Source organism: Portunus trituberculatus, chromosome 46, assembly GCF_017591435.1.
Source record: "Portunus trituberculatus isolate SZX2019 chromosome 46, ASM1759143v1, whole genome shotgun sequence".
NCBI lineage: Eukaryota > Metazoa > Arthropoda > Malacostraca > Decapoda > Portunidae > Portunus > Portunus trituberculatus.
In genome coordinates this window covers 23,806,331-23,866,330 of record NC_059300.1, presented here as the reverse complement: position 1 = coordinate 23,866,330, position 60,000 = coordinate 23,806,331, and the positions used below count along the sequence as shown (strand labels likewise).

Genomic DNA, 60,000 nt, shown 5'->3' with positions numbered 1-60,000 from the left:
TACCACTAACCATGAACGCATCCATGCACGCTTTTTGGCTTGTTTAGCTCGTCTAAGTTTCGTAATACACAGTATTACGTTCAGAGCAGCGTATCTTTGCCGCAGCGTGGCCTCCATGTTTGTTTACATTGTCGGTCTGTGTTGGCGGGAAGTGACGACGAAACACCGTTTGTGTGTGACAGGCCGCAGCCAAAATATTGTCGATTTTCTGAAAAACGACGGAAAAAGTGCTAGTGTGCATGACACCGCCTTTACTCTGCACCTCGTGATAACGAAACCTGCGAGTTGCAGTGTTTGTGTTGGTATGTTTTTTTTCATTTGTATCATAGTGATATTATCAATATCCAGTACACAACAATTTTTGGATATGTAGCTACTCTGTCATTTATACTTTCTATTATCGTACGGAAAACATTTCATATGAAAGAAATTATTGTTACTTCAGCAACAATAACAACACCAACAACAAAATAAAACTATAATGATTAATGCTGAGGTGACACTATACTTTTTTTTTTTTTTTTTCTCTCTTCTCTACGACGCCCTAGACGGTCGCACAGGCCATTTGTCTGCGACTGCATTCGACTGTCGTAACGATTGGGAAAATTTCAGTGCAAGAAGGACACGCAAAATGAAGGACGTACAATATAGGATCTTAGACGTATGATGACGTATATGCCTCGTACGGTGACGTGCATTATCTTACGACACCAACAACGATGACGTATGACGTACCAAAGAAAATGGGAACAACCAAAATTTTCAAGTTTTCCTGGTTTGCGACAACGTAATACATATGCTATGCTAACGATGTCGGACGATGTCAAACGATGTGTCGTGATCTGAGCTGTTGCACGACGCTGCACAAATTTTCTGGCTACTGGTTAAAAATAAGGATTTTTTTCTTGTAATTAACAAAAATAATATCTATGCATAAGATGTTCGATACGGCGCCAGCAAATGACGATCACAATTCCTTCTCTCGCTTTCTCCACTGTAAATCATTACAGTTCCTATTATAATCATGCCTAAAAATCACTCCAATCTCGTATACGAATGCAACAACGTAACTCATCACTAGATAAAGTTCTCTCGTGTGCAATAATTTCAACCTCCTCTCTTCATTTATGTATTCTCACATCAGAATTACTTCGATGTATCCCTATAACAAATACTACCTCAACGTTGTCCACTATATCATCATAACGTTATTACATAATCCGAAAACTATGCTTTATTTTATCAGGGAATCTCATACGCAGTAATTACAACTTACTCTTTTCAATCCGGTTACCCATATATGAGAATTACCTTTGCTTAGTACATGAATACAACAACGTAACACACCACTGAATATAATCTAACTCTTAATATAACCACACATGGAATTTCACTCAGAGAATCTCAATGTAATAAACGAAACATCCTATTGGTAACCATATATAAGAACTTTGATTCTTGCGACGTTTTCGTGCGCTGCTGCCCGACGTATGTTTAAAAACCAGTCGTAACTCAGTATTTTACGGATTTTTGGCTGGTTCAACGTCAAATGATGTCGTTTGCAGCACGTCCGACATCGTATCTTTCTATAACGTCGTCATATGTCATCCTACACTCGATGAAATGGCTTTGCTTGTGAATATGTTCCCGACAATCGAATGCAGCGCTCGATTATCGTAATGTTTCTACGATATCGTGTGACAACAAGGAATCTTACGATATTGTGCGATATCATCATGTTAACGTATGACTTGACTGAACACCACATGTCCATCATTGCTCGAGACTGCGTCGTCTTCTGGACATGGTACCAGATATGTATATGCATGGCACGTTGTTGCATCATCCGCTTAGCCTTAAAGGGAAGCTAGCACATTATTTCTTGATATAGTTACTATAAAGCCCAGCAGCTTACAAGTGCGTCAAGGCGATGTTAGGAGGTTTACGAGATGGTAAGAAATTCACAGGAAATGTATGCCTTGAATATAGGATCTTTTAGGGAACTGCCTCTGTTTGTCTGTATGGTTTCATCTAGGGGCTCTTGGTGATGTTGAGTATGCTCAGCAGGTAATGAGGATAATACTAAAAACACCAGCGTTTTCATAGAAATGTAAGCTCAGAATAATTTATATTAGGTTTAGATTCATCCTGTCCATTGATTTAACATGTTGATCCCTTTATTGTGTGGATCAATCACTTGCCCGCTAAAGGGTTTAAGTACACCTGTAGTGGTGGAGTGGCAGTAATAGCGAGTGGTTATGGTGAGTAGGGGGGGAGTTACAGTCATATCAGTGAAATTAATATCAATAACGTAGGTATTCGTGAATAGAGGTGGAGTTACAGGTAGTAATAATGATGGCATTGGTAGATAGTGGTTGGGTTATAGTGGTGAAGATAAAATTGTAATGGTAGTAGTGGTGAGTGAGGAGTACAGTTCTGGTGGTGAATACAGCCTAAATTTGTACCTGTCCATTTCTCAAGAGGAGTTATTCTTTCATCTATGCCTTTATACCCTCAAGGCTATTCATTCTTCCTCCAGCAGAAACAAAAAGAATCATAAACGGGTTAGCTTTTGAACTATAGTGAGATGATAAGATAATTTCAGGAATTGATACGCTGTAATGTAATAGTTTAATAGTTTAATGAGAAGCTATGTTTTGTGATAGTTGACAATAAGGAATGACTACATTATTAAGGAATATCAGGGTATGCACTACCCACTAAGTTGCCAAAGATTGTCCATGTTTGTACGTGGAACTGTTGGCTGAACATCTGGACTGGGCACAAACTATCAGGTCGGGCCAAAAAGCACACTGTGTAGGTGGCCATCTCCAATTCCGGTGAAGTACCGATAAACATAGAGCCAATTTTCTTCATGTGGCCCTCCCAATTATACCGATTCATTAGCACTTCTCCCTGTGTTTGGAAGGAGGGAATAATAGGAAATTAACATGGGGGAAACTGCAGTTCAATATTTATTTCTGTGTTCAAGGTGCTGCATAGTTGTACTTAAAATATTAGCTTCTCAAAACAAAATTTTTCCGTACTTGGAGAAGCAATGAACGTTTTTTGCAATAAATTTGTCGAGTTTTTTTTTTTTTTAAATATAAACATAAACCAGGGTCTATCATTATACCCACTCTATTTCAGTTCAGATATGAAAACAAAAACATGACTTGCCTTAGTTCCAAACGTGACGGAGTCCATCCAGCTGTAGTAGTCCAGATCACCTTCAGCTTCTTCCTTTTGGAAGTTGACCCAGTTGTGGAAACCAGACACATCACCATCTTGTTCTCCAACAAACACGTGCTCGAACCCGGAAGAACTTTGGTCATGTTTGCGTTTGTATAGAGTAAACCACATCTCGTCCAGCTTGTCACGCAAAGATCCCGTCAAGAGATCTGGGGAGAAGAAACACTTCAGGATTCTGATGTATTTTTAAAAAACTGTTAAGGAAAAAGTAAGTTAGTCTTTGTCCAAGTCTGTTTGCTAAACTCACTTTTCGAGTGAAGAAAAGTCTCGGCCAGTTTCATGACTTCAGTGTTCATGATTGCGTCCAAGAAGGCATTCTGCTCTGCTATCTCGTTCGCATCTTGTACCTCCGCCTGGTACACGGAGGGAATGTAGTTGTCTTGCACCTTCCTCAGTAGTGCTATGGTGGGTCCGCTTAGTACAGACTCTGGTACTGACACGAACAGTCTTTAGAAATAACCAGACCCGCCACTTAGAGATGAAAAAAATTATATTTACTGGCATTTTTCACACAACCTTAAGATACACTAGAAGGATTTTTATGTAAAAATTTGGAACTGTAGGAAGGAAGAGAGAGTTATATAATGTACATTACTCACGGGCCGGGGGCCAAGTCTCCAGAACTCCCCTTCCCCTGGTAGTCAAGTGTCAGCTGGTCATAGACACTGTTCACATCAGCAGCGAACATCTCCTCCGTGATGGTGCGCAGGTCATCATCCGTCACGCCTGGAGTACAGAGATGCGGGTTTAGATCAATGTGCATCAATTCATGGTATTCTGAAGCGAGAAGTTAGTTTTTTTTCTTGGAAGTTAACTGACTTGTTTATGTAATTTAATGTGGAGAAATGGGAGAAAAGGTTGTAAAAGATAGGGATGTCAAACAATTATCTGCAAGAGTTGCGAAAGGGAGAAATGTATCAGTGGACGTTAAAAGTTTAAGGAAAGGTATTCACTTGCCAACGATAACATATCGATCAGAGTCCTGAACGTGGAATAGGGAACAACAGTCAGAGCTCTTGATGTGGAAAAGAGATATATGAGAGAGACGTGAAGAATGATGGAATCACATCCTTTGTCTACCAACAAATGACAATAGTAATTTCTTGTCAACAAGGATTTTATAGCTCAAAATATAAGAATACTGAAGTTTATTTATTAATTCATTTACTTATATTTTGCTTACCTTGTCCACCACCGCCACACAGCTCATCATAGTCGTCGCAACAGTTGGAATGAGATCCACATTTATCGTTACACTGGCAAGGTTTTGATTGGAGGTAACTCTCGCCACATCTGTCTTTGCATGACAGGCAGACAGCTATATAATCATCACAGCAGTCATTGAAATTGGAACAGACAGAGTTGCACTGGCAGGAGCTTACTCCATCATTCACCCCACACCGACCCACACAGGACTGTCCCAGAGCACCTGTAGTGAATCAGAACTAAAGTTACACACGAGATAAGACTCTAGTGATAGTAATAATTTCTTTACACTTAGTTTAAGGAAGAATTTATAAAAAAATCAACAGAAAGGCAATTAATCAAGGACTAATTCTACTTTGTAATCTTGAAAATCCAATGATATAAAGTTCCTTTTGGGCCTGATGTCATCACTGCCGGACTATAAATTTATAAAACTCTTAGAGAAGTTATTTTTATCATTATATTCTTGTAATGTCGTGCTTGACACCTTAGCCTCCTGATTCCTGAATTATCAGATTTCAGCAAAAGATTTGGCACTACTGGTGTTTTGTGTTTTTTTTTTTTTTTTTTTTAGTTTTAGGTAACTTTTTTTCATAGTTCGCTGGTGCACAATAGATATGTATTGTGTTTGGTATTGCAAGTTCTAAAACTGTCTGATGTGATACTGCTACTGAACTCTTATCTTACTTAGTTATGTTTTGTTATACAATGATTGATGTTATGCCATTTAGATATTAACTGCTCATACCAGCGAGTCTTGCCTGAAGAGTCAAAGTATTGTCATACAGAATAAGCTGAGCTCCTTTATGCATGGCAGCTGATTGAGTCACGTGTAATGCTTCTGTCACTTCCCCACTGTTTTGTGGATTTGAGATTTTCTATTAACTTTATTGATTAACTTTATTATAAGCGAAATTTCAGAAATATTGACACAAAAGTATTAGTAGTGATGTCGATATATGAACTATTCAGGCAAACTAAACAAAGCAGCATATTTTCATCAATTTATGCATCCATTTCACTGTCTGCACTTGCCTCGTCTAAAGTGACACGTGTCGATAGATGTATGAATGGGGTTTATGTACCAACACTGTATTGACTCTTTGAAAAACAATGAAAGGCCACTCATCCCCTCTATACAGTGAGATTTTAGTGTTGTATCTCCTTAAGCAAGTCACCAGTAGCGGCCAACAGCTAAGCACAGTGCCACTAGCACTGTGACACCTGCCCCCTTACAGAGTGTGGAAGGCAGCACTGCCTTGTGAACACTTTACTGAAAAAAGCTTTCCTCTAACAGCAAGAGTGATAGCCGAGCAACCTTTGGGCATCGTCCTCTCTGCAGTGCGTCTTTGTTGACCCGCGTGAGAGGAGTTGCCTTGTAGAAGTCAATTTACCTGCAGACAGGAGCAGCAACACAAGCGGGATGGTGATCATGGTGGCTCTGGTGGTGAAGTGGTGGCTCCCCCACCCCCCCCTGACCTTTATAGCTGCGCACCTCTGCCTCGTGTTCCCTCCTGCCGACAGGTGGGTTGTGTCCCAGGTGAGATAATGCAAACATTTTTCCTATAATTCTAGTGTGGTAACTTAACACCTGACTCTCATATAATTTCAGCTTCACACATTTTTCATGATAATGGGAGATGTTTAGTCATGGAAAACTTGTCTATACCTTCACTATTTGATAGTAACGAATAGTGCAAGGAAATATTGTAGCTAGCTGATGTAATTAGGAAGACATGGCAGTGTTGTGTGAATCTCTTTATCTGTGTGACACAGCAGTTTTCTGCACAGTGTGACTGCAGGGCGTAACTCAGTAAAACCCATAACTGTAAAGAAATGCTGGTCACTGTCATCACTGTAATAGATTTTAACTGCCGACTCTGCTTCCATCACTAGTGGCTGGCTGCTGCTGTTGCTACTACTACTGATGCTGCTGCTGCTGCTGCTGCTTCAGACCTTATAAGTGAGTTTGTTTTTCATTTAGTAATTCTGTTGGTAATGTAGGTTAGGTTTTTTCTTAAAGTTGTATATTTAATGGGTAAATTTGCAGTTTCAACCAAAATACCCTATCTTATATTTCTTTTTCCCTGTGTCTAACAAGCTTGGGAACCTCCTGGGAAAGCGGGGTTGTAGGGTAGGGAAACAAAAAACGAGCAAAATTTGAGCCCTTGAAAGAAAACACAATATTTGGACTAAAAATCTAGGGAAATTTCCTTAGAACTAAATGAAATTGCCTAAATATCGTGAGCACCATGACCTTACCCTAAACCTAACCTAAGTAACCAAATCTAACCTAACCTGATGACTGACAGACTGCTACAGCGCCTGCGCAATATTAATAACAAACAAACAAACACACTCGGTACCCTCTGACTGACTGCTGTGGAAGGATCCAGGGCTTTGTACTTTTATAGGGCCAAGTTAAATTAGTAATGTTGTGGTGAATGCGTGACTATGTGGGCGTCCTTGAGAGAGAGAGAGAGAGAGAGAGCGGTGGTGGTGGTGGTGGGAGGATGTGGATAGAAGAACGGAAAGGAGAGAGAGAGAGAGAGAGAGAGAGAGAGAGAGAGAGAGAGAGAGAGGTGGTGGTGGTGGTGGTGGGAGGATGTGGAGAGAGAGAGAGAGAGAGAGAGAGAGAGAGAGAGAGAGAGGTGGAGGTGGAGATGGGAGGATGTGGACAGAAGAACGGAGAGAGAGAGAGAGAGAGAGAGAGAGAGAGAGAGAGAGAGAGAGAGATCCCCACATCCTTTGCCATTTCCACAGAATTTTTCTGCATCAGTCCTACTTTCAGTGATATTGTGCACTCATTCACTCTTAGGTACATTTTCAATACACCTTTCCAGCTAAACATCAAACTTCAACTCTATATAATTTTCTTATTTTTTCAGTTATTAACTACATTTATGTCACCGATATAATCTGAACAGTATGTTGCTTAATATCAATTCTGTGGGTGCTACTTTGGTGTGTGGTCTACGTGTGATAAAGCTCCTATTGGTTTGCGGTCTACGCTTCATCTAGTGATCTCCAAGAAAAAATGATTTTTTTCTTTCGATTTTAAAGATCTTGTCTTGGTTTCGAGGGACTCTCTGGTTAGAGAAACTGAAACATGAGTGGTATGTCTGTTGGAGTGTCAAAAGCTCCTGTCTCTACTCAACAAGGTGCTGTGCATACTAGTACAGTACACGTGGTACGGCACATTGCACTCCGGCATAGACAATGTCTCGATTGGCGACCTGTGCTCCCTTCTGCGATTTTAGCTACTGCTTATTGACATCGAAGTTTCCAAAGAACCCTTCAGATGTTACAGTAGCTCAAGGGTTTTATAACGAGATCACAGTAGTTTGCAAGCTTTTTCTATGATAAATTTTAGAATATTTTTTTCTAATTTCATTTCATTCAAAATAACTTATACCATTCTGTGTATGAATTGACAGGTAGAGGTACCGAAGCAATCTGTGATGGGATTATTGTTTCTAACTAGTCACTATGAACATGCGCACGTTCACGGCAGGAAACACGCAAGGTACTCTCCAATACTCCGGAGCAAAGCTGACATTACTTAAGGTCAGGACAAAATTACTTGTGGTCATGGGTGAGTGAACCGAAGTAGTGTTTATCGTCGTTATGGTGATTCACGAGCTAGTGACTTGTGTCTGGATCAGCTGGTGTGAAGCGGCGTACATGATGTGTATACATGTGTGTAATTCACCTAGGTCGTCTACTGGTCACCCAGCCAGTCTTCCCTATTACGGAGCGAGCTCAGAGCTCATAGACCGATCTTCGGATAGGACTGAGACCACAACACACTCCACACACCGGGAAAGCGAGGCCACAACCCCTCGAGTTACATTCCGTACTTCTTTACTGCTAGGTGAACAGGGGCCACACATTTAAGAGGCTTGCCCATTTGCCTCGCCGGGCCGGGACTTAAACCCGGGCCCTCTCGATTGTGAGTCGACCGTGCTAACCACTACACTACGCGGTGTGTGTTTGTGTGTGTGTGTGCTGCCCTTGAAAATTTTGTTGCAGTATCTATTTTTTTTTAAATGACCAAATCCATACAAAAAAAAAAAAAAAAAAAAAGCAATTCATGACGTGTGTGTGTGTGTGTGTGTGTGTGTGTGTGTGTGTGTGCGTGAAGCCGCCTTCTCCCGTCGCACGCGGCTCATGCGCACTAGAGTCTTGCTTCATGAGAAGACGTGGTGATGGCGGACGAGCTATAGGAGCACAGGCGGTAACACTTTCCCTTGTGATTTCTTAGCTACCGAGTGGCTTGTGATAGACGTAAGGTAAGCAACGTGTAGTGTCTTGACCATATCTGTGTTTAGTGTCGAAGAGAGTGAAGTTAGGAGAAAGGAAGGAGGGAGAAGTGAGGGTAATGATAGATGGCGTGTGGTGGTGGACGCGGATCATGGCGGTGATTGTGATAACCAGCCAATCATTGCCAGACCGTCTTTGTGAGTATTTGCCTGGAAATGATGATAAAGTCTCTGCTGTGTCCTGTTCAATCATCTTGTATAGTTAGAGAGATAATACTTAAATGCTAGGGAACTGGTAATCCAATCTGCTTCCAACGACCGCACTACTGTCCGCTCTGCCGACTTAATCTCTCCCCTGCTCTCCAGCCTTCGCCATTGTTAGAGATTTTTTCTCGCCAACCAGTCCCTCAACATTTGCTGTGTTAATACCTGTCAGGGGTTGTTGAAATAATCTAAGCCTACTTATTTAAAACTGATTTCACAGCCAAATTCTTTTTTTTTTTTTTTCAGAGCATAATCTATACCAGTGGTTGTTAACCTCTCAGAACTTCCCATTTATCCGCTGTTAATTAAAAAATCAATACGAAGGAGAATAGTAACACGAATATTTTACTTTTCTCTAAATTTAGTGAAAATATGTGAGTGCAAGTGCCAAGTCGCTATTCTAAACTGGATCTTAAGTAATGACTTGTAAACGCACCATTCGACTTAATGCAGATTAGCAGTTTAATCAATTGATATTAATAAACTTCGTCAGTTTGTCCTCAGATAATAACGCTTATTTCACGGTTAACCTCCTCGTTTGGCCATATGTCATTGTTATGCACTGCCAATTCCTGCCAGGGCGTCATACTAACCAATTCCGGTAAATCTATAGAACAGCAACTCCTTACATATTCTTTTCTGTTACCCCCCTTCCCCCCCACAAGCTTGGGGGCACGTGGGGAATCGGGGTTTTGGGGGAGGGGGAGCCAAAAGAGGTGAGATATGGCGATCCCAAAAATATCTAAGGACAAAAACCTAACCTAACGTAACCTAATCTAACCGGGGCTGTCCTCCGGACCCCCCCTACAACACTAACCTAACCCTAACATAAACCTGACCTAGCCGGGGGGGCTGCGCCCCTCTGGACGCCTCCCCGCAACACTAACCTAACCCTAACATAAACCTGACCTACCATATCCTTGCTTTGGGGCAGCTTCCCTCCTCCCCACACCGGTTCTCTTATAGCTTCACACAATATGTCCTACTTCTACCAATACCTCAACTCACAATACCTTTACGAAAGGATGAAGGTCCTGGCTGGTCCTCTTCTCGATTGTACACTGACTTGCATCGCACGAGCGAGCTTACAAAATCCATATCACAATACCAAATACCGGCAGACATGTGTAACAGTTGCTGTGAAAACGTTATAATCTCTATCAACGTTCACCATAGTCCTTAGTAAGACAAATGGTGGAATAACTGTGTCCGCATTTCAGTACGAATGAATATATAAAAAAATGAGGTATTTCATATATAAAATAAAATATTCACGCGGCAACACTCATTACTGTCTAAGGGGAGGCCTGCCTGCGAGACAAAGTGGGAGACAAGGTCACGTGTCACGGTGGTAGATCGTGTGCGGACTGAATTGCGCGGGGACTCTACGGCGCGGACTCAGCTTCACAGATTTGAGCTACCCCGTAGCGTCCGCACTCCGCTCAGACCGCACTGACTCAGCTGCCACTCCCTCTAATCCTTATATCCTTGGGAGGATGGGAGGGTCATGGGCATTCCGCCACGCAGAGTCCTCTCAGACCTAGAACACTCTCTCTCTCTCTCTCTCTCTCTCTCTCTCTCTCTCTCTCTCTCTCTCTCTCTCTCTGGACTCCATCAAGGCAAGACATGCCGCTCTGTAGGTCCGCTGCCTATCCCTAGTGCTGTTGTGCACGATGATGGACGAGTCAACAATGAAGAAACTCCTCAAGGCTCAAAAACAGTCATTTCATAGTGCACTTAAAGTATATGTTAAGCAAATGGATGCAAAGATACAGTCACTGCAAGCAACTGTTCAATATGTTACCAAGAGCCTGGACTTCACTCAGAAAGAGGTCGATGATCTGAAGCAGGAGGTGAAGTGTAACAAAGCAACCATCAAACAACTCAGTGAGGATCTTTCGGCTAATTGTAAGCTGGTGAAGGAGCTTGAAGATAGATGTAATTATATGGAAGACTACAGCCGGCGTAACAATCTACAAATTACTGGCATCAAAGAGGAACCTGGCGAAACTTGGGAGAAAACAGCTGTTTTGGTCTCAAAGCTGCTGGAAAGCAAGCTGAGCTTGCCAGGGATTGAGCTTGAGCGAGCACACAGTGGGTCAACACCTCGTTCACCGATTGTGCCCCATAATTGCTCGCTTTTCCAGATTTTGTGACCGGGAGGCAGCAATGAGAAATGTGTCAAAGTTGAAAGGAACGTGAATCTTTTTCAATGAAGATTTGTGACCTGCTTCTCTAAGCATTAAAAAGGCTCAAATCCCCGAAATGAAACAGGCAAAAAATCGTGGGAAAATTGATTATTTTCAACGTACTAAACTAATAATCAAAGAAAGGATTCACACAGCTGCTCAGGGAATTCCTGCTGAAGAATCTTGGGGCTCCACCTCTGCCCCAGATGAAACATCAGTTTGAAGCAGGGATGGTGTCGTTAGCGGGGCCTCCACTGCTAATCTTCAGGATTTGAATCAGGTGTCAACTCTAGAATCCGGAACTTCGGCCACAGCTCCAACGCATAGAGGTGGTGGCATCGCTGTAGGTGATGTCACTCGTGTGGAGACTGCTGGTGTGTGGAGGTCCTCAGTTCGGAAGGATTTGATGACCGTGAGTAGTCCAGGAGCTGCTGGCAATGCTGGGAGTCGTGTTGCTGATGCAGTGCCCACAACCAGTCGCACCGGGGAGAGTACACCACACGCCTCAACGCCGCAATCTTCCTCCCGGGCAAGCTCACGAACATGCAAAAAACGTGAAGTACAGGCAACCCCCGTTTAACGAAGGTTCACACAACGAAATTTCGCTACAACGAAGGTTTCATTTTATTACCATCTGCTCGTTTAACGAACACCAAACTCGCTTTAATGAAGTTTTATCCAGGTAATTTTTTTCCAAATTTGAAAGCCTCACCATATCACGCAAGCTGACAGGCTTTTGAATACACCAGGAGCTGCTGATACTAAGGCCTGCCTCAGGAAAAAACCTGGGACACCTATAGAATGAAGATCAAGATCAAGATCAAGCCTTTCGTGGACAACACGCGCAACACTCACTCCCCAGTCAAAACATAACAGCGTCAGCAGCAGCTTGTCTTCCCTAGCTCAACTTACCACCAAAATGCCCTGCAATTGGCCTAGTGTTCGTAAGAAGACCAGGAAGTCTCTTACTCTCCAAGTGAAGCTAGATATTATTCACAGACACGAGAGAGGCCAGAAAACTATAGCAGTGCTGGCCACTATCTTGACTCCATATTATACTGTCTCTATTTTCAAGTCAGCAGACTCTATTAAGAAGGCTGGTAAGACCGTATCTTTCTTGCAAGCTAAAAGAACCACCTGAACTCATGACTACAATGGATAAAATGGAAAGCCTTGTGGAAATGTGGTACATAAGTTTTGTATGCAGTAAATGATGCGCACTTTGTTTACATTCCACAGGTTGCCGGTTAGTGTATTTCCCGTTTCACTCTTCCTCCCTTCATAAAGTTAAGATCATCAACATTATAAAGTTACATACATATATACATTAGTGTACATTATAATGACTTAAATTAAACTACCTAAATGTTTAACTTCATAATTTTTACTTTCATTAAACCTTTTACTGTACTATGATGCACTCTCGCTTTGCTTACTCTCAATGGAAGTTCAAATCAGGGGTTAAACTTGTTATAATCGGTTCGCTTAACGAAGTGTTTTTTAGGAACGTAACCCCTTCGTTAAACGGGGGTTGCCTGTACTTACTATTACAAGATAAATAAACTACCGTTTCCTTTTCTAAATTATGCTTGATCATGTTCATATTCTTCCTTTTGGTAATTTGAATGATTCGGAATTCCTTACTGTGATAAACGAGAACTGTCATTGATTTCCATTAAGTGTTGCTAATAATTTACATTTTGATCAATTTAATTTCAATGATGAATTTGTACATGATCATGTTGTTAATGTACCTGAGTGTGATTACTACAACTGTGATTCAAGTTCTTCTGACGAATTATCAAAACGGTCCTTTGATACTCTTAGGTTATTAGCTTATAACATTTCTAGCGTTGCTCAGAATTTTGATGCTTTTGTAGACCAATGTTTAGACCAGTCTGGTATTTTTTTTAATGTTATTGGCTTTTGTGAAACAAGATTAAATGACTATCTCTTCACTGTACCATCTCAACAACTATTATTCATATTTCAATAACAAGAGTACACCGTGTGGTGGTACAGCTCTGTATCTTGATAATAGGTTCACAAGTTTCACTCTGCAAAATTTATCATTTCAATTACCTCACATTGAATCCTTATTTGCTCAAGTTACTCATCCACTAAAGTTTATCGTTGGAATTATTTACAGACCTCCTAATGCTGATTTTAATAATTTTTTAACCAATTGATAGCATTTCAGAAATTCTTGTTAATAAAGAGTCACTATATTATATGATGGGACATTTAAATGTCAATTTGCTAGAAAATAACACTACAACTTATGAGCTAATTAATCTTTTATATTTTTACTCTTTTTTCCCAACAATTACAAAACCTACAAGAGTTACTGCTAAATCAGCTTCACTAATTAATCATGTCTGGACTAACAATTTACCAAACCATCAGGTGAGTGGTGTTTATCATGTATCCATCAGTGACCATTTTCCAGTCTTCAGCTTGTTTTCAGTAAACACCAATCATAATCTGCCTAGATATATCAAAATGTCAAAAAGGATATATAATGAGTCATCAGTGCAAGCTTTTAGGAGTGATTTGCTAAGTTTTGAGTGGATTTCAGTTATGGTTGAGAATGATACTAATGAAAGTTTTGATAATTACATATCAACGTTTTCTGCTTTGCACGATAAGCATTTTCCACTAATAACACTTATAAAGAGAAACACCACAATAAACCATACATAACTGCAGGTTTAAGAAAATCAATTAAATATCGTAACAAGCTTCAAAAGTTATATGCTAAATGGCCGCTCACCTATGGCAAAATTTTTAAGCAATATAGAAACATGCTCACTGCTTTGATTAGGACCGCCAGAGACAGTTATTACCAATCACAGTTTAGGGCTAATGTTGGAAATTCTAAAAAGAGCTGGGATACAATCAATTCTGTTTTGGGTAAAGGTATCAAGAAGCTGCCAAACTGCATGTTTTTCCCAGATAAATTAAGTAATGCCAAGGACATTGCTGAATCATTCAATGATTATTTTTGTAATGTTGCAGAGATGTTATCTGTTAAAATTCAACAATCACCAGTTCCATGTAATTATTTTATGCCAGAACCAGTACCCTCTTCTTTGTTTCTTTGCCCGACTAAAGTATCAGATAAAATCAACAATTAAAGATCTCAAGCTAACTTCACCAGGTTTTGACGACATCAATATTAAAGTTATTAAAGAATGTTCTCATGAAATTTCTCCCTTCCTTGTTCATGTAATTAACAGTTCTTGTAGAGAAGAATGTTTTCCTAAGCATTTGCAGGTGAAAAAAATCTTCATTCAAATTATAGGCCTATATCTATACTTCCAAGTTTCAGCAAGATTTTTGAAAAGGTTGTTGTTAAAAGACTGATTGAGTATATTTCTAAATACAAATTTTTTCTGATGTCCAATATGGGTTTTGTCAGAGCTATTCCACTGAACTTGCTGTCTACTAGTTTTGCAAAAATATAAATGATACTATTGACAATAAGGATTTTCAAATTTCAGTATTCTGTGATCTTTCTAAAGCCTTTGATTCAATCTCACATTCCATTTTGATAAAGAAACTGAATATTTATGGTATCTGTGGCATAGCTCTCCAATGGTTTAAAAATTACCTTAGCTTTCAAAAGTTCTGTATCATCCTTTGCTTCTCTCAATCATGGTGTGCCTCAGGGATCAATTTTAGGTCCAATTATATTCTTGTTGTATATAAATGGCATAATACGTAGTACTGATAAGTTGAAATTCCTCTTGTTTGCTGATGACACTACTATATACATACAGGGCAACAACTTGCATGGGATAAAAAATACCCTTAATTTAGAATTGCTTAAATTGTCAATTGGATTAAAAGTAACAAATTAACAATTGATATTTCCAAAACTCATTATATGGCCTCCTCACCATTGATGCATCAACCACTACCAATTAAAATATATTTAGATAATGATTTATTAAAACAAGTGGAACAATGTAAATTTTTAGGAGTAACAATAAATAGCAAGTTGAAGTGGAGTGGTCACATTGCTGAAACTTGTACGAGGCTCAGCAATATTATTGGGATATTACATAAAGTTTGCAGGTCATTAATATTTTATTGTATTAAACAGATTTACTTAGGATTAGCATATCCACACTTTATGTATTGCTGTGCAACTTGGGGAGGAGCGAATAGCACCTACCTGGAAACTCTGTTCATTACCCAGAAAAAATTGTTACGTGTCATGTCCAGCAACAACAACCGTTATTTCATCATTTTAATTTGTTAACACTGCATAACATAATAGCTTTGCAAACTTCTGTCTTCATATATAAATGCCTTCATACTTTTCAGCCTGATTGTGGTTTTCAATTTATGCCAAATACTTTTCTTTCCTGTAGAACAAATAACCTAATTTTGCCATTATACAGAACTTCACATGCTCAAAGATTCCTATCCTACAGAGGAGTAAAACACTGGAATCAACTTCTGCAAAATGTAAAAGACAGCCCTTCATGTAATGTATTAAAAAACAAAATAAAAGAAATCTATTTGTAGATAATGTAGTTAGTTGTAATTATTGTTACATTTAGTTAGTTGTAATTATTGTCAGAATAGGCCCGCTTTGCCTTTGTTGGCGTTGTGATTGCTGGATTTTTTCAGGTCTGTAATAGTCTCACTCACAGACCTAACCCTACCATTCTAGTATTTTGATTTTATTTTGTAATGTATAATTCTTTTGGGCCAATAAATGTATCAATGTCTCTCTCTCTCTCTCTCTCTCTCTCTCTCTCTCTCTCTCTCTCTCTCTCTCTCTCTCTCTCTCTCTCTCTCTCTCTCACACACACACACACACACACACACACACACCGTCGATGGCGGATGTGGTCGCTGAGCTCCAGAGCAATCATCTCTAATTCTACAGTTGCCATTGCCTAAGAGTAACCAAGGTGGGAAAGGAGCTTGTAATGTTTGTCCCGTCTCCATATAGTCATGTTAACTGTTGATTAGCAAAATAATGTCCAGGGAAGGTGAATATAAACTGTAGCCTGCGTTTGAGCCATCAGCTGGTTTGTTTACATCTGCGCAACATGGCGGCCGTGAACTCGAAAGATGAATCAGACTTCACAGGATTTCAAGGAATAATGGAGAAGAGCGTTTATGTGAAGAAAATTCTGGAGTTGGAAGGTAAAATTGAAAACTGTTTGAAAAGTATGGGGGCCTGGAAACGAGTTATGACAATGTAATGAAAGAGATATGAAGATATGAAGAAGGAAAATGCAGCACTGAAAGAGGAAGTTAAGTACTAATTAAAGTGAATTGCGAAAATGTGGAGAATCTCTAGGAAAAGTGATGGAGAAGCAGGCTGAATGGAAAAAAGTCAGGAAGTGGAAAGAAAGGAGGTAAATTACAAAGTTGCAAGTCTGGAAAAGGAAATCAAAGAGTCTGGGAGAAAACTTTGGGCCTTGCTGAAATTATAGATCAACAGATCATAGAAGAGAAGATTGCTGAGAAAGTGGTGAAGGTTATTAAGTCAAATGAGACATTGGTGAGGGAAACTGTAGACAAAAAGAGATGTGTGGTGATATTTGGTGTGGAGGAGGATAAGACACCGAGTAAAATGGAGAGAGAGAAAACATAAAAAGGTGATAAATAATATCATTAATGTGGTGCAGGAGGAGGAAAAGACCTAGTACAAGAAATAGAGGACTTCCATAGAATTGGAAAGTTCACAAGAGAAGGTATGAGGCCAATAAGAATCAAACTTAAGTCACAAAAGGATGTAGATGAATTGGTGGAGAAGTCATGGAGGCTAGCCCAGCAGGAAACAACAAGGAAGATTTGGTTGAGAAGAGATCTCGGTGAAAAGGAAAGAGAAATGTTAAATGAGTTGAGAAAGGAGGCTTTGAAAAAAATGAAGAGAGGACAGAAGAGGAGAAGAAAGAGTTTTTCTGGAGAATCTTGGATATGAGACTGAGGAAGTGGTTCATAACCCAGAAAAGTACAGCAAGAAAGGACTAAAGAAACTTACATGAGCGGAATGTAATGTATTCCAACATAAATGGAGTGATATCGGGATTTTAGAACTCAACGATTACTTGAGGGACAAGAACCCAGATATTGTGGGTCTTACTGAAACAAAACTGAGAGAGGAGAAGACCTGATGATGGTTGGAGAAGGAAATATAATGTTTGGAAAAGAAATAGAGTAGGTAAGATGGGAGGAGGAGTGATGTTGCTGGTTAAAAAGATATAAAGGTGGATCAAGTGAAAGAAGGTATGGGAAAGGCAGAAGTGCTAAAGATCAGAGCAGAAACTAATGAAGGAAAAAGAGGCACTACATAGTGGTGTACGTACCACCTAAGACAAATGCATGGTCAGTACAGGAATATGAAGAAATGATAAGTGATACAGGAACATGTCTGGAAGAAATGTTGGGTGGCTGTGAACGAACTATAATGATGGGAGATTTTAATTGTAAAGAGGTGTGTTGGGAGGACTGGTCAATGGAAGGATCAGAGACAACATGGGAAATACACTATTGACACTGGCAATGGAAAATGTGTTAACTCAGTGGGTCAAAGAAGATACTAGGTTTGGAGGAGAGGGAGCATCGTCAAGACTGGACTTGGTCTTTAGTACAGAGCCAATGGTCATTGAGGAGATGAGGGTGGAGTGCCCTTTAGCAAAGAGTGATCATGCAGTTTTGGAGTTCAAGGTGATAGATGAAGAGAAATCTAGAAGAAATGAAGAATATAAAGTGGGAAGATGGAATTATGCCAAGACAGATTTTGGAAACCTAAAGAAATTCTTTCAAGAGACAAATTGGATGAAATTCAAGAGTGCTAAGGAGCAAATGAAAAGTGGAAGGAATTTATAAAAATATACAAAGAAGGTGAGAAAAATTTGTACCAATAAGACAACATAGAGAAGTTGGAAAGCAGGACTGGTTTAACGATAGATGTGAAAAGGCTAGAACAAGAAAAGAGGATGCATGGAAGAGGTGGAGAAGGAAAAGACGGATTAAGCAGTGGAAAGTTACAAAAGAGCAAGAAATGAATATGTGTTGATTAGAAGAGAAGAAAGAAAGAAACAAGAAAAGGATATAATTGATAAATGTAAAGACCAACCAAGGCTTTTTACAGACATGTGAACAACAACATCAAAAATAGAGAAAGTATTGAAAGTTTAGAAGTAAATGGAGTATGCAGTGAAGATCCCAGGAAATGGCAGAGGCTATGAATGGATGCTTTCGGAAGGTATTCACAAAGGAGACTGCTTTTGACAAACCACTGGTAATGGAACAGAAAGGGATTATGAAGGAGTTTCAAGTAACTGTGGAGGAGATCAAGAACATGATGGGGAGTTTAGAAGTGAGAAAAGCTGTGGGACCTGATGGGGTATCAGGATGGATTTTAAGAGAATGCAGGAGCAACTGGCAGAAAAAGTTTGTGAAGTAATTGATGCCTCATTAAGGGAAGGTGTAGTGCCCCAAGACTGGAAAAGAGCTAACATTGTCCCAATCTATAAATCAGGTAACAAGAGAGACCCATTGAACTATAGACCAGTGTCACTTACAAGTGTGGTAGCTAAGATGTGTGAGAGGGTGGTGAAGAATAGATGGACAGACTTCTTGGAGAAAATGACATACTTTGTGAGTGTCAATTTGGTTTTAGAAAAGGGCGTTCATGCACGACAAACCTGATATGTTACTATTCGAGGGTGATAGATGTAATACAGGAAAGAGATGGTTGGGCTGATGGAATATATCTGGATTTAAAAAAGGCCTTTGATAAGGTACCACACCGGAGACTGATCTGGAAACTTGAAATGGTAGGAGGAGTGCATGGCAGTTTACTAAAATGGATGGAAGACTTTTGGTAGGAAGAGAAATGAGAACAATAATTAAGGACAGACCATCAGAATGGGGCTTGGTGGAGAGTGGAGTTCCACAGGGATCAGTGTTGGCACCAGTAATGTTCGCAGTCTACATAAATGACATGGTGGATGGGGTGTCCAGTTATGTGAGCCTATTTGCAGACGATGCAAAATTGTTAAGAAAAGTGAGATGTGACAAAGATTGCGAACTACTCCAGGAAGACTTGGACAGAATATGGAAATGGAGCTGTACATGGCAAATGGAGTTCAACACGACAAAATGCAAGAAAATAGAGTTTGGCAAGAGTGAAAGAAGAATCAGGAGTATGTACAAGATAGGAAATGAAGACATAAAACCAGTCATGAAGAAAAGACCTTGGGGTGACAATTACCAATGACCTATCGCCAGAGAGACATATAAACAAAATAATTGGAGAAGTATTGAACTTATTGAGGAACATAAGAGTGGCGTTCAGATATTTAGATGAAGAAATGATGAAGAAAATAATTACTGCAATGATAAGACCGAGGCTTGAATATGCAACAATACAGTGGGCTCGAACTTAAAGAAACACATAAGGAAACTAGAGAAAGTACAGAGGGCTGCAACAAAAATGGTGCCTGACTTAAGAGATTTGACTTATGAAGACAGACTGAAAAGAATGCAACTTCCAACCCTGGAAAACAGAAGAGAAAGGGGAGACCTGATAGCAATATACAGAGTGATGATTGGCATACACACACACACACACACACACACACACACACACACACACACACACACACAAACAAATGTACAGCAAGAAAGGACTAAAGAAACTTACATGAGCGAAATGTAATGTATTCCAACATAAATGGAGTGATATCGGGATTTTAGAACTCAACGATTACTTGAGGGACAAGAACCCAGATATTGTGGGTCTTACTGAAACAAAACTGAGAGAGGGAGAAGACCTGATGATGGTTGGAGAAGGAAATATAATGTTTGGAAAAGAAATAGAGTAGGTAAGATGGGAGGAGGAGTGATGTTGCTGGTTAAAAAGATATAAAGGTGGATCAAGTGAAAGAAGGTATGGGAAAGGCAGAAGTGCTAAAGATCAGAGCAGAAACTAATGAAGGAAAAAGAGGCACTACATAGTGGTGTACGTACCACCTAAGACAAATGCATGGTCAGTACAGGAATATGAAGAAATGATAAGTGATACAGGAACATGTCTGGAAGAAATGTTGGGTGGCTGTGAACGAACTATAATGATGGGAGATTTTAATTGTAAAGAGGTGTGTTGGGAGGACTGGTCAATGGAAGGATCAGAGACAACATGGGGAAATACACTATTGACACTGGCAATGGAAAATGTGTTAACTCAGTGGGTCAAAGAAGATACTAGGTTTGGAGGAGAGGGAGCATCGTCAAGACTGGACTTGGTCTTTAGTACAGAGCCAATGGTCATTGAGGAGATGAGGGTGGAGTGCCCTTTAGCAAAGAGTGATCATGCAGTTTTGGAGTTCAAGGTGATAGATGAAGAGAAATCTAGAAGAAATGAAGAATATAAAGTGGGAAGATGGAATTATGCCAAGACAGATTTTGGAAACCTAAAGAAATTCTTTCAAGAGACAAATTGATGAAATTCAAGAGTGCTAAGGAGCAAATGAAAAGTGGAAGGAATTTATAAAATATACAAAGAAGGTGAGAAAAATTTGTACCAATAAGACAACATAGAGAAGTTGGAAAGCAGGACTGGTTTAACGATAGATGTGAAAAGGCTAGAACAAGAAAAGAGGATGCATGGAAGAGGTGGAGAAGGAAAAGACGGATTAAGCAGTGGAAAGTTACAAAAGAGCAAGAAATGAATATGTGTTGATTAGAAGAGAAGAAAGAAAGAAACAAGAAAAGGATATAATTGATAAATGTAAAGACCAACCAAGGCTTTTTACAGACATGTGAACAACAACATCAAAAATAGAGAAAGTATTGAAAGTTTAGAAGTAAATGGAGTATGCAGTGAAGATCCCAGGAAATGGCAGAGGCTATGAATGGATGCTTTCGGAAGGTATTCACAAAGGAGACTGCTTTTGACAAACCACTGGTAATGGAACAGAAAGGGATTATGAAGGAGTTTCAAGTAACTGTGGAGGAGATCAAGAATATGATGGGGAGTTTAGAAGTGAGAAAGCTGTGGGACCTGATGGGGTATCAGGATGGATTTTAAGAGAATGCAGGAGCAACTGGCAGAAAAAGTTTGTGAAGTAATTGATGCCTCATTAAGGGAAGGTGTAGTGCCCCAAGACTGGAAAAGAGCTAACATTGTCCCAATCTATAAATCAGGTAACAAGAGAGACCCATTGAACTATAGACCAGTGTCACTTACAAGTGTGGTAGCTAAGATGTGTGAGAGGGTGGTGAAGAATAGATGGACAGACTTCTTGGAGAAAATGACATACTTTGTGAGTGTCAATTTGGTTTTAGAAAAGGGCGTTCATGCACGACAAACCTGATATGTTACTATTCGAGGGTGATAGATGTAATACAGGAAAGAGATGGTTGGGCTGATGGAATATATCTGGATTTAAAAAAGGCCTTTGATAAGGTACCACACCAGAGACTGATCTGGAAACTTGAAATGGTAGGAGGAGTGCATGGCAGTTTACTAAAATGGATGGAAGACTTTTGGTAGGAAGAGAAATGAGAACAATAATTAAGGACAGACCATCAGAATGGGGCTTGGTGGAGAGTGGAGTTCCACAGGATCAGTGTTGGCACCAGTAATGTTCGCAGTCTACATAAATGACATGGTGGATGGGGTGTCCAGTTATGTGAGCCTATTTGCAGACGATGCAAAATTGTTAAGAAAAGTGAGATGTGACAAAGATTGCGAACTACTCCAGGAAGACTTGGACAGAATATGGAAATGGAGCTGTACATGGCAAATGGAGTTCAACACGACAAAATGCAAGAAAATAGAGTTTGGCAAGAGGAAAGAAGAATCAGGAGTATGTACAAGATAGGAAATGAAGACATAAAACCAGTCATGAAGAAAAGACCTTGGGGTGACAATTACCAATGACCTATCGCCAGAGAGACATATAAACAAAATAATTGGAGAAGTATTGAACTTATTGAGGAACATAAGAGTGGCGTTCAGATATTTAGATGAAGAAATGATGAAGAAAATAATTACTGCAATGATAAGACCGAGGCTTGAATATGCAACAATACAGTGGGCTCCGAACTTAAAGAAACACATAAGGAAACTAGAGAAAGTACAGAGGGCTGCAACAAAATGGTGCCTGACTTAAGAGATTTGACTTATGAAGACAGACTGAAAAGAATGCAACTTCCGACCCTGGAAAACAGAAGAGAAAGGGGAGACCTGATAGCAATATACAGAGTGATGATTGGCATGGAAAAATGGATAGGGAAGATCTGTGTATGTGGAATGAAAGAATGTCGAGAGGGCATGGGAAAAACTAAAATGGCCACTTATAGGAGAGATGTGAAAATATAGCTTCCTCATAGAAGGGTGGAAGCATGGAATAGTTTAGACGTGGAAGTGGTCAACGCAAGGAATATTCATGATTTTAAGAAAAGCTGGACATTAATAGATATGGAGACGGGACAACACGAGCATAGCTCTTTTCCGTATGTTACAATTAGTATGGTTACAATTAGGTAAATACAATTAGGTACACACACACACACACACACACACACACACACACACACACACACACACACACACACACACACACAGAAGAGGAGAAGAAAGAGTTTTTCTGGAGAATCATGTTGCTGGTTAAAAAGATATAAAGGTGGATCAAGTGAAAGAAGGTATGGGAAAGGCAGAAGTGCTAAAGATCAGAGCAGAAACTAATGAAGGAAAAAGAGGCACTACATAGTGGTGTACGTACCACCTAAGACAAATGCATGGTCAGTACAGGAATATGAAGAAATGATAAGTGATACAGGAACATGTCTGGAAGAAATGTTGGGTGGCTGTGAACGAACTATAATGATGGGAGATTTTAATTGTAAAGAGGTGTGTTGGGAGGACTGGTCAATGGAAGGATCAGAGACAACATGGGGAAATACACTATTGACACTGGCAATGGAAAATGTGTTAACTCAGTGGGTCAAAGAAGATACTAGGTTTGGAGGAGAGGGAGCATCGTCAAGACTGGACTTGGTCTTTAGTACAGAGCCAATGGTCATTGAGGAGATGAGGGTGGAGTGCCCTTTAGCAAAGAGTGATCATGCAGTTTTGGAGTTCAAGGTGATAGATGAAGAGAAATCTAGAAGAAATGAAGAATATAAAGTGGAAGATGGAATTATGCCAAGACAGATTTTGGAAACCTAAAGAAATTCTTTCAAGAGACAAATTGATGAAATTCAAGAGTGCTAAGGAGCAAATGAAAAGTGGAAGGAATTTATAAAAATATACAAAGAAGGTGAGAAAAATTTGTACCAATAAGACAACATAGAGAAGTTGGAAAGCAGGACTGGTTTAACGATAGATGTGAAAAGGCTAGAACAAGAAAAGAGGATGCATGGAAGAGGTGGAGAAGGAAAAGACGGATTAAGCAGTGGAAAGTTACAAAAGAGCAAGAAATGAATATGTGTTGATTAGAAGAGAAGAAAGAAAGAAACAAGAAAAGGATATAATTGATAAATGTAAAGACCAACCAAGGCTTTTTACAGACATGTGAACAACAACATCAAAAATAGAGAAAGTATTGAAAGTTTAGAAGTAAATGGAGTATGCAGTGAAGATCCCAGGAAATGGCAGAGGCTATGAATGGATGCTTTCGGAAGGTATTCACAAAGGAGACTGCTTTTGACAAACCACTGGTAATGGAACAGAAAGGGATTATGAAGGAGTTTCAAGTAACTGTGGAGGAGATCAAGAATATGATGGGGAGTTTAGAAGTGAGAAAAGCTGTGGGACCTGATGGGGTATCAGGATGGATTTTAAGAGAATGCAGGAGCAACTGGCAGAAAAGTTTGTGAAGTAATTGATGCCTCATTAAGGGAAGGTGTAGTGCCCCAAGACTGGAAAAGAGCTAACATTGTCCCAATCTATAAATCAGGTAACAAGAGAGACCCATTGAACTATAGACCAGTGTCACTTACAAGTGTGGTAGCTAAGATGTGTGAGAGGGTGGTGAAGAATAGATGGACAGACTTCTTGGAGAAAATGACATACTTTGTGAGTGTCAATTTGGTTTTAGAAAAGGGCGTTCATGCACGACAAACCTGATATGTTACTATTCGAGGGTGATAGATGTAATACAGGAAAGAGATGGTTGGGCTGATGGAATATATCTGGATTTAAAAAAGGCCTTTGATAAGGTACCACACCGGAGACTGATCTGGAAACTTGAAATGGTAGGAGGAGTGCATGGCAGTTTACTAAAATGGATGGAAGACTTTTGGTAGGAAGAGAAATGAGAACAATAATTAAGGACAGACCATCAGAATGGGGCTTGGTGGAGAGTGTTGGCACCAGTAATGTTCGCGGTCTACATAAATGACATGGTGGATGGGGTGTCCAGTTATGTGAGCCTATTTGCAGACGATGCAAAATTGTTAAGAAAAGTGAGATGTGACAAAGATTGCGAACTACTCCAGGAAGACTTGGACAGAATATGGAAATGGAGCTGTACATGGCAAATGGAGTTCAACACGACAAAATGCAAGAAAATAGAGTTTGGCAAGAGTGAAAGAAGAATCAGGAGTATGTACAAGATAGGAAATGAAGACATAAAACCAGTCATGAAGAAAAGACCTTGGGGTGACAATTACCAATGACCTATCGCCAGAGAGACATATAAACAAAATAATTGGAGAAGTATTGAACTTATTGAGGAACATAAGAGTGGCGTTCAGATATTTAGATGAAGAAATGATGAAGAAAATAATTACTGCAATGATAAGACCGAGGCTTGAATATGCAACAATACAGTGGGCTCCGAACTTAAAGAAACACATAAGGAAACTAGAGAAAGTACAGAGGGCTGCAACAAAAATGGTGCCTGACTTAAGAGATTTGACTTATGAAGACAGACTGAAAAGAATGCAACTTCCAACCCTGGAAAACAGAAGAGAAAGGGGAGACCTGATAGCAATATACAGAGTGATGATTGGCATGGAAAAATGGATAGGGAAGATCTGTGTATGTGGAATGAAAGAATGTCGAGAGGGCATGGGAAAAACTAAAATGGCCACTTATAGGAGAGATGTGAAAAATATAGCTTCCTCATAGAAGGGTGGAAGCATGGAATAGTTTAGACGTGGAAGTGGTCAACGCAAGGAATATTCATGATTTTAAGAAAAGCTGGACATTAATAGATATGGAGACGGGACAACACGAGCATAGCTCTTTTCCGTATGTTACAATTAGGTAAATACAATTAGGTAAATACACACACACACACACACACACACACACACACACACACACACACACACACAAAAGTACAGTAAGAAAGGACTAAAGAAACTTACGATGAGCGGAATGTAATGTATTCCAACATAAATGGAGTGATATCGGGATTTTAGAACTCAACGATTACTTGAGGGACAAGAACCCAGATATTGTGGGTCTTACTGAAACAAAACTGAGAGAGGAGAAGACCTGATGATGGTTGGAGAAGGAAATATAATGTTTGGAAAAGAAATAGAGTAGGTAAGATGGGAGGAGGAGTGATGTTGCTGGTTAAAAAGATATAAAGGTGGATCAAGTGAAAGAAGGTATGGGAAAGGCAGAAGTGCTAAAGATCAGAGCAGAAACTAATGAAGGAAAAAGAGGCACTACATAGTGGTGTACGTACCACCTAAGACAAATGCATGGTCAGTACAGGAATATGAAGAAATGATAAGAGATACAGGAACATGTCTGGAAGAAATGTTGGGTGGCTGTGAACGAACTATAATGATGGGAGATTTTAATTGTAAAGAGGTGTGTTGGGAGGACTGGTCAATGGAAGGATCAGAGACAACATGGGAAATACACTATTGACACTGGCAATGGAAAATGTGTTAACTCAGTGGGTCAAAGAAGATACTAGGTTTGGAGGAGAGGGAGCATCGTCAAGACTGGACTTGGTCTTTAGTACAGAGCCAATGGTCATTGAGGAGATGAGGGTGGAGTGCCCTTTAGCAAAGAGTGATCATGCAGTTTTGGAGTTCAAGGTGATAGATGAAGAGAAATCTAGAAGAAATGAAGAATATAAAGTGGGAAGATGGAATTATGCCAAGACAGATTTTGGAAACCTAAAGAAATTCTTTCAAGAGACAAATTGGATGAAATTCAAGAGTGCTAAGGAGCAAATGAAAAGTGGAAGGAATTTATAAAAATATACAAAGAAGGTGAGAAAAATTTGTACCAATAAGACAACATAGAGAAGTTGGAAAGCAGGACTGGTTTAACGATAGATGTGAAAAGGCTAGAACAAGAAAAGAGGATGCATGGAAGAGGTGGAGAAGGAAAAGACGGATTAAGCAGTGGAAAGTTACAAAAGAGCAAGAAATGAATATGTGTTGATTAGAAGAGAAGAAAGAAAGAAACAAGAAAAGGATATAATTGATAAATGTAAAGACCAACCAAGGCTTTTTACAGACATGTGAACAACAACATCAAAAATAGAGAAAGTATTGAAAGTTTAGAAGTAAATGGAGTATGCAGTGAAGATCCCAGGAAATGGCAGAGGCTATGAATGGATGCTTTCGGAAGGTATTCACAAAGGAGACTGCTTTTGACAAACCACTGGTAATGGAACAGAAAGGGATTATGAAGGAGTTTCAAGTAACTGTGGAGGAGATCAAGAATATGATGGGGAGTTTAGAAGTGAGAAAAGCTGTGGGACCTGATGGGGTATCAGGATGGATTTTAAGAGAATGCAGGAGCAACTGGCAGAAAAAGTTTGTGAAGTAATTGATGCCTCATTAAGGGAAGGTGTAGTGCCCCAAGACTGGAAAAGAGCTAACATTGTCCCAATTTATAAATCAGGTAACAAGAGAGACCCATTGAACTATAGACCAGTGTCACTTACAAGTGTGGTAGCTAAGATGTGTGAGAGGGTGGTGAAGAATAGATGGACAGACTTCTTGGAGAAAATGACATACTTTGTGAGTGTCAATTTGGTTTTAGAAAAGGGCGTTCATGCACGACAAACCTGATATGTTACTATTCGAGGGTGATAGATGTAATACAGGAAAGAGATGGTTGGGCTGATGGAATATATCTGGATTTAAAAAAGGCCTTTGATAAGGTACCACACCGGAGACTGATCTGGAAACTTGAAATGGTAGGAGGAGTGCATGGCAGTTTACTAAAATGGATGGAAGACTTTTGGTAGGAAGAGAAATGAGAACAATAATTAAGGACAGACCATCAGAATGGGGCTTGGTGGAGAGTGGAGTTCCACAGGGATCAGTGTTGGCACCAGTAATGTTCGCGGTCTACATAAATGACATGGTGGATGGGGTGTCCAGTTATGTGAGCCTATTTGCAGACGATGCAAAATTGTTAAGAAAAGTGAGATGTGACAAAGATTGCGAACTACTCCAGGAAGACTTGGACAGAATATGGAAATGGAGCTGTACATGGCAAATGGAGTTCAACACGACAAAATGCAAGAAATTAGAGTTTGGCAAGAGTGAAAGAAGAATCAGGAGTATGTACAAGATAGGAAATGAAGACATAAAACCAGTCATGAAGAAAAGACCTTGGGGTGACAATTACCAATGACCTATCGCCAGAGAGACATATAAACAAAATAATTGGAGAAGTATTGAACTTATTGAGGAACATAAGAGTGGCGTTCGTATATTTAGATGAAGAAATGATGAAGAAAATAATTACTGCAATGATAAGACCAAGGCTTGAATATGCAACAATACAGTGGGCTCCGAACTTAAAGAAACACATAAGGAAACTAGAGAAAGTACAGAGGGCTGCAACAAAAATGGTGCCTGACTTAAGAGATTTGACTTATGAAGACAGACTGAACAGAATGCAACTTCCGACCCTGGAAAACAGAAGAGAAAGGGGAGACCTGATAGCAATATACAGAGTGATGATTGGCATGGAAAAATGGATAGGGAAGATCTGTGTATGTGGAATGAAAGAATGTCGAGAGGGCATGGGAAAAACTAAAATGGCCACTTATAGGAGAGATGTGAAAATATAGCTTCCTCATAGAAGGGTGGAAGCATGGAATAGTTTAGACGTGGAAGTGGTCAACGCAAGGAATATTCATGATTTTAAGAAAAGCTGGACATTAGTAGATATGGAGACGGGACAGTACGAGCATAGCTCCTTTCCCATATGTTACAATTAGGTAAATACAATTAGGTAAATACACACACACACACACACACACAACAATAAAACTATAATAATGATAATAACAATGAGAGAGAGAGAGAAGAGAGAGAGAATCATTACAGCAACAATAAAACAATAATAATGATGATAATAACAGAGAGAGAGAGAGAGAGAGAGAGAGAGAATCATTATGGCAACAATAAAACAATAATAATGATGATGATAATAACAATGAGAGAGAGAGAGAGAGAGAGAGAGAGAGAGAGATAAATGAATCAGATGGATGGGTCAGATCACACCTGACAATTCAAATTCTGTGTGAAATGTGGCAGCGCCGGAATGCCTTCTATTCCCTAAGGAGCCCAGCCAGAAAATTGCGTTTAGTTTTGATAGACTATAGATGTTGCAGTGGTGCAGTGGATGAGGTGGTGAGCGTGGGATTGGGCAAATGTCCACACGTAGGTTGGAATCCCACCATGTACCACCTTAAAACTTTGTCATTTATTGAGTTGTTTAAAGTTATCTACATGTCACCAAGATACCCAAGTTCTAGGTGGTTGCACCAAAAATGCACCTGGGTGGATATGTGCCCTAATATGGTTACCACTATAAATAAAATTGCCTGTGCCACTAATAGGTGGAAGCTGAACAATGCTTCCCATACATATTCTTCAAGTATGCCTACAGGTGCTATAGGCCATAAAAAAAAAATAAAAAAATAAATAAATAAAAATTAATTAATAAAAATGGCTTCTTTCACTAATTTTTTTTTTATTTTTTCATCCTTCCCCTTGTCCCTCTTCTTACCTTCTATGGCTTCCATCCATATTAATAAGCTTCAGAATCAGGTCTCTCGTCTCTCTCTGTCTGTCTGTCTGTCTCTGTCTCTGTCTCTGTCTCTGTCTCTCTCTCTCTCTCTCTCTCTCTCTCTCTCTCTCTCTCTCTCTCTCTCTCTCTCTCTCTCTCTCTCTCTCTCTCTCTCTCTCTCTCTCTCTCTCTCTCTCTCTCTCTCTCTCTCTCTCTCTCTCTCTCTCTCTCTCTCTCTCTCTGTCTCTCTCTCTCTCTGTCTGTCTCTCTGTCTGTCTCTCTCTCTCTCTCTCTCTCTCTCTCTCTCTCTCTCTCTCTCTCTCTCTCTGTCTCTCTCTCTCTCTCTCTCTCTCTCTCTCTCTCTCTCTCGAAAAGCTTTTAGTTTATTTTGGATAAAATTAGGAAATAGCAGGATGCCCTTGATGAATATGGTAAATTCTTATGATGTGGTCAAGGAAAGAGTTAAAATTGCTCCATGCTCTCAACTTTGTCAAACATAACACTAAGGTTTCACAAACAACCTTTACTAAATTTTAGATCATACTCATTGTATCTGTTTGAAGGCTAGAAGTGACTTAGTTGCATTCTTTTGCAGTGTCCCTCACCATTTCATTGATCAACTAGCTAATGTTGCCAGTTTCAAGGCCTACAGTTCCATCAATTAAGTTGTTTTATAACACTCAGTGTTTCATTTGCTTCAGAGCCTGTGATTAATGTAGGTTTATCTTGCAGTTTAGGGCAGTGACTGAACCATCGTTGATTAATGAAGGAGCTGCCACCTGTCCACCTGCACCAATGGCTGCATCATCCTGGGACAAGATTGCATTGTGAAATCAACAACTATTGACACTAGTATTTTCATAGCATTCACTTCTGTTTTATCATAATTCAGTGTCCTAAACCACAAGCTTAGAAGTTTTTAGCTAGAATTTCTGTAAGTTAAGTGAAGTAGGTGCACAATCTCAGAAGAGACAGTAGTGTGTACTGGTACATGCACAGTGACTAAATGCAGGCAACACATTGGTGAAGTGACTCTTGGTTATACTAAGTGATGTGGGAAGTGCTTTGCCAGAAAAGTCTTAATTACTTGCTGCCGTGGTATCAACTACATCATTAGATGACAATCACGCTTTAGCTGAGAAACTTGCATGTGTTCTGGCAGCCATTCTCTAAGTCATGCCTTCCACTGGTGCTTTGAAGAAGTGCACCTGATAATGCAATACTCTTCAATGTCTCTCAAAGGGACTTGTTGCTGAGTTCAATCTTTTTTCACTGTTTTAGTCAGTTCAGTTTTTATTATTCATTCATTCTCAATGCTTCCTTTGAGGTTTATTTCTTGGGAATAGCACTCATGCTCTATTGTCATTGGGTTGGCTTCCAGCGTCAGTAATGCGAGTAATGTAATTATTATACAGATTTTCAAAACTAAAAACTATATTGTTAATTTTCTTTCATTCTTTCATTGTCCCACTGTTTTGGAGGAATTCTTAACCTTGGAAACCTCTGCTTTTATTTTGATTTAGTAACTTGTACATTGCTTTTCCTCAACTGGGTCAGCTTATGGAAAATTATCCTTTATTTCCAAGAGTACTCTAGTCACTGTTAAATTGGGAGACTATAACTAGAAAGGTCATAACATAGCCTGTCATCACTACTCTCTCCTACTATTTGCTATGTTTCTTTACTTCAAAAGTGTCTGGTTTATTTACTATGAAGAATCTGCCCTTTTGTGGTAATGAATTTAATTTCATAAAGGCTTTTTCTGGCCCAAGTAGTATTGAGCCACTGTGGTAAAGTATAACGATGTGAAATTAAAACCAATAAAAAAAAAAATTCTTATTTTTACTCAGTTCAGCTTTGCTTTGCAGATGGTAACACCTGGGAACTTATGCAAGTGATAACCTGGAGGAGGAGGAGGAGGAAGCTGCTGCACACAGTCTGTGAGTGAATATTTTTACACTACATACTAGCACAGTAATCCTTTCAGTATCCACACACTCAATATCCCATAACGTTCTATCTATATCTATTGCTACACTGTACTGCATTCCTTTCTCCCATTCCTTTCTCACACTCTGTCACAGGATCAATTTCAGATTTCTGTTGTACTTTAAATCCAGAAGCCTTCTCTCTCCCTCCCAGTTTAGTTATCAACATGACCACAGTGCAGCAAATCCCTCACTTGCCTACACACATTACTTCAGCCTTTGCCTGCAAAGAATCTGTCTTGGCTGCCTTTGAGTTAGAGAAAGTATATGACACCACTTAGCAATAGCACATCCTCCACCGTTATCCTCTATTGGTATCTCTGGCAACATGAGGGTTTTCTCCATTGTTTTCTCAAAGATCACTCCTGTGTTAAAATAACCTCTTCTCATTCTCCCCCATTTTGTCAGCAAGTAGTTCCCCAAGGTAGTGTCCTCAGCACAGTCTTCCTCCTAGCCATAAATAGTAGAGTTTCCACCCTCCCATCTGGTGTCCAATCCTCCCTCTAAGCCATATATCCCAACAAACAAAAATAGGGCACCCCTCCGCAGGCCCACTACCAGTCTTGCTCATTGGTTTTTTGGAGGGCCGCTTATGGAGGGCCAACGCAGTAATTATGGGCATACCCCGCCTATAACTGTATGGTCCAAGTATACTAAAAAGGCTCAATTAAAACAAAATCTGTAAGAAATATCAGGATATATATATTAATTTATAGTATTCTGTGTACATATGGACTCAACACTGTTTCTAATAATGATGAACCCATCACATGTGTATACTGAGGTGAGGTATATATATATATATATATATATATATATATATATATATATATATATATATATATATATATATATATATATATATATATATATATACAGTAAAGTCCCGGGTTACGTCGGTCTCGAGTTACGTCAAACTCGTAGTTACGTCAGTCCACTATAAGGCAATTTAAGATTAAAAAAATTGAAAATTTATAAATTGTAAAGTGAGGGATGTATTGTTATTGTTGGTGGTTGCCCGCCACACCGCCCGCCTCACGCTTGAATACAATAACACCCTGCCTCAGTTCCATCCTACTTCTGCGTTTACTGACTCAACAAGTTCTTAGTATCTTGCTCAATGGCACCAAAGAGAAAACTTCTTAGTGACAGCAGTGATGCTAAGAAAAGGAAAACCATTACGCTACAAGAAAAAGAGGACATAATTAAAAGACATGAGAAGGGAGGCAGCAGCTGTGTGTGAGGGAGGGAAGAAAATGGGAAGCCCGTTACCATGACAACGGGGAGGTTGACCTTGAGGGCTCGCACACCCATCACAACAATAACAACTCCCGAGCCTTCGCCTGGGCCACACGACACTCGCAGCTGACTTGCACTGTCTGCGCCTGTCTGCTGATCCCTATTGCCCTTTCCTATTGCATTTCCTGCCCCGCTGCCCACGCTTCTACTCCCACTGCACTGCACTACACTCCCAGCTGTCCACCCTGGGCGTCACAACATTCGACCTGCCCACCCTCCTGGCGGCTTCAGGCGTCCACCCCTCTTGGCAACCTGCAGTCCTTAGCGTTCGTGGCCCTAATCAACAACAAAAACAAACTTGTGTTTCATATTCCTACGTAGTTGTAAATAATATAACAATATAACCTTTAACTTACCTGAATGACCATAAACAATGATTGGTTGAAAACTCCATAATATGCTTTGAAATGTACGGAAACTCGAGTTACGTACAAAATCGACTTACGTCATGCTTCAGAAACGTAACTTTGACGTAAACTGAATATATATATATATATATATATATATATATATATATATATATATATATATATATATATATATATATATATATGCAGTGGTTCCAACTTGAATATGAGCACTTGTAGTTAAAAAGAAAGAAATGCATACACGAATTCTGAAAATATGATAGTTAAACTTTCCTATTGATAGTATTTCCTTCAGAGTAACAAATTCAAACTTTGACAACACATAATGCATTACAAATTAATGATGCCATAATAATACAGAAGTAAATTAAATAAAATATATGGCCCCTACAGAGGTAAAGTATTGACTAGGGGTAAGATAAGTGTCACGCCTGGAGTACACAAATTTCAGATTAAGTATAAGGCAACAGCTCGCCGGTTCGCCTCTCTCTCTCTCTCTCTCTCTCTCTCTCTCTCTCTCTCTCTCTCTCTCTCTCTCTCTCTCTCTCGCGAGGTAACAAAGGAGAAAGAAGAGTTGCCACGACGAGTTCCTGCGATGGAAGTGGACGTCGACATGCGGGACTCCATCTCTCCGGGCAAGCGTGGGCAGCCTGACACACCCCTGATGACAGCCCGGAAAGGTCCCGCTGCTGCACTGCCCAAGATCATCCCCAAGCCCCGGACGAGTACGTTAAGGCCTCGTTCCTGCTCCGAGGTACGGAAGGCGGGGCGTCTTTTCGCCAACCCGGCCAAGGTCTCTTGTGTCCTCCACGACTCCGCCTTCGGGAAATACATCCTCGAGGGGGAGACTCTATCCCTAGGGAATGGCTCGTCCCTGATAGTGGCGGTGTGGGCCCACACCCTCCCCAAGGTTCCCATGCTACAGTCGCCCTCCTTCACCCTAGGTGAGTGGCCTGTTACCTGTCGTAGAGCAGACCAGGACAGCAGTACCGACCACTACGTCAAGGTGGGGCCCCTGGCGGATGACACCACCCTTGAGGTACAATCCTAACTACTCTCTTCCTGTAATGGCCTTCTCCTTTATGTTGTGGAACGCCCGATCCCTTCTCCGCAAAACACAGGAACTATGTGGCAAGCCCATTTAGTGTCGGGGTTCCCATGACACCCTCCCATCTGTGGTCGGCACATGTGAGACCTGGCTTCCCTCTCATCTTTCTCTCTCCTTTCCAGGATACATCATCCGCAAAGATCGTGGTCAAGGACGTGGAGGAGGTGTCCTTCTCGCCATCCATGATTCTCGTCTCATCGCCTCTCCCTATCCCTCAGTCTCAAGATGGGCGTCTGGAGGTTGTTGCGGCCAAGGTTGGACTTGATGGTGGTTGGCTCACGGTGGCAGTCTACTACAATCCTGGGGTGGAGGAGGTGTCAGCTGGCCACCGAGATGGGCGTTTATGCGCTACTTCTCCGCCCTGCAGCCTCCAGTGCTTATAATGGGGGACTTTAACGCCCATCATACATGTTGGGAGCCTGACCTGTCACCTCACCACCACAACACCTCTGGCAACGCTCTCTTCCAAGCCTTGTTAGATCTAACACATGTCTCCCTCCTCAGCCCTCCTGGACTAGCGACCAGGTTTCATCCCCATACTGGTGCCGCCTCGGTGCTCGACCTGTTCCTTGGAGACCCTACCTTCAAGGACTCCACCTTCCGCACTGGACCTTACATGGGCAGCGACCACCTCCCTCTCCTCGCCTCCCTCCCACAAGTCTCCCCACAGCCCCAACCTGGCTGCATGCCCCGCTGGAGGCTCAATTCTTCTGGCTGGCGCTTCCCTCCTCACTGGACACCCAACATCTTCCCCTGGATGAAGCCGCAACAACCATTGCTAGGGTGCTGTCCGAGGCTGGCACAGCTGCCTTCCCACTCATCACCTGTCGTCGTCCACACCGCCCTGGGAAGCCCTGGTGGGATGCAGCCTGTGCGCAGGCAGTACAGGACCGTCGCCAGGCTTGGAATCAGTGGCGTAGGACCCCCACTATCCATCCAGGCTGGCCGTGCTTACCTCCACCTGGACGCCATCTGTGCCAAGACCATCCTCAAGGCAAAGCGAAATGCATGGGGCCTGCACTGCTCCACTCTCTCCTTCCGCTCCTCTCCCAAGAGTACCATGTCCTTTCTCCGCTCCATGGAGGGCAAGTTGGTATCTCAGAACATCCCATTTTCTGATGATGATTCTACCCCACTGGCTGACCCTGAAAAGCAAAAATCTTGTCAGAACACTTCCACCTCAAGATTGGTTTACCTCCTCCTCTTCGTCCGCCTCCAACCCTTACTTCAGTTATTGAAACTGCCGTCTCCTCTCCAGCTCTCCCATCCCTTGCTCAACCATTCAAGCCTCATGAACTCTCCTCAGCCTTAGCTACATTAAAACCCGGTAAGGCGCCAGGCCTTGATAAAGTCCCATACGACTTCATCCGCCACCTCACCCCACCCCTACGTGCCTGCCTCCTTCAACTATACAACAGCAGCTGGCAATCGGGGCAGTTTCCATCCACCTGGAAACCCGCCATCCTCATCCCCATCCACAAGCCTGGAAAGGACCCTACACTCCCTTCAGCATACAGGCCCATCAGCCTCCTCTCCTGCATTGGGAAGCTGCTGGAGAGGTTAGTCAACACCCGCCTCACCTGGTGGTTAGAAGCTAACAACAAGCTAGCAGAGGAGCAATGTGGCTTCCGCCCTCACCGGAGTACCCTGGATGTGCTGGGGCAAATTGAGTATCACATCTGTGACACTTACCGCCAGCGTCAAGTCATGACGGCCCTCTTCCTTGACCTGGAGGGAGCATTTGATTCGGCACCACATGAGGGCATCCTGTACAAGCTGGCACTCATGGGCATCACTGGCACCACCCTTGCCTGGGTGCGCGACTTCCTCACCGGTCGCTCATTCCAAGTGGATGTTGGTGCATCACTGTCACCTTCCCAAGGAATTCATCGTGGCATACCTCAGGGATCCATTCTTAGCCCCCTTCTGTTCAATGTTCTTTTCTGACCTACAGATTCCTACCCACTCTCATCTTCTCTATGCTGATGACATTACTATCGTTAGTCGAGCACCCACACTTTCCGAGGCTCAGGGACCACCTGCAGGAGGCTGCCACTGCCTTGGGTGCATGGATGACAACCTGGGGGCTACAAGTCAGTGGCTCAAAGAGCTCTCTCATGTGTTTTACCATGAAAAAGCTTCCAACTCCACCTACCATCACCTTAAGTGGGGAAGCTGTTCCATACTCAACCTCACACACCCTCCTCGGACTGCGGCTGGATGGCCCTTGCCTCTACTGGGTAAATCACATCAGTTATCTCCGCACCTCCTGCAACAAACGCCTGGATGTGATGATGCGAATAGCTGGCATCCGCTGGGGAGCCAGTTGTGACCTGCTCCTCCACTACTCCACCATCAGGGCCAAAATGCAGTTGTTTCTCTACAAGCAGAGAGTGCCTGCTTCCCACCCCCTCTCTACCCTCCACTCCAACTCAGGGATGGATCAGCAAGCTCCTGTATGGCTCCCCCCGCTACCCGTCAGCCACTAATAGTGCGTGCCCTGCTCAGCCTAACCATTCTCCACTTACCACCACCACCTCCACAGCCTGTCAATCCCTACTTACCTTTTCCTTCATGGCTGGACGTCACCCAAATTTTGCTCTCCACGTTCCTGGGCTTCCTCCCAAACCATCTGTGAGTGGATTAGCAGCAGCCCACTTCCAACAGCTGGACTGGTCCATTTATCACCACCACCTCAAGCAAGATCTACACGGACGGCTCCAGAGATGCTTCCCTGCCCTCCTCGGCAGCAGCTATATATGACGCCAGTACAGCTATCTGTAAGACATGGGAGTACAGATGTCCTTACCACGGAGCTCTTTGCCCTTCTCCAGGCCCTCATCTACCTCCGCACCTCTCACCCGAAGTCCATGGTGGTAATTTACACCGACTCCCGCTCATCTCTCTCTCCTCCTGTCCCGGCAGCCATCCTCCGCCACAACCCTCGTCCACTCCATCCAGAACACCTTCCTCCATCTCCTGAACACTGGCTGGGATATCACCTTCCAGTGGGTGCCTTCCCACAGCGGCATCTAGGGGAATGAGGTGGTGGATGCTGCTGCCAAGATGGCCTTAACCCATGTAAACATTACCCCCTACCCCTCCAGCTTCATTCTGCCAAACGGCTCATATCTTGCCTCTGCCACTCATCCTGGGACTCTTCACTCAACAACGCACTCCGAGTCACCTCTATGGGCCTTTACCGCAGCCTTGGGTCAGGAAACAGTCCCGCACCCTAGATGTAGCACTCACCTGCCTCCGTCTGGGCCACACAAGACTCACAGCACACCTGCATCGCCTTGGTCTATCACCGGACCCCTACTGTGCCTGGTGCAGGACGGTTGAGGAAACCATCGAACACTTCTTCTTACACTGACCCCGCTTCCACTCCCACCGTGTTGTGCTTCGTGATCACCTTGTTGCCTTGGGTGTGTCTACCTTTGACCTGCCCACCCTGTTGGCAGCAGCGGGCGTCCACTCCTCACACCAAGCTGCAGTTCTCCGCCTCACCTGCGTCTTCCTGAAGAAGTGTGGACAACTACCCCTGCCTGTGATCACCTCACAGGCCTCCACCAGGGCTCATAGGATCTATGGGATCCTCGAAGCCCGAAAACAACAACAAGATAAATGTCACTTACTCTATGTATAAGAAACTCAACATGATGCAAATAATGCTTATGTAATGTCTGACATCAGAACAGAAACTAATCCCTTTCAATATTTAGCAGTGACCTGGTCTTGAAAAAGCTGTGAGGTAACTTTTAGCACTTTAACATCCATACATCAACAATAGTTCTGCAGAGTTCCATGTCAGACTTTGTGTTAGAAGCAATTATTAGTACAAGAAAATAATGGCAGGGTTTTCTGTTCAACACGAACTGTATGCCTATGTAAATTACAAAGAGCCACATTCATGTCATGCTCTCACACCACATCTTTTTAGTGCGTTCAATGTGGTACTATGTACTAGTCATTGGCAGATCAGAGACCATAAAGTAGTGGTCCCACCATTTTGTTTATTCCTACTTTCAGTATACTAATATTAGGCACATAATCGCACCATATTGTAGACGGCAATATGACAGACTCTAGTAGTCTGTTAACTTTTGCTGGGTTCCCGAGTCACATGGGTGTGTAGGTGAGGTAGTAGAAAATGAAAACATTTGCAAAGTTCAGTTATTAACAGGATACCTATGTTATGTGCTGCATGTATAACACTCACAGCTGTGACCTGCAAAGCTTCAGTATTATTTCTTCTGTATGGTTTACACTGTTGTCAGTGGTTTGCACTTAAATGCCTCCTTCACCCCCAATCTCAGTATCTGGCTGTGTGGAACCATTCTTTCATAATGACTTCGACAGAGGCTGCTGTTGTATGCCTATAGTCTGGATGCTTGCATACACTTTGTCAAAAAAAAAAAGTACAAAAAATTAGTCCATTTCTATTTACTTCCTCATTAAATATGGTCACAGTTTAAAAAAAACTTGAACATTTGGTTGCCTGACCTACACACTTTACTTTTGCAGTACCTTCTATACAAGGCTTATATAGTAATGACAGTATATAAATATCACATATATCACATGAAAAAAAACAGCACTCCTTGAGTGGGAGAGGAGTGCTAGAACAAGCAAGGAGGGAGTGCATGGACATAGGGAGGTGGAGGCTCTTCTGCCGTGGGCACGCCCTTTGGGGGACACTAATGGAGAGAGTGAGGCATAAGAGAGAATAGAAAAGATAAATAGATCGAAGCAAATTTAACTACTAAACTTACTGATAATGGTATTCTTCAACTTCAAGATGCCAAAGCTCTGTTTCTCCCCTTTGCCACACCAGTTGTATTGCACAGCCAAGGAGTTTGTCACAGCATACCTAAGAATGCGCCTTACTGTGTCTTGCAGGTTAGCACTCCTATCACACAAAGAAGTGCAATCTGAAATGGAAAAGAAAAATCTTACACCTAATCTAACACACACAATCAGTTGCTCACAAAAGTATCGGTGCAAAATTCGTTGAAACATTTTGGAACATGGGGAGAAGCTAACCGAAACTTCACTGTCCGTCATGTCGTATATTTGTAGACCTGATGCTCGTAGTTGTCCCTCCACTCTCTCTCTCTCTTCTGACCTTTAATTCTGCCTTTCTTTTCTTTCCGCCCTTTACTACAGATGAAGAAAAATCTTACTTAGTTAATACTGTAAGTCTCACTCCTGCCGTTTCGAAACAACAGTCTGCCGGTTCGATTCTTCCAAACCAGCAACATACAGGCATATCAACCCTCCCCAGAAAACCTGATTGAATACGTCCATAGCTATCAGACCCCCATGTACCGATAGTTTTGTGAGCGACGACAACATCCATAGTTTGCACCATTAGGAACACCTATATTTGCATATTTTTGTCATTTTCAATCAGACACATAGATAAATAACCAAACGTTTATATTATGAGGTATGTAGGCATGAATATCAGTATATATATTTTTTAATAGGGCTTCCACAAGAGCGACAGTTTGGCGCGATAGGCAGGACCAACTTGTGAATTAAACCAGCTGGCGAACAATGAAAACTACACAGATAGCGATTGGTGCCATTATAGGCATATATTATAAAGTCTATGGAAGTTGTATGAAAATAACAAATATGGGTAGAATATTGTTTGTGTAATCATACTCTTCATTGTCATGAAAGCCCCGTTAACTGGAAGGACAGACAGCATTTTTGTAATCTTACACAAGGTGCCAGTCAAGGACAGCAAACAATTTCTCCCTGATTTCATTTTTTTTTACAACATGCATTCTAATTTATGTTTACTTATTGAAAGCCCTGTAAGTTTTATAAAAATAACAAATATGAGTAAAATATTATTTCTATATTCAAAATACTGATCATTGTAATTCAGGCTCCATCCAGTGAAAGTAATCAAACTTAACCTAACCATTAAAAATGTCAATGAAAAAATGAAAGCACCAAAGAATATTACTAAGCTAACCAAACCAAATGTATTGAAATCTAACCTAACTTAACTTTGTGTGCATATGAAATCATTATTTTACCGAACCAAATACTAACCTAACCAAGCCAAACTAAATCAAACAACCTAATCACTAAAAATGTCACACTGAAACAGCCCAAAAGAAAATAGACTTTTCAAACTTGCTGACAGTCTTATTTATAATTTGCTACATATACAAATGGGGTTCAAATTAGCCAAGAGGAGCTATATCCTATGAGACTGGTTAGAAGTGTCTAACTTATTAGTAAGCTAAACTTGAATAATACCACTACCATGACTACTACAACAATCAATAATAATAATAATAATAATATAATATTTACCTATTATATCATGACAGGGCCAGGCAGTGGACAGAGATAAGGTGTGAGAAGCCAAGTCTTGGAGGGGTACCCACTGTCTCTGAGCAAGTGGCTTCCTGCTGGCACATATCCTCCGCCAAACAATACTGCCTATCCACTGCTGTTTAAATTACGCGCATCATGCACTAACCCTGGCCTCACTCCACAGGGCTTCCCTCACAAGATTGGTCACAAATAGAATACCTTCCCAGTCTAATCTGTACCTCTTGATGAGTTCAGCATCATTAAGCTCATTTAAAACGTCCCTTCTACAATTATTTCCTCTGGCTGATGTGGTTGTTGCTCTCATGGCACTGCCATGTTGTTGTTTACATCAAGCTCCATCGTCCATAGCACTACTAAAGCAGGCCAGGTAGACCCAGGCCCAGCGCTAAGCACAACATTAGGACCGACGAAAAAATTTAAGTACGTTTTCTGGCAAGCATTTGTTGAAGGCGACACCCTAGTTCTCCGTCACCAAACTCCACTAACATTTTGGGTCCAGCTGGTTGGAAGAGATCATTCTCCCGTTATTCTCTTCCCATATTGTTTTCACCCATTTTGCTGTTCGTGTCATAGCTTTGCATGCAGCTCTGTGTAAAGCTTAGTTCCTCTGGTTGGGGCGTCTCTTGTACCACTGCCACATCCTGTACTTTTGCTCAGCAGCAATCTGACAGCAATACCCAAACCAGAGCTAGCCCTTAGGGCTCAATCTGTACGGATGTCGTGATGTAGCTCGCAATTAACACCGAGTCCCACAGGTACTCGCTCACGCCAGGCCTTGCAGCATCCCAGTCAGCTCTCCAGTGTTGGTCCTGAAGCCAAGAATGTTAGCCATCAGGATGGTGAGGGTGGTGGTGGTGGTAATTTTTCTAATGGTGCAGTTGTGGGGTGGGATAGGGATGCCGAGTCCAGGCTGGGCGTCTTCTGCACTAGTCAGCATGATGCCCTCTGCAGCCACAGTAAGGAGGCAGTGGCATAGTGGATAGTGTTGAGCGTGGGATCGGGCAGACGTCCATGCGTAGGTTCCAATCCCACCACGTACAGCCTTTAAAAAAACACTTTGCCGTTTGTCAAGTGGTGTAAAGTTACTTACATATCACCATGATACCCAGGTTCTAGGTGGTTACACTCAAGATGAGCTTGGGCGGTGATATGGGCCCTAATATGGGTACCACTATAAATAAAATTGCCTGCGCCACTAATGGGCGGAAGCTGAACAGTGGCAGCGATACTTGGTTGCTGTATGTCTGTTTCCTGTTATTGAAGTTTTACTGTGTCTCCGCTCTGTGGATGGCCAAGTTGATAGTGGTGGAGGCATTAATGACGGCCTGGCGATGAGAAGGGGGGTTGTTGGTATGGCCAGTAGCAGCAGCAGTGGTGGTAGGTCGAGAGGGCTGAGTCAGTGGTGGTGGTTGGCGAGTATGGTCGAGGTCAGGATTGTAAGTGGAGGTGAGGTGTTGTTGGTCACCTTCCTTAGTGCTTTTGGCTTGCCTGACTCCCACCAGTCAGCCCAGCCTGAATGCGAGGCACACACCTCCTGCCAGTCGCTCTGTATCTTGCGCTGCAGGCTTGAGTAGAAGGGAATGGAGAAGGGGCGACTTGTTGCACCTGTGAGAGGCAGTCAATAGCGTCAAGTGCTCCCACTAATGCTGCACTCTGCTGTTGTACCTTATTGCTGTGATGCTTGTAGGCATCAACAGTGCTCTTGAGGGAGAAGATCTCATTTCTCTGCCTCAAGATAATATCTACCAGGGCTTCAGGAGGTTGCTGAGCAGTTCCTCCCTGATGACAGCATCCTCGTTGTTAGGTGACAGTTGCTGGTAGGAAGGTCAAGTGATGTGGAGGCAGGTGTCCCAGTCTAAGTGGGTGGAGATTTGTCCTCAGTGGCCGGCTCCTCAGGGATCATGTGGATGACGGGATGTGGGATGCCTCATGCTAGCCTCAACTCCACTGTTTCCAAGTAGTGACAGCAGTGACAGCCTTTGCAGGCCTGGTTCAGGCAGCCTTCCTGGCTACACGCAATGGTAGATTTGAATCTGGTAGAGAAGCTAAAACACAACAGTGTGCTATTCCTGGAAGGCCACACCTTCCTGACCAAACAATTTCATGGTAAGGAGAGACGGCTTGTTGGTTGTTGAATGCAGCCATGTGGCAAGAGATGGGAGGACAAAGCAAGGGAGAGTTAGAAGGAGCACATAGGGTGAGGGGGAGAGGGTAGCAGGAAGGATGGTGGCCTGGCAAGTAGGTCAGGTCACAACCTACTCTCTGGATATCGTGATGCTCACCTATAATAACTCAACAACAATAACTCATCACTGTTTAAGACACTAACACTGTTTATGTGCAGGTGTATGTGAGCGAGATACACTGCAGATTCAGGAGTTTAAAGATCCCTAGTTAATATGAGCATCGGTTGGTAGATCACTGTGGTAGTACACGTTACTTGATATATGCATTCACTTGTGTGTTTTATAAATCCTGGGGTGGTGTAGCACTGCACAGATGAGCCAAAAACTACAGCGTGTGTGTTGAGATACATCCTTCCTTGACTGCGACCTGCCCTATTCTCTCTCTCAAAATGGCGGATTCTGGGAAGCAGCTGAAGTAGCTCAAGCTTTTCTGCCTTGAATTTGCTGTAGAGGCAACAACCGTGGTGTCCCTACCGCATTTTAGTATTTGTGAAGTGCTATAACTGTTGAGAAGTGTTGAAATAACTCATTTATTCTGGAAAGTGACGATCTAGATGGTCACAAGTGAAGCTCTCCCAGGAGGTTGTAAACAAACATGGCAGAGGCAGGAGACAGAGCTGCTGGGAGAGTGATTCTGGACAGAAGAGGTGAAAAAGGTGATATAATGCAAACTTTTGAGAGATTGGCAGAGGAGGGAAAAGAAGCAAAATCAGTAAGTTTTGATTTAGAAGATGTAAGTGGCATAGAAGACTCTCAGGATGTCATGAATATGGATGAGACAATCTTAAGGAGTGTTTGTGTACAATTGATTGATAATTCCAGGAGAAATAAGGGTCTGATTAGAAGTTTGATGGGTGATGTTGTAGGCCTTAAGATGAAGGTCAAACAGTTTGAGACAGAAGCAGAGAATATGAGAAGCCAGTTTGAAAAGTTGAAAAATGAACAAAGCAAACAAGATAAAGTGTTGAATGCCTTACTTAATAATGTGGAAGAAAATAATAAAGCTGTAGAGTCAAGTGTGAAGAAATCAGAGGAGTGTGTAGGAAAAATGGAGCAAAATAAGAGAGAAATTGAGACAAGTGTTAAAAAGTCTGAAAAATTGGTGGAAAGAAAGTATAATGAGGTTGTAAAATTGAGTAGGGATTTAAATGAGGACAAAAGTGAGCTACCAAAAATGAGCTCCAGGGTGGAAGAAGTGGTGGGTGACATGAAAGGACTGGTGAAGGCAGAAATCAAGGAAAATGCCAACCTAATAAGAGAAGAATGTGAAAGGGGTTCCTCAATTATTATATCAGGAATACAAGAACCAGTGATTGAAAGTATAGTTAAGAGGCACGATCATGTCAAAAATATAGTGCATAAGATTTTTGATGAAATAAAGGATGATGAAGACACATGGATGGAAGATATATTAGATATAAGGCGAGTGGGTAGATACGATCACGATAAGAAAAGTTGTAACAAAAGACCTGTGAAAGTGAGATTCAGCTCTGAAAGAACTGTAAGGGAGGTGTTGGCCATGGCAAGCAGGCTCAGAAGGATAGAGGGAATGAAAGAAATCTATATAGATAGAGATATGTCATTACCAGAGAGAATGAAAGTTCAAGAGATGAGAAAAGTGGCTAGAAGTCAAAATGAAAACAGAACAGATGAAGAAGCTAAGAAATATTTTTTTGCTATAAGGAAGGGAAAAGTGGTGAGACTGTTCAAGAGAGGTGTGTCAGTAGAGGTGGAAGGGGCCATAGGAGGATGATGGCCCCCAGGGAGTAGTGACAAGAGGTGTGAAGGAAGAAGTCCTTGTGGATCTAAGGTTAATTTATACCAATGTGGATGGCATAAGCTCCAAAAGACTAGAAATAGCAGACTTGCTAAGGGAAAAAAAATCCCATGGTATTTTGTATGGTGGAAACTAAAGTAAAAAAAAGAGAAATTTGGAGTTGTTTGGCTGGGAAGGATACAACATTTGGAGGAAAGACAGAGTGGGTAGATTTGGTGGAGGAGTTTGTATTCTGGTCCACAACAGTTTAAGGATGAAAAATAGAGATTGAGTCTGAATTAGCTGAAGTGTTAGCAGTGGAAATTACAACGAAAGAAAATGAGAAAATAACAGTGATAACGACGTACGTAGCACCATACACAGGAGCTTGGACAAGAGAAAGCCATGAGAGAATGAGGAAAGAGACCTTGGATACCTTAGAAAGATTAACTAGAGGATCAAATCGCATCATACTTTGTGGTGATTTTAACTGTAAAGAAGTGGACTGGGAAAATATGGAGCCGAAATGCGAGGAAGGGAGTTGGGGAGCTAAAGTATTTGATCAAATGACAGAAAATGCTCTGTACCAACACATCAAAGAAATGACAAGAGTTAGAGGAGATGATAACCCATCAAGATTGGATCTAGTATTTACTAGAAAGGAGGAAGAAATAGGTAATATCACGATTGAGAGCCCACTAGGAAGAGGAGATCACGTAGTCCTAATATGTGAAGTGTGGCTCAGATATGGATTGGAGTGTGAGTCCCAGAAAACTGCAATTAATAAGTACAACTTTAAGAAGGCTGACATAGAGAATATGAAGAAATATTTTAGAGAGAGGAGGTGGTTCGAGAGGATTTTGGAATTGAATACAGAGGGAATGCTGGAAGAGGTACTGAGAGTATATGACGAAGTGGTTCAGAAAACAGTCCCTTTATATAAGCCAAGAGAGAGATAAAAAAAGTGTGGTTTAACGAGCGATGCAGAAAAGCCAAAGAAGAGAGAGATAGAGCATGGAAAAATATGAGGAAAAGAAGGAATGAAGGGACAAAGGAAAAGTATCATAGAGCACAGAATATGTATACAGAGGTGAGAAGAGAGGAAGAGGCTAAATATGTGAAAAACATTGTGGATAAATATGAAAGTGATCCTAAACTTTTTTACAAATACATTAATGGTAAAACAAAAATTAAAGGTGCAATTCAGAGGCTGAAAGTGGAAGGAGAGATTATTGAAGATGAGCGAGAAATAGCTCAGGTATCAAATAATAAGTTTAAATCAGTGTTTGTAAAAGATGGTGATTATGTTGGAGAAGGAGTACTAGGAGGATATCAAGGCCCCAAGTTGGAAAACATTGTATTTGATAGAAAGGAAGTCATAACAAGACTTCAGATGCTGGATGTAAATAAGGCAATGGGACCGGACCAAATGTCAGGATGGGTGTTGAAATGTTGTGCGGAGGAATTAAGTTGGCCAATTCATCAGTTATACATGAAGTCATTAGAAGAAGGATATGTTCCGGAAAAGTGGAAGGAAGCGCATATAGTGGCCATACATAAAGGAGGAAGCAGAGAGATACTGCTAAACTACAGGCCTGTTTCTCTTCTGTGTATATTAATAAAGGTGTTAGAGGGAATAATAAGAGATAGATGGATGAAGTTCCTAGAAGAAAGAGAAATTCTTTCATCAAAGCAATTTGGATTTAGAAAGAGAAGATCTTGCGTTACCAATCTTCTAAGTTTTTATTCAAGAGTAATTGACATAGTTGATCTGAAAGGAGGATGGGTTGACTGTATATATCTTGATCTAAAAAAGGCTTTTGATAAGGTATCCCACAAAAGACTTAACTGGAAGATGGAAAAATGTGGAGGACTTGGGGATAAGATACTTAAATGGATGACAAGTTATTTATCAGGGAGAAAAATGAAGACAGTAGTACGGGGTGTAAGCTCTGAATGGGCTCAAGTAGAGAGTAGAGTCCCACAAGGGTCTGTGTTGGCACCCCAAATGTTCCTGACATATGTAAATGATCTACCGGATGGAGTGAGAAGTTATATTAATTTGTTCGCAGATGATGCAAAAACTTAACTTAAGTGCTTCAGAAATACTGTCTACACCCTCCCTAAGTACTCTGGCATGTAGCTCATCAGGACCACTAGCTTTCCTATCGTCTAGTTCAAGAATAAATTTCCTAATAATTCCCAGTTTTATATCAATATTTTCTAAAGCTCTTAAACTACTCGTCGCACTGTTTGTAACAGGATTTCCTATTCTTTCCCTAGTAAATACTGAAGAAAATTGTTCATTCAATAATTCTACTATGTCTTCATTTTGATCCACTACTACACCATCTTTTCTGAGTGGTCCAATCCTATCCTTATTTCTTTTATCACTGACCTTGTAATAACTATATAATTTTTGGGATCTTTACTCCCAGCTCTAGCTAGTTTTATCTCTGCCTGCCTTTTACTTTTTTTTATAACCTTACTCAAATCATCCCTGACCTGTCTGTACCTAATCAAATCTACATCTTCCCACTTTTCTGCAACTCTCTATATGCCCTCTTCTTCTCTCTGATCTGTCTACCTATCTCATGAGTCCACCATAATGGCTTCCTGTTTCTCTGCCTTATATCTTTGTAAGGGATACACTGCATCACTATACCCTTTACTACAACCTTAAAAATATCCCACATCTCCTGTGCAGTTTTATTTCCAAAACTATCTTCCCAGTTTACCTCTCCTAATAACTGACGTAACCTACCATAATTGCCTTTCTGATAGTTTGGGACTCTAGTCTTATTCACTATATTATCCCTACTGGAATTAATGATAAATCTAATTATATGATGGTCACTGTTTGCTAAAGTCTCTCCTACCTCAACTTCCTTTAAACAATGCTCAATATTTGTTAGTACTATGTCTAAAACCTTCCTCCCCCTAGTAGGTTTATCTACCATCTGCACTAAATAGTTATCCTGAAAACTTTCCATAAACTTATTTTCACTAGCATCTCCTACCATCCTCTCCCAGTTTACTGACTTAAGATTAAAATCCCCTAAGATAATTGTCTGACTAGTACACCCCCTATTTATCTCATCTACCATAAGGTTGTCTACATCTGCTGACTGGTTAGGTGGTCTATAAAAGCTCCTACTCTAATAACCTTACTTTTGTTTACTCTAACATCCAGCCATAAGGACTCTACTCTGTTATCTACCTTAATACCATTAACCTGACTGGAAATGAAGGATTTTTTTACATAAATAACTACTCCTCCACCTATCCTACCAATTCTCTGGTGTAAATACATAATGTATCCATCTACTTCATATTCTTTCCTATTTTCCCTAAACTTTTCCTCATTTACCCATGCCTCTGTGACACATACAACATCTAAGTCCTCCTCAACTATATAACTAGATAACTCGTCCTTCTTGTTCCTAAGACTCCTGGCATTTACATAAAAACATTTAAGTCCTGCTACCTTCCTAGATGCTGTCTCCTTATTTGGAATCCTAATCTTATTCTCTCCTATTTGCACCTGGAAATCTTTCCTAATCTTTTCACTATCTCTGTTTATCCTATCTAATTTATGTCTAACATCTTTCTTCTGGAATGCATTTGCTACCTCACCCCCTACACTCCATCCCAACTCCTCTCTCCAGACATCCACTCAGCACATCCACATCCTTCCTACTCAGATGCACACCATCCCTAGCATACAAATCCCTTCGCCCATAGAACCTATCCCATACATCCACAAAGCTGACACCCACATCCTTACACATCCCTTTTACCCGATCATTCACACCAATGGCCCTAGACAACCATTCCCTGCAGATGTAGCCATGTTCAGTACCAGGTACCTAACAGGGATGAGACATAGGCATGGCACAGCACAGCAACAGTGTTCTCCGCCCCTCTCATTTCTAGACTGACAGCCGTTGGTGATGGACCAAGGATTCTAGGGAGGATATACGGGTTCAATAGGCAGGCTGGAGGAATTGATTAGGGAACCTCGCTTCTAACAGATGGCGCGCGGGTCGTAGGTAGTAAGAGGGTGAGGGATGGGGGGATCTATCAGCGGGGGAGGATGAGCGCCGTTATAAGACTCAAACAGTCAGTGACAGTCAGTCATGGGAGTCGGGAAGGAGTGCAAGGCACATTAACCATTGCCCGCCTCCGGCTGGGCCACACCACGCTCAGTGCTCACTTGCATCGCCTACGTTGGTCTTGTGACCCCTTCTGCCCTTGGTGTAGGACTAACCCTGAGGCCATCGAACATTTCCTGCTTCACTGCCCACGCCTCCTCTCTCAACATACTGCATTACGCTCCTGGTTCTCCGCCCTGGCCATCACAACACTCGACCTGCCCACCCTCTTGGCGGCCTCAGGCGTCCACCCCTCTTGGCAACCTACTGTCCTTCGCCTTACTTGTGCCTTCTTGAGGAAGACCGGCCAGCTACCACGCCTGTGATACCCCCACAGGACTACCCCAGGGCTCATAAGGATCCATAGATTTTCGTGGCTTCTTTTGAATCCTTATGAGCCTTGGGGTAGTCCTGTGGGGGTATCACAGGCGTGGTAGCTGGCTGGTCTTCCTCAAGAAGGCACAAGTAAGGCGAAAGACAAGAGGGGTGGACGCCTGAGGCCGCCAAGCGGGTGGGCAGGTCGAGTGTTGTGATGGCCAGGGCGGAGAGCCGGGAGCCTAATGCAGTATGTTGAGAGAGGAAGCGTGGGCATTAAAGAAGGAAATGTTCCATAGCCTCAGGGTTAGTCCTACACCAAGGGCAGAAGGGGTCACGAGACAGTCGATGTATGCGATGCAAGTAAGGAGTATGGTGTGTATATATATATATATATATATATATATATATATATATATATATATATATATATATATATATATATATATATATATACTCCTAACAACGTTTTCTATGAAAGTACTCGCTTCCAACAGATGGCAGCACCGTCGCTGTCCTCCAAACTTTAACCCACACCAAAACTTCCTCTCTGTATATTCCTTGTGATGGACCGTGGAGGCGGAGCGATATATTACGTGTACTGTTCACGTAATGCACGGGTGGCACGACAAACCCCTAACAAACTCATATATTTTTGTGAACTGGTTATGTATTTGTTTCAATATTTGGTCACGATGACATTAATTTATTTCATTTGCTTGACTATTCCGTATTGGTTTAATACGGAAAGCAGCATTTCACGCTTCAATACTGAACGGCTCCGTATTTTAAGGGACAGATGGCAACCCTAGTGGAATCCAGGAAGTTACTTGAAAATGCAGGAGCGGGGTCACAGTTATTCTCTCGCCGCTTGCCCTCCCACTATAGAACTGGGCAGGAACCAACCGGTTCCACTTTAACGGTTCCACATGAATACTGATGGTAGATACGCATGAGTTGCAAATCACAAATAGTGTACTATATAGTGCTTATTCATAAGAATATTATCATTAATATTATTTAGGAATCCTTGCAAATGCCAGTATCTACAGATGAACGAAGTAGAGTATAATACAATCATATGTATTGCAGGCAGGTTCGTATCCATTATTCAAAGAAATTGCACGAATAATATATAAAAAGTTCGTTCATACTGGTCATTGGCCAATAGCAGGCACCGATTTAGTGTTGCCATATCTCCATCATTTCTTTGTGCTCTGATTGGTAGATATCCTATGACATAACATAACACACACTCAAAACACCATGCAACATCTCGAAGTGCACCAAGACACACCTACATAATACTCACTAGAAACACCCAATATAAACTAAAATCACACCCACATACTCAAACCACTTGCAACACTCAATATTATCCCCTACCACACTCAAAGCCATGCAACCACTCAAAATGCCAGTGACTATGCTGAAGCTGTGGTTACTCTTCTTTTGGCGTACTGGAAGAGTCAACAGAAAAGAAAATGCCTGTGAATACGTCTCTGGCCAAGTAGATGGAAAGAAAGAAGGGTCTACCACACTAGATTTACCTACATTTCTCATAAGAAAATTGTTAATCTTAAGACTATGCACAATTGCAATCAAATTAAATCCTGACAAGTCTTCAATCCTCACCTTCCCCCTGCATCGAGGGAAACATCTTGTGGAGTGGCAACTATTTCGTTGAACGACGATTTGCGCAAGTTTTTAAAATTTTTTTTTACTAAATAGTTAATTTCTGGGATCTCAGATGCGTTCTTTTTCCCCGTTAACATCTTTATATCTGGAGACCACATTTTCAAAGTTTACTCCGTGACGTCAAGACGTAAATAAAGTCGCAAATCGACTAACAAGACCAACATGTTGGTCTTGTTTTGCGACTGTTTTCTCCAGTCACTAGGCACCGTACATAAAATTTCAGTCGCAAATTGACTCGTGTGAACCCGTCTTCATAAATAAAATTGCCTGCCCTTCTAATGGGTGGAAGTTGAACAGCGCTTCCCATGCTCTTCTAGTAGACCTACAGGCGCTACAGGCTATTAAACACACACACAAAAAAAAAAACACGAGTTCCGACAAGAAGGGCTCTGTCGATACTTCTAGCGACTTGCAATTTCAGTCACATATTGACAAGTGTGAGCAAGTCTTTTACAAATCTGAGACTAGAGTTGCTGGCAGAGAAAATCCTCTAGTCCTATACGAAAATGACTAAGATATGAAGTGTTTTGTGGCAGTCGGGCTGGATGAAAATGGACGATAATGGAGCAAACTATAATGATTTAAGAAATTAACAAGGCGCAACACCGTGATTATAAAGCGCCTCGAGGAAATTGCGCATTGGCAAATAACCAGAAATCATGACTATTTTTACATCACTGTATGGGAGGGAACTGTAGGTGCTGTTGATCACTGAAATGAGGCGTGAAACATACATGTCCTTTTGTCACTTAAGCCAGTAACGGTTGATAATACTTAACTACCTAACAATGAATAGTATTTCAGTACACTCCAGAAAGTTTATTTACTACAGTGCAACGGGCTGGTTTCTATATACTCACCGATATCTTGTGATATTATTCCTGATATACAATATTCCCCAGTCTTCCTTTATAACCATTACTGCTGCTGTGTTTAATTCACAAACCTTCACGTACTGTAGTACTCGTACCTCCGCCACCCTCCACTGCCGTGCTTCGTACCACATTCACTCTCCTTCACGTTGCTGGCTGAACTGACTCTACCTCAAGACGAGTCGATTCGTTCAATCCATATCGAATCCCAGAGTGAAGCGAAATGGTTTGCTTTTGTCTGAACCATTAAGGCTGCAATACTAAATCGAAAAAAAAAAAAAAAAAAAAAAATAGGTCTTGATTTTTCTTACTGAAGTGAATAGAAAACTATTAGTGAGTCAGTAAGTAAAGCTTGATTATTTCTTGTTACTTTTCCTGGAAGCTTACTAGTACGCTATTCATAGTTCTCTTTATTGCTGTTAGTTTTTAATGATCGTGTTATAAATGTGTGTGTGTGTGTGTGTGTGTGTGTGTGAGAGAGAGAGTGTGTGTGTGTGTAAAAACTGCAGCGGATTTGCAGTACTTTTAGGTTAGGTTCACGGTAAAAGGCTAATAAACTGCCAAAACCAGTCAGCTAGTCTTCTTCAAAGGTTCACTTTCAATTCTTGCTTCAGAAATTTAATTTTTTGAACATGTCTCCAATACCGTGAGAGAGAGAGAGAGAGAGAGAGAGAGAGAGAGAGAGAGAGAGAGAGAGAGATGTTTGTAAAGCCCTCTTACATTATTTTCAGCGTCAAGAAATATTGTTGCTAAGGATGTAAACAACCGGGAACAGAGATTAGTGACTGGAAGATAAGAAAAATTTTAGTGTTCAGCGATACTGTTGTAGATGGGTCTATAGTGTGGAGTGTGTAAAGGAGAAGTTTCCTTTTATAGTATGGTCGGAAGGCTAGTTTCAGAAGTGAAATAAGGGCAGCTGTTACCAATAAGGCTTACCTGATTACAACATTCTGGACAGGTTTGTGTGTGAAACTAACTGACAGTACTTCAGAATTAAACTAGTTTAGATTGTCCTTCCCTATTCTGTCCAACTCTCTAACGCAAGAGTTAACCAGTACTCTCAATCATTCATTCCTTTCTCTGGTAAACTCTGGAACTCCCTGCCTGCTTTTGTATTTTCGTCTTCCTACGACTTGACTTCTTTTAAGAGGGAGGTATTTAGACATTTGTTCCTTAATTTTGGCTAGCTCTTTACTTTTCTTTCAGGGAACCAGCAGTCACATGGGCCGTTTTTTTAATATTTTGTTGCACTTGGCTGGCATCTTTCTTGCATAAAAAGAAAGCTCTTCTCAGCCGGGACGCACTTTCAGCACGTCATTTGATACGCTTTTGAACGATGACAACTAACAGTAATTCTTACAGGTTTCTAGGAAGCATGAAAAATGATCACGTCATTGCATATGTATATTATTTCATCCTTCTATAAATGCAAATTATAAACAAATGACTACAGAGCGCAGTTCAACGGAATACAAATCCGACAGCAGGGCGGGGCCGGGCGGGCTCCGCGACCAGCAGCCCTGAGGTGCGGGCGCCTGCCAGCCCCAGACGGCGGCGGGCGCGGCGCCCTCCCTCCCCCGCCACACCGACACCCCCGCAGGGAGCCGCTGGTCGCCCACGCACAACACGAAGCATCACCTTAAGAGCCCAGAGTCACTGATGGCTTCATGTATACATTGTCAGAAGGGACAACTCAACACGAAACAGCTCATGTCTCAGAACAAAAGCAGCTCAATGCACACCAAAATTCAATTCCTTACAAACAATGTTTCAAATTTATTCTCTGAAAAAATCGAGGGGTTCTAATACTCATGAGTAACAACACTAAACTCTGAGGGGAAACATCTCTGAACAGAGATATACAGTTGAAATTAAAACATTAATACTGATTATAGGAATTAAGAACCACTATGATGTTCTTAATGGCTGTGTTTGACTAAGAGGATCTCCAGATATCCTACATAGAAAACAATCCATATGTGTTTCACTTTTGATGCACAACGTTAATGGAACCTTGTGTCGAGGCGCGGGAACGAGCTGCCGCCGCGAGGCTCCTCGCTGGGGGACACCCCCTGGGCCAGGCCGAGGCTCGCTAACATTACAATGTGGACCGTACTGAACCCTACCCCGGCACGCACGCACGCAAGCACGCACGCACGAGCGCGCGCGCACACACACACACACACACACACACACACACACACACACACACACACACACACATTGCACCATGCCTGGGTTACAAAGGGTCGCCCACAAACTTTTTAATTTTCATCTTTGAAAACTTAATTTAACTCAAAACGAAATATAATCGAAATGCCTAATCATTACATATTTAGAAAATAATGTGTGTGTGTGTGTGTGTGTGTGTGTGTGTGTGTGTGTGTGTGTGTGTGTGTGTGTGTGTGTGTGTGTGTGTGTGTGTGTTTGATTCACATTATGTACACTTGCCTCTATTTCACGTTCGTATGTCCAAAACTAAAAATCATTCATAATACTTTTTGGATTTAAAAATTTTACAGAAAGTCTAAATTTATCAGACTCGCTTTGATAAGCACTTAGCATCACCAGTCATCAATGCGTTAGCTAAGAACATATTCAAATAACTTACCAGTTACTTGTTTATTCGTATGAAATCAACTATAACAATGTAAAACTGATTAATGCAACACTGACCGTGACCAACAGTTTTCGGGGGTGGCCGTGGCTGCGTGTAAACCTCCCGCCCCGCTCTGCTGGTACCGGCCCAATGTAGGATACGCAAAAATCGTGTCGCCCAGCTCGTGACCTCTGTCCCAAAAGTCCTGACGGCCTTGGCGCTTGCAGCGACGCGGCGGCGGCGCTCGTCCACACCTTCAATGGCTGGGATTTTCGTGCTTACGCATAAAACTCAGCCTAACATCAATGTACAAAGGAAAGTCTTGATCTCGCATTAATTTTTTTTTTCATACGGCTTTGGAAAAGGACCAAATGAAGTCCTCTTGGTGGAAGTTTTGAGCACAACGGAGGCGCGGCGCGCGCCAGCTTGCTGTCGTCACAGTGTATTGTCACCGTGGAAGTACCATAGATATATGTATCAAGGTTCGTCTCAGTACATAGCATTATAACTTAAAAATAATCACACCAACGGAGAAGTATGTGAGTTTTTCAATTTCAAACATCAAATAGAACAAACACGTCAGCACAGAGCGGCGCAGCGCAGTGTGCGGCGGCCGCCTGCGGTGCCCGCGAAGTAAACAGTCCGGCACCACTAATTCAAAACCTATTAACACTTCGTAATCAAAACTGCCAAGCATTATTTTCCATATAAATAAACACTGGATGTGTAATTTATATAAGGAAATAAATTTCTACAAGGGAGGCGGAGAACACTTCGCACAGAAAGAAGTATTTCATTCACCATAATATTTCTAATCATGAATACTTTATATGCAACAGGGATTTAGTGAGACGATTCAGAACCAGCAATACTATGTCGTCCTCACTGGGTTGCTGGATGGCTGGGGAGAGCGAGGGTGTGGCAGCGGCTGTTCTCCGGGTGGTGCTTAACGTAAGAGATTTTGATTAACCGAGTTGGACCGTAACTCAAACAGCGGGTGTCGGAGTAGCGTCACAGAGCGTTCCATTATGCATTCTTACTTATTATGTAGCGACTAAGTGGACAACAGGGGAGTGTGATCCAAATCTCTCAGGTCACAATACAAAAACCATTGTCTGAGATGAGGTCAAAAATGTATCCTATGTATGATGGTGTACCCGCTTCTCTGCTGCGTGACCTCGGCGGCCCAGCGATGACGAGAGTTGTCTTATTCTTAGCGGAGGGGACCTGGACCTGCGCTTACCCTCCAGGCGTTCACCTCCTGCTGCGTCTGAAGGGGAAGCACGACACTGATACCTTCAGGCGCTCACACACACACACACACACACACACACACACACACACACACACACACACACACACACGTACATTCGCGCATGCATGCATACACGCATCCACGTAAGTAGGCGTCCGCAAACACACACACACATACACACACACACACACACACACACACACACACACACACACACACACACACACACACACACACACACACACACACACACACACACACACACACACACACACACACACACACAAAGATGTCCAGGCCGCCTTCACAGCTGCGGCAGAATAAGATCCCCGTCAGCCTATACATTCCTAAAGTTGAGCTCGTCAGACAATTTCTCGGAGTAGAAAACTGAGCCATATTACAACAATGCATAAGGCTAAGATCTGCTAACCTTTAGCGTACTAAACATTCAGCATCAACAAGATGTTCTATATTCTGTACAAGAAGACAAAGGCAAGGATTATTATAAAGTTTGGCAATAAAAATAAATACCCCAATTACACAATTATCATACGATAATAGTCCTCAGTGATTGGGCATAAATATTGTTGAGTGTCACCTACATTACAGATTTTTCAGTATCATAAAATACTTAACAGTCTGATCATATAGGTTTTAACAACAAACTCTGTCATTTCTATAATAACAATGCCATTGGCTTCACAAATGTCAATCATTCTAGCATTATCAACAACAATTTGATATATCAATTTACAGTATCATGACTCCAATACTGAATACTGCAGTATTTGTAGTGTTAGAGTAGTGTGGGTCCCGGAGATGGCGCCGCGGCCCCCGCGGCCCGCCTCAGTCCGATTGACGGAGCCGCGGTGGGTCAGATCTTTCTTTAGTTTGTCACTCGTCATCTTGCAACTTTTAGCGGCGCGGCGGTGGCCCGGCTGGTGCCCCGCAGGGGAGGCAGATCACTCCTGGTGTATCCACGTTTCCAGCTGGTCCGATGAGAGTGTTAGTCAGAAAAATCACTTCGCCTGCTCTGCACTACAAAGCAAACTCAAGTTGTTTGCCTAAGATATCACTCACAGATTCTAAATCACACAAGTTCTCGAAGAAGCATTCTCACCCGATTAAACTCCATGTCCTTACTGTCACTTATAGACGAGATATTTGGTCTATTCTATCATACAAAATATTCAAAAGTACACGAGTGTCTTACAACTTGGAGTGGAGAGCCGCCTCGTTCACCTGAACAAGCAGCGCGCTGATGCAGACTCATTCACCTCCGCGGGGCACTGCTGAGGCCAGTCACGGGGAAGAGCGGATGGACTAGCTGCCCACTCACACACACACACACACACACACACACACACACACACACACACACACACACACACACACACACATACTGAACAGCAGTAGCAACAGCAGCGCGGCGCTCCAACCCTACTAGTGACACCACAACACCCCATCTTGTTTTCCCAATACACGGTCCTCTTGTCATCCTTGCTATTCAAAGCATCAGTTCCATGGTCACCCATACAATACACGCATTCCATGTTCGTCTTCGTAACTCTGACCGTACTGTCGTCTTTATAATACTAAAAAGTTTGTGGTCGTCTTGGTAAATGAGTTACAGTTCTTCCATAGTCCTGAAGTCTTGGGAACTCACTTCACTCTCCACACCTGATCTCACAATACAGAGTTCTAATGTCATTTATTGTCCTCGTAACACAAAAGTTCTTTGGTCGTCCTCGCAAGAGCCAATCATAACGTTTTTACTGTACAAGCAAAATCCTTCAAAACTGTCCGTCTTTACACAGCAAGGAGCAACAGCAGCAGGTCGGCAGTTGTTCGTAACTGTCTTTCTATAACACACTATTTCTTTCTCTTCTGCCTATATCCTCCTTCCTTCCAAGTCTTCCAAGCTGTTAATGTTTCTCTCTCTCTACCGCATCATCCACTAACTTTCCTCGTCAATGATTGTCTTTACCACCGTTCACAATTCCACTGAGGGCGATGGGCGGCCACGCGCGACGGTGGTGTGTTGGTGATGCGCGATACAGCAATTGTGTACCGTTCAGCCCGTCTTGCGGAGAGGGTGAAGGTGGGGATGGATGGATGGATGGTGGTGGTGGTGGTGGTGGTGGTGGGCGAGGATGGTGATGATAAACATAGGTCAGTGGTGTGTGTGTGTGTGTGTGTGTGTGTGTGTGTGTGTGTGTGTGTGTGGTGTGTGGTGAAAGGAGAGGTAGGGTGGCGGTGTGGTGTATGGTATTATATTAGAATGGTGACTGATGGCTGGTTGAGGAAGGTTGTTGTGGTGGTGGTGGTGGTGGTGGTGATGGGGCTGATATGGTGAGGACTCGGATGATCGTGACACGGTCTGCGATGATGGATTGTGCGGTGGAAGAACGTGGATAATGTAATGGTTGACAGCTATATTCTGAGAGAGAGAGAGAGAGAGAGAGAGAGAGAGAGAGAGAGAGAGAGAGAGAGAGAGAGAGAGAGAGAGAGAGAGAGAGAGAGAGAGAGAGAGAGAGAGAGAGAGAGAGAGAGAGAGAGAGAGAGAGAGAGAGAGAGAGAGAGTTAAAAAAAAAAGGTCTACACACTGTAAATTTTGCACATATTTGTTACACTGGGTAGTATCTTAACACTGTTCATATATCAAAATCTCAATGGTTCATAGAAAACAGAGCTTCTCGTCTACGCACACGCCGGGGGAAGAAGGAAGGGAGGGTCCTCGTTCTCGTCAGCCCCGACAGGAGAGAGCGTCACGAGGGTTACAGAGTAGTACAAAAACTTCAAACCTCTGCCTCCACTGTGAACTCTGAATCTTCCACACCGGCGAGCTCTGAACAGCCACTAGGGAGTTTCTTGCTCAAGCTTGGTCCGGTATCAGGGAAGTCTATGTATGCTTGGTGGTCACCTGGCGAGCAGCTACATAGAGTCTAGGGTTTTGTTTGGCCACAGCTGCCGTCCTCGACTATCCTGGCTCCTGTGAATGCCACCTTTCTTAGGCACCTGTCTTCGGAAGCTAGTTAAGTCTGCTGGAGTAGATGGTGGTGACGGAGGGGGTGAGGAGGAGTCGGGGGAGCAGCCACACAGCAACATGACTTAAACATTCAAGCGCTGCTGGCGGTACACGTCTGAGAGGAGCTTGTCCAGGGGCACCCGGTCATCGTAGAGAGAGGGCGCCTGCAGGATGATGCCAGCCGTGCCCACCAACACCGCCAGCGTGAAAATCCACAGAAATAGTCGGTCCAGCACCATGGCCACGTACTTCCAGTCTTCCTTTACCTGCGAGGTCAAACACACACTCGTCAGTACACTCACATCGTGTCTAGTTCACAAGTATGCTTCCATTATTCACTAGACACACGCACACGCACACGCACAAACACACACACACAGAGAGAGAGAGAGAGAGAGAGAGAGAGAGAGAGAGAGAGAGAGAGAGAGAGAGAGAGAGAGAGAGAGAGAGAGAGAGAGAGAGAGAGAGAGAGAGAGAGAGAGAGAGAGAGAGAGAGAGAGAGAGAGAGAGAGAGAGAGAGAATGTGTGTTATTTAACATGCATACACATGGTAAGTATATATTCCTCACAATTCAAAAATATGTTCAAATTTCTCAAACTGTATCATGTATTTACATATAAATGATGCACATATTGTATTCATATTCACTTGTTGTTGTCTGTAACGTATCTAGCTACTTATGAGAGAAGCAGAGACAGACAGGCAGACAGGCTGATAGACACAGAGTAGTAAATTAATAAATTAATGTCCCCGCTCTGGCCAATCCGGCCCTGACCAGCGCAGTACCTTGGTAGAGTCCTCCTTGAGTCTAGTATGCTCGGCGATGAAGTTAACACACCAGCAAGTGCGGTGGACCTCCGGCGAGCAGTGGGGCAGGTTGTGCTGGAAGGGACGAAAAGTGGGGCTTTTGTCGGCGTCCTCGAGAGTGTAGGCGTCCTCGTGGATGTTGGTGGAGCCGTGGATACGACAGGTGGTGGAGAAAGGCCCGTCCGTCATGCTGTGCGGGGATACATGCATTCAAACGCTGACGAAAACATGGAGAGGAAACCGGAGAAAATAGATGACGCACAACGAAACTATCATAATAATAATCATAATAATGATAATAATAATAATAATAATAATAATAATAATAATAATAATAATAATAATAATAATAATAATAATATTAAAAGTTATTCTGACTTACTCAGGTCTTATTTGTTCACGATTCTGATGGATAACGATATGATGTTAGTTTGTTCATCGTAATTGCAAATACAACTGATCAAGGGATTCACTTCGAGGGTCCTACTGGGGAAAGGACACTTGCGGGCGAGGCTACGTATGCACGGCAGTGAGCGGCGGCTGCGTGGTATGGACAGGGAGGGCCGATGTGTCAGAATGGATGGTGATAAACTACGAGAGAATACAGGAAGGTAAACGAAGAACTAACGGTAAGTACCAAACGTACCCTGTTGTTGTTACTGTTTCTATTGTTGTTGATGTTGGTGGTGAAATACTGATGGCGGTGGGACGTCTGGCGGTTCATTCCTCAGCGCACACACACACACACACACACACACACACACACACACACACACACACGCGCGCGCACAACGTTGGATAACTCGAACTACTACGACAATCATGCTAGAAAGTAAGACTTGCTTGCGGTGGAGGTGACAAGACAAAAGAAAAATATTACGCCGAAAAACGCTTTGTGAGATACAGACGTCCAGGGATTCCAACCAATGGTGGTGGAGGTGGTACTAGTGATACTAGTAGTGCTGGTAGCGGTGGTAGGAGTAGTAGTGGTGATATAAGTAGAAGTAGTAGTAGTAGTAGTAGTAGTAGTAGTAGTAGTGT

The 60,000-nt window shown here is 42.0% G+C and overlaps 4 protein-coding genes across 20 annotated transcripts in view; 2 read left to right on the top strand and 2 right to left on the bottom strand.

Moving 5' to 3' along the window:
• Positions 1-2,624: 2,624 nt before the first annotated feature.
• On the bottom strand, positions 2,625-5,981 carry LOC123520248 (poly(U)-specific endoribonuclease-like). The gene is made up of 6 exons (XM_045282356.1): positions 5,853-5,981; positions 4,436-4,681; positions 3,852-3,978; positions 3,500-3,699; positions 3,181-3,401; positions 2,625-2,916 (listed from the first exon to the last, which is right to left on the bottom strand). The coding sequence occupies exons 1-6, from the start codon at positions 5,890-5,892 to the stop codon at positions 2,692-2,694; spliced, it is 1,059 nt and encodes a 352-aa protein (XP_045138291.1). The 5' UTR covers positions 5,893-5,981; the 3' UTR covers positions 2,625-2,691.
• A 2,661-nt stretch (positions 5,982-8,642) lies between these two features.
• On the top strand, positions 8,643-34,225 carry LOC123520256. 4 transcript variants are annotated; one of them, XR_006679213.1, is made up of 5 exons: positions 8,643-8,750; positions 29,895-30,014; positions 31,031-31,102; positions 33,380-33,571; positions 33,762-33,938. XR_006679213.1 is itself a non-coding variant. In XM_045282364.1 (5 exons), the coding sequence occupies exons 4-5, from the start codon at positions 33,413-33,415 to the stop codon at positions 34,188-34,190; spliced, it is 492 nt and encodes a 163-aa protein (XP_045138299.1). In that variant the 5' UTR covers positions 8,643-8,750; positions 29,895-30,014; positions 31,031-31,102; positions 33,380-33,412; the 3' UTR covers positions 34,191-34,225. The 4 variants fall into 4 exon arrangements, 3 of the variants coding, with proteins under 3 accessions (XP_045138299.1, XP_045138300.1, XP_045138301.1); XM_045282364.1 differs by lacking the exon at positions 33,762-33,938 and adding an exon at positions 34,048-34,225 and having other exon boundaries at positions 33,380-33,761; XM_045282365.1 differs by lacking the exon at positions 33,762-33,938 and adding an exon at positions 34,048-34,225 and having other exon boundaries at positions 33,371-33,761.
• A 43-nt stretch (positions 34,226-34,268) lies between these two features.
• LOC123520125 lies at positions 34,269-35,069 on the top strand. The gene is made up of 2 exons (XM_045282058.1): positions 34,269-34,856; positions 34,973-35,069. The coding sequence occupies exons 1-2, from the start codon at positions 34,269-34,271 to the stop codon at positions 35,042-35,044; spliced, it is 660 nt and encodes a 219-aa protein (XP_045137993.1). The 3' UTR covers positions 35,045-35,069.
• Positions 35,070-52,660: 17,591 nt separating this feature from the next.
• The window catches only part of LOC123519948 (acetylcholine receptor subunit alpha-like), a 349,599-nt gene continuing 342,259 nt past the window's right edge, over positions 52,661-60,000 (bottom strand). For all 14 annotated transcript variants that reach the window (XM_045281676.1, XM_045281675.1, XM_045281684.1 and 11 more), the window contains 2 exons: positions 58,939-59,149; positions 52,661-58,417 (listed from right to left, as the gene is read on the bottom strand). In XM_045281676.1, coding sequence (XP_045137611.1) covers positions 58,235-58,417; positions 58,939-59,149 — 394 coding nt within the window. In that variant the 3' untranslated portion in view covers positions 52,661-58,234. The remainder of the gene's footprint in view (positions 58,418-58,938; positions 59,150-60,000) is intronic.

Bases quoted from the DNA above. Each gene is read 5' to 3' on its own strand.
- LOC123520256 (XM_045282364.1), top strand. From the start codon at position 33,413: ATGGAAGTGGACGTCGACATGCGGGACTCCATCTCTCCGGGCAAGCGT. The intron at 33,762-34,047 runs GTGAGTGGCCTG...TCTCCTTTCCAG, and splicing joins GTCGCCCTCCTTCACCCTAG to GATACATCATCCGCAAAGAT.
- LOC123520125 (XM_045282058.1), top strand. From the start codon at position 34,269: ATGCGCTACTTCTCCGCCCTGCAGCCTCCAGTGCTTATAATGGGGGAC. The intron at 34,857-34,972 runs TCCATCCAGGCT...CTTCCGCTCCTC, and splicing joins GTGGCGTAGGACCCCCACTA to TCCCAAGAGTACCATGTCCT.
- LOC123520248 (XM_045282356.1), bottom strand. From the start codon at position 5,892: ATGATCACCATCCCGCTTGTGTTGCTGCTCCTGTCTGCAG. The intron at 4,682-5,852 runs GTAAATTGACTT...GATTCACTACAG, and splicing joins GTTGCTGCTCCTGTCTGCAG to GTGCTCTGGGACAGTCCTGT. The intron at 2,917-3,180 runs GCAAGTCATGTT...TTCCAAACACAG, and splicing joins CCGTCACGTTTGGAACTAAG to GGAGAAGTGCTAATGAATCG.